Source organism: Saimiri boliviensis, chromosome 4 (assembly GCF_048565385.1).
Source record: "Saimiri boliviensis isolate mSaiBol1 chromosome 4, mSaiBol1.pri, whole genome shotgun sequence".
Lineage (NCBI taxonomy): Eukaryota > Metazoa > Chordata > Mammalia > Primates > Cebidae > Saimiri > Saimiri boliviensis.
In genome coordinates this window covers 6843286-6915374 of record NC_133452.1, presented here as the reverse complement: position 1 = coordinate 6915374, position 72089 = coordinate 6843286, and positions in this window count along the sequence as shown.

Sequence of the window (72089 nt, the reverse complement as noted above, 5' to 3'; positions counted from 1 at the left end):
GCATTATTAAGTTTCTTTAATAGGGTTCCTGCCTGCCTACCCATCTTCACTCAATGCCCTGTGGAACCAGGATACGTGACCAGATAACCTCAGTAAAACTCCCACTGGCTAAAGGAGGAATGGAGAAACCCACAGGAATGACTGGTCCATTGTGATGCTCAGATCCCGCTGGAGAATATACGTTGGGGAGCCCTCCTGGCTGCATCCGCTCTCTGGAGGTGCAGTGGGCTGGGCTCTGTGCAAGAGACGCTGCACTCTGAGAGATTCTTCCTTGCCCATGTCCTCTATGGCCATATGGAGCACGGGCCCTGAGACCATGTCCTTCTTTGGCCCTAATGGCTTTTGTGGTCCATTTCCTGCCGGTTTGGGGGATCAAGAGCATCTAACTGGTTAGAGAGTCACAGGCTTTTGCGGATCAGTTTGTATGTCTTTGGCAATGCAATCGATCCCAAAACGTACATGTCTTTCAGTCTGTTTTCTCTGGCCAGTTCCATGTGTAGCAGAGAGCCAGGAGTCTTAGCTGGACAGTTTTTGAGCTTCATCTCTGTGTATTTTTTGCCCCAGGCTTCTGTGTTCTTCCCATCTTCTCTTTCTCTCAGCGTAATAGTGGCCCCCCTTGAGGGTGTTTGAAAAAATGGGCTTGGATGGAAAGCAACGCTTGTGTTCTGAGTTTTGCCTGCTGGTCTGGCTTCCCTGATCTGCCCAGGAACCTTCAGGGGAAGTAAATGAGACAGGATTGGGGTCAGGCTTCTCTTTGCTGAGGCGCTCCCTCTTTAGAGCCAGCCTGTTATCACTGCTTCATCTTGGGTCACAGAACCACTGAGCATTTCTCAACCCTGAAAAGCTGCCAATGTCCAGACTTTCAGCCAGCAGAGACGGCAGGCTGCAGATGAGAAATCTTCCTTACCAGAGCTGCATTTCGTTCCATCTCGGTTACCTTTCCTCTCCTGTAGGCTTTTCTGAAGGGAGCAATGAGCAGAAAACACATGTCAGCAGGACGTGGTGTGGCGATGCCAGGTTCACTGCTCCAGTGATGGGAAGTGCTCAGAAGGTGGGGCGGTGGGTCCCTGAAGGGGAGCCTGCATCATTCCACGGGCAGCTCCTGAACTTCTGTTTAGGACGGGTTTCGGGTGGGAAGACGCTCGGGCACTTGTCTTGCAACTGTGTCTAAGAGTGGCACAGTGTTCCCATTTAGGTGAAAAAGTTAGCACAGGGAGTTCTGGAAGAGTTGCTCTGGATTATGGGAGTTCAGCTCTCCTGTGCCAGCCCTTGCTGCCTCTCTTGGCTACAGCAAGGGGGGCATCTAAGATGGCAAGAGGAAGCTGCGTCTTCGGCAGGTGAGTAGGGCCAACCTCATGTTTTTGCCTGGGATCTGCTTTGTTTCCTGATGGACACAGGCAGAGAGAAGCTGGAGCAGAGCTGTTTTTGTCCTTGAGGGTGAGGGAAGCCTAGCTGAAAAATTAGTCCCCTTCCCTATCTACAGATCTTCCACCCTCTTGCTAATGCCTGTTTTAACTGGAGCAGGTCAGCGTGGGTCAGGCGGATTCATGGTTTTATGGTGAGTGAGCTGGAACAGACATGGGCCTGCTGGCAGGAATTCAAAGCTCAGACGCTTTCCTCAGACCTCTGACTTGCATAATGAAAATTCAGCTGCTCAATTCAATTGGGAGCCAGGTAAACAAGAGAAGGAAGCGGGAGTAGGAAAAGGTGAATTAAATCATGAAGCAAATGTCAAGTAGAGGTCAAAGCAGAAGTGGGCCTGACATGGGGATGAGTTTTGATTCACCAACAGTATTGCCTGCTGCATTTCTGATGGGATCAAATTGAATTTGGTAAGTGGAGGCGGCTGCACGATAGGAATGTGTAGACTTGGTTGGGGAAGGAAACTCCTGTCACCTCTCCCACGAAGGAAGGACACGCATCTGGTCTTCGTGGACTTGCTGCTGTCCTTTCACCGCCTGTTCCTGATGTGTTTGCGATCCCCAGCATTAACCGGGATTCCCTTCCAGCGCCATGCAGCCTTGCTCAGTTCTGCTAGGGGATCAGGTCTCAGCACAAATAACCCAGCCGTCCTCCGCTGCAGCCTCTGGGGACCGGGGCACGGCGGTTTTATTTGTTGACTTCCAACTTCAGTCCTGAGCACTGGGCTTTAGAACAAACCTGACTGAGTCTTTCGTTCTTGTGTAGGCTGATTTTTCTCTCAAACCAATGTCACCCAGCCCTAGAAACTCCCTCCTCTGCTCCAGTGGGAAGACCATGGCTCTGGGAGGGAATGTGTGACAAGGACAGAAACTTAGCATCCAGCTGCTGTGTGTGTGGCCTCCGACACAGAGACGCAGATTCAGTGACACAGCGCCCCGACCACTGAGCCATCTTACTGTGTACTCCTGGGCTCAGGAGTAACGTGTCTCAGGGACCTTCGGACGGAAATAGTGGTTACTCTGGATTCGAAACAAAACAGAGAAACGGGCCTGCCCGGAGCCCTCCCACCTTCACGGCAGGGCCTAGAGTCCTCGGGCTCTTCCTGACTCCTGCCGGCTTCATTCCTAGGACACTGAGCCCTCTGGTTGCAGGGATGACATGGGCACATAGAATGACAAACTAGAAGCTGACACAAGGCCACGCCGGGCTGAGTGTCGAATGGAACAGAAACAGGAGGGCGTCCTGGGAGGCAGTGCAGAGCCGAGCCCCAGGGCCAGTGTGCTGGGCTTTCAGCGTCTGGGTGGCTGCTTAGTCATTGTGACCTTGGGCATGTCCACTGTCATCTTAGTGCCTCAGTTTCCCCAGCTGTGGATGGGAGCTAATAATAGTGCCTATAATGAGGATTCCATTAGTTCTACCCAGAAAGCCCTCAGCAGAGCACCTAGCTCACGGAAAGTGCTCGATATGATTGGCTAAGCTGAAGAGCCTCTTTCCTTGACCTATACAGCTTCTGTAAATTCATGGGGACGAGTCCTCGCCTCTGATTGGGCCAAGCAGAGGAGGCTCCATGGAGGAGGAAGGATCTAAATGGGGCCTTGGGAGATGGATAGGTGAGGAAGACAAGGGAGGGGCTTTGGGAGGGAGAACAGCAGGAACAAGGCCTGGGGGCAGGGGAGCCGGAGGGGACGCTTGCTTGCGGGGCGGGGACTCAGTACTGCTGGGTCACCCACTCCTGATGGTCACTTTTCTGGATGAGGTGCTGGTCTGGATGAATCCTGAGAATGAATCACGAAAGGCTGCTGTAGCTTCTCATGCAAACTCCACTGGCGTGTGGGCACAGGAGCTGAGTTCATGTGCCGGAGAGAGGCCGCCAGTGCTGGCTGCAGCAGAGAGTTTATTTTGGACAGAAGTGAGGGGCATCAAGAGCAAGTTCAAAGCAAGCAATGGCTGAAGGCAGGGAAGGAGGGTGTTACCGAAAGTCATCATGGGGACACCGTGATGGCCAAATGCCAGTAGGATCTGAGTCAACACTGGGATATTTTGGGGACATCGTGAGAAGACTCTGAAGGCTCGATGTCTTTCTCACCAGGACACAGTCCTCACACCCTCTCCAAAGCCTTGCAGCTTAGCCATCACACATGCACACCTTAATCCTGCTGTGTCCGGAGACCCTCACTGCTGGCTTGAGGCAGCTCCTCCTTCCTTCTGCCTGAGCAGTCCTCCTTCTGCAACCAAGATGAACACCCTCACCCAGTGACAGGCTCCCCAGAGCGAGCACACCCCCATCGCTCCTGGGTTCCTCCACCAGCCTTAGGCCTCATCCTCTCTTGGATCATGGATGGCTCCTTCTCAATGACAGGAAGAAAGCCAAACCTCTGGGAATATGGTCTCCATGGCATTTAGCAGCTTCCTGGAAAAGAGGGGGTGCAAATGGTTAGAACTATTCCTCGGCTGCAGCCTTGAAAATAAGGACATAATTGCAGAATCTAATTTTTGGCTGAAATTTCTCCAAGTGTCATATTCACGGTGACACAACTCTGGGGGGGTTGCTGTCGCCCTTGGTCGGTCAGAGGTGTCTGGAATACCCAGAAGATTCTCTTGAATTCCAGAGAGAAGCGAGGGCCTTCTCAGGGCAGATTGGACTCTCTGGATTTGGGCCTGATGGAGACAGCAGTTCTAGGGACAGCAGATGCAGGCATTCTGGAATGGCCTGAGGAGCATCCTGCCTGCTTGAAAAGCAGCACCCACTTCCTCGGCCATGGACTGACAGAGTTCTGTGCAGCAGAGGGACTGTATCTTAGCAAATGAATATTTGAGTGAAACACAGTTCTTCACAAAGTTTAAATGCAAGAAATTAAAGACTGACCCGTTCAGATAGAATTGGCTGAAACAAGCAGTCTGGATACCTGGCTCAGAACCTGCAAGCAGCCACATGTAGCCGGGAGGACCAGGTGAGCATCTCTGCCCCCAACCCTTATGAGCCAATGTTTTAAGGTACATCAAAGCTTTCATCAGTCTTGGTTTTCCTTGGGATTAAATATAAATTATGTGGTGGATTTTGAGTATATGGTCTCTAGTGCCCTAATTTGTCTTGAAGGAGAGAAATTATCCAATAGGAAGGGAAATTGACAAAAAGCCTGCATTGACTCCATCAGTTAATCAACAGGGCTATATCGGCAAGGTGATTAACTCTACAAGAAGACCACGGCTCTGGCCAATTCTATTTTAAATCCAAGTAAGGGTGGTAAAAAATGTATATTTTCATGTCATGCCTAACAGTTATATTCATACACAGATTTCACAGATTGGTGCAAAGGAAAGATATCTGCGGAGAGGCAGAGTTTGTGTCATTTATTCCTTTCTTCAAAAATTGAGTGTTTGCTGTGTCCGAGACACCATTTTTAGCATTTTGGGACACACACTTTACACACAGAGACACACACCCAGAGACACGCATACACAGTCACAGACATACACTAATACACACAGAGTCACACACACACCCAGAAACACTCATACACACACACACACACACACACACACAGTCACACACACGCAGACACACAGACAGGCACAGTCACATATAGACACATACCCAGAAACATTCATACACATTTATATACACAGTCATACTCAGACACACAGTCACAGTTACATACAGACACACAGACACCCAGAGACACACACACTCACATACACTAATACATACAGAGTCACACTCACACAGACACGCACCTAGAAACATTCATAAACGCACAGTCATACACACAGTCATAGACAGGCACAGTCACATGCAGACACACACACACACACACACACACCCAGAGATACACACACTCACACAGACACATGCTCAGAAACACTCATACGCGCACAGTCATATATACAGTCACACTCAGGCACAGTCACATGTAGACGCACAAAGACAGACATAGTCACATGCAGACACATACCCAGAAACACTCATACACAGTCATATACACAGTCACAGCCAGACACACAGTCACGGTTACATACAGACACACAGACACACACCCACAGACACCCATACCCACAGACATATACTAATATGCACAGAGTCACCCTCACACAGACACACACCCAGAAACACTCATACACACACACAGTCACACTCAGACACACAGACACAGTCACATCCAGACACACATCCAGACACGCACCCAGAGACACTCAGATGTATTCACAGACATACACTAAAACACACAGAGTCACACTCACACAGATCCACACCAAGAAACACTGACATGCACACAAACACACACACACACACACACACACAGAGTCATACACAGAGTCACATACAGACAGACACATTCACACACACACACACACATATACACACAAACACAGGTACACACTTACTCTCTGCCCTTCAGGAATTTTACATTTATGTAAAATTTTCGATCTCTTGAGCAAATGCACAGCAGCAATTTAAAACAATTTAGGGCAGAAAAGTACGCTCCCTGTCTTTTGGGAGACGGGCCTGGGGAAGAAGATAATTGGGGCTGAGACCATCTATTAGCATCTACTCTACACGCATGTGTGGTGCTCATCAAGAGAAATACCCCCGACCCCGCTCTCTAGGCCCCGCCCCGTGGTCCTATTGGATTATATAATGGATCTCAATAACTCCAAATGAGCTATTATACTCTGCCATATAATTATATATGTAGGACACATGTAGGGTTAAAAAAAGAAATTCACAGGAAAACACTGAAACAAATTGCAGAGCAATTTCAGTGACTGATTATATTTAAACTGCAGTGTGTCAGCTGTTCTCATATTTTTTTTTTCAGAGTTCCCAAATTCGTTAGACAATATTCTGAAGCTATCAACCACTGGTCTTTATTTTTGAATCAAAGTCATTTTAGAAATGTGAAAAGCCCATGTCCCTGATCTTTTCTTTTTGAGACTCATAAAATATAAAAATGGCATCTCACTTATTTTTTTTTTGGACCAGTCTTTATCTTCTTTGTCCTCTTCAGATAATACAAAATACTAACAATAAAAAAATAAAAGCAGTTGTCATTTGCAGAGCTCGTGTTCTCTGCCAAGTACTGCGGTATGTATTTTATGTCAACTCGTTTCAGTTTTCACAGCAAACTTAGGAATGAGCCATGAGTTGTATGAAGTTCTTGTGGTTGAGGAAGTTTAAATAGCATGTTGAAAGACACGCAAATCATAAATGATGAAGTCATGACTAGAACTGGGCTAATCTATTCTTATAATGTTTAGCAAAATGACAGCTGTAAATGTCCATTCCCTAGAGAATGAGTATTCTCTTTCTTTCTTTCTTTTTTCCTTTTTTTTTTTTTTTTTGAAATGGAGTCTCTCTGTTGCCCAGGCTGGAGTACAGTGGCACAATCTCGACTCACTGCAACTTCTGCCTCCTGGGTTCAAGCAATTCTCCTCCCCCAGGCTCCTGAGTAGCTGGGATTACAGGTGGATGCAGCCACACCCAGCTAATTTCTTGTTTTTTTTTTTTTTTTTTTTTTTTTTTTTTTTTTTTTTTTTTTCAGTAGAGATGGGGTTTCACCATGTTAGCCGGGATGGTCTCGATCTCCTGACTTTGTGATCCACCTGCCTCAGTCTCCCAATTACAGGCATGAACCACCGCACCCAGCCCCCTAGAGTATTTTTATATGTGTTGTCTTCTTGATTCTCACAGCCCTGAACATAGATCAGATCTCGGTAGAGTATGATCCCGAGTTTACAGAGGGGAAACCCGAGGCTCAGAGGGGTTGTGATTTGCCCCCACACAGCTCACTTCCCAGTAGGGCTGCTGAGGCCGTGGCCATGCTCTGCACCAAACAAAGCCAGTGTGCAAATTGGGCTGTCAGACCCAGCTCCAGTGCCCATTCACAATCCCACACTGAAAAAACAACAGAACAGAACAAACGCACTTGCAGCACCACCTATGGCATCAAGGGGGTCTTTTTCCTCAAGTATGAGCCAGGCTGGAAAGGGACTGCCTGCTAAAGTCAACAAGATGCCGCACAGGCAGCCTTGACTCCTACCTGCGAAGCTGCTGAGCATGCCCCCCTGTGCGCCTGCCTGGGTAGGACATGCAGCCGAGGGTCTGCTTATGATTCCAGCCCTGCTCGCCTCTGCTTGTAGCCAGAGCTGGCTGGATGTGGTGAGTGGGTGCTGGGTCCCATTGCCTCCATTTGCATCAAGTGCCTGATGGAGCTGTCCAGCCTCAACATGAAGGGGCTATGAGGTGTTGGGGCAAAATGAGGGTCCTTGCTTGAGGTCACCTTGACTCTTCTCACAGGTCAGGGTATGAAGGGAGGGGAAACAGAGCAAAGCCAAGCCTGGGGGCTGGAGGGCTGGTGGGGGATGCAAGGGGCTGTCACAGTGAAACCTGACTTCACGGGCACGGTACTGGTGGGGAGAACGTTAAAGGAAGTCACTTTAATCTTCAGAATGAGCTCAGAGGTCCACAGAGTGGATACAGAACTCCTATTCATTCATTTAATATATGATTAGATGTCAGTGTTGTTGGAGTTACATTTTGGGAAATGACTATTCATAATGGAAGTCCTGGCACGGTTTCCTTCTAATCAGCAAAACGGGGTGGAGGACTCAGCTGTGGCACCCTCGCAAGAGGCTCTTAATTTACGAGTGATGTTAAATTATGCTGGCTGCCAGATAGTCAGATACGGGAAGTGATACAATAAGTCATTGGGGATGTGCTAGTTCTTCTTTTTTCATTTGACAACCACAGGAAGTGGCCATTAGCCAAGCCATCTGAGAGCAGGCATCTGATTGCTATGCTACGTGCACAGTTTCTTGAGTAACTGCAAAAGCCTGACAGGAAGGGCTGCAGGGGTGGGGTGAGATGCAGGGTGAGGAGGTGGATAGAGATCTGGGGGTCAGGGCCCTCAGAAGCTCGCCTCAGGATGGCTCACGTGGCTTGTTTTTCGCTGGCTCCTCTGGGACCCTTCCAGGTTGGGCTAACCCTAGTCAGGTTTGTCAAAGCCCTACAAAACTAGTTCACATTATTTTTGTGGCAAATCAAGCACAAAGAACTTATGAATAACTCATTTCTTACTTTGCTCTTTTCTAGAAAGGGTAAATTCACGACAATGTGCTTTCCAGTCTGTCACGACTGTATGAGGGCAGAGGCAGATTGTAGGCGGGGCAGGACCTTGTAGCCAGCAGTCACTTGACTGCATGGTGTAGCCTGTTCCTCAACTTTCAGAAGTCCTGACTGAGACTTGAAACTAGAGAAATTAGCAGGACTCGGGGGAGAGCAGAGTCTGGAGAGGACAGATTGGTGTCAACATGTTTGAAGAATGTGTAGTTCCTAACAGCAACTTCAGTGCTCACAGGCAATTTATGTATGCTTGAGAAAGATGCTGCCATACTTTGCTGAAGGGTTTACTGAGATGGTATTAGGTAATGGAAGTGACAGACAGCCCCCCCCACCCGCTTTTTTTGAGACGCTCTGTCACCCAGGCTGGAGTGGCACAATCTCGGTTCACTGCAACTTCCACCTCTTGGGTTCAAGCGGTTCTCCTGCTTCAACTTCCCGAGTAGCTGGGATTACAGGTGTCCACCACCATGCCTGGTAAACTTTTTGTATTTTAGTAGAGACGCATTGCACAGGCTGGTCTCAAACTCCTGATCTTGTGATCTGCCCACCTCAGCCTCCCAAAGTGCTGGGATTACAGGCATGAGCCACCATGCCCGGCCAGGACTCTTTTTAAGGATGTATGAAGCTGATATTACAGGAGTCCCCTTTCTATCTGGGCTGTATGAATAGGCTGCAACTTGCCCTCCCAGTTAGATCTTAGCTGTCTTAGCTTCCTTTCCTAGCACGGCCAGCCATTGCTCTTTACTTCTTTGAAATAAATGATTTTACGCCCATCAAAAGAGTTTCTTTTTTGAATTACGAAAAAGAGACTGATTGGCTGGTTTCTAAGCTTTCTTGCACATTGGAGTCACTGGGTGATCTTGATAACATTCCAGTGCTTTTCAAAGCTCCTTTTCTTCAACTCAATGTCCCTGCATTTTCCAGGCTCCTTTGTTAGCATTGGGTAGCAGTCAGATTGGTTATTTTGCTGTAACAAACAACCCTGATGTGTCATGTTGGAGGGGGCAAGGAAGCACAATCCCACCTTATTCCCAGAAGGAAAGTCAGAAATATTTGTAGGAAAGTGAGCTATGACACAGGGATTATTGACTTTGCATTCTAGGTTCTTTTAGTTTGAGTAATTCCTTCCAGAATTTTTTTCCTTGCCATTTTGAGAATTAAGAGATTAATTTTGCTGCCTCAAAATGGAAATGCTTTCCAGAACCAGGAGGATGATACCACTGGTTTTCCTAGACTCTTTTGTGACCATTTTCTTAGTTTTGATTAGCAGTTAGGATTTTTCTTTCTTTTCTTTCAAAAAAAAAAACAACCCCAGTAAATCCTACTGGTGGATCTGACACAGCAAGTGATCTCCATGCTTTACATATCAGAAATCTGGGTGCCAGTCCAGGGCTGGTCCAATGCCATTTAGGACTCAGATTCCCTCTGAATTTCTGCTCCGCTGTCCTTAGCATTGACATCTTTGTCTTCATGCCTCTTGACCCATGGTCCTAAGATAGCACTGTTCCTTTAGACTTCAGGTCCAAGATGAAGAAAACAGACAAGGTCAAAGGAAATAAAAGAGCCTAGAGCCTCTCTCTGTATGGTTTTTGGGGAAGGTAATCTTTCCTCTTGGACTTGTACCCTCCATCTTATTAGCCAGGGTTGTGGGTCATGACCACCTGGTTTGCAAAGAAGCATCTCTCGCAGAGGAAGGGAAGGAGAAGAAAGGAATGTAAAAGGCTTTTGTGGAGCTGATGCGCAGTGTGAACACTCAGGAGTAGGCAAAACATGTGCTGTAAATTCCAATCTAGGCCTTGGGCTGTTGTCCCTGATAGTTCAATAAAAATCCTCAAGTTGCTTCCTAATAACTTTGTGACTGGAATGGGCTGCAGGTTTTAAGTCATGAAAACAGTTAAATGACCTCACACTGCAGCAGTGCGAGCATCCATTCGGTAACCTGGGTCACGCCTTACCATTTACGCACATCTAGATTTTGGGTCATGGTGAGCTAAGCAGAGTTGGATAGAAATTAAATATCAAGAATGGAAAATGTCTATGCCAAAGTGATCCATCTGATGAAATTACAGTTCAGAGACATTTTATAATAGAGCTACAGAATATTGAGGCTGGATGGAAAATGTGCAATGGAGCAGTTACAGTTCAGCATCCTCTGCCGAAGTGAAGCAGAGAATTAAGACAATTACCTAGTACTTCAGGCAAGAAGAGGTAGTGCTTGTCTTTCTGAAAATAACCTTCCTGGGTCCTATAGCTATCCCAGGCCACCAAAGATAATGTGAGGCTATTCACATATTTCCCTTGGACTGTTGAGTTCATTTTGGAGGAAAATGGCTCTCAGGAGTTAATGGCATTAAGACGTGGCCTCGGCTTTTGGCTGGTAGATCTTTAGTGAAAGCAGATGGCCACAATGGTATTAAAACTAAAGACTGCAGTAAAGCTTTTAATTGAAAACAATTGGACCCTGCTGGATGGTAATTACCTTGGCTGCTTGCAAATAATATCCTGCCCCTGATGCCATGAAAGAAAAGCTGAAACGGAGTGAACAGGATCTGCTTGATGTGCATCTAGTAAGGGTGGAAGTCACCGAACTGCTTTCTCTGGGAGTCCCCCAGTAAAGAGAGTTAGAAATGAAGAGGAGAACTCGCTGTAGCACGAGTTGTAAAGACAAAAGTGTTCATTTCAAAAACAACCGAGTGAGTTCACGTTTACTTGTAGAAAACTGGAATTCCATACCTTCAGGAAAAAAAAAAAAAAAAAAAAGATACTTTAAATACTTCTTTCTCAGTTAATGATAAATCCTAATAAGAAAGATGTCTCATTTGGATGATTTCCTTGAAGATCTTTGTGCTGTGGACTGCTGCGATGCCCAAAAGGTCACAGGCACTGGCAGTCGAGGCTGAATTTTAAGGTTTATATTCCTGTTCACTCAAAGCCACCATGGCTCAGATAACGTTTAAATGTGGACACTAGATGTGCAGGAGGCAGTGATGTAATAAAGCTCCCGGGGACTCAGGCTGGAGGTTAGGTGCGTGGGCACCCTCGACCACAGGCTCCTTTCTAAATCCAACAGCAAGATTCTTAGAAGGGAAGACTAGGGCTGGGGTGGGGAAAGGTCTCAGGAAGCCGGGGGCTGAGTGGCTCCCAGAAAGCACGCCTGAGATCTGAGTGGGGTGACCGCACGGGGCTGCAGGACTGCTCCCGCGCGGCCCAGGTGGTCCAGGTGACCACACTCAACCCCCAGGTGGGAAAGTCCTGCTTCTGGGCTTTTCCTGGACCCTGGCCAGCACTGGGATTGACACTCCTGGTAATCACACACTCTCAGAAGCCCCTTTCCCTGAACAGTCTTATTTCAGCAGCAAGGAGCGCCCACCCACCCACCGACCCAGGCCCGCCACGGTAAGGACCCCCCACTCTCCCTGTGGCTCCGCGGCGGCTCAGGGAGGGCACCGGAAGTATGCTGGCCCCGCCCCATGACGTAGGGCCGTCACGTGACTCCCCCCACCAGTGAGAGGCAAGCGGAAGTGACGATCATTTCTCCTGCGCGGGAGCTTGAGGGACACGCCTGCGCATGCTGAGACCCCTTCCGTTTGCTTCTGGGACTGGCGATGCTCGATGTGGTGGCGAGTGGAGCCGAGTCGTGGGCAACCTGCGGTGAATGGGTAGAGTAAGGTGTCCCCACCCCGTCTAAACAGTCCTGCCTGGAGCTGGTGGGCTCCCAGGAGTGATGCCTGTTTGGCATTGAGACCCCATGGGGACAAGGACTGAGCGCCAAGCAGCCCACTGCGCACCCTTGAACCCGGCAGATGCCAGGGTGAGATGGGAGTCCCGCGCCAGTCCCCACGCGGCGCTGAGTGTGCAGTGCGGGGCTTGGGACGTCCACCTTGAGCTCCTCTGCCTCTCACTGGACTCGCTGTTCGGGGCAGGGCTGCAGTGCGCAGGCTCCGGGCCTGGCATGGAACCCGGGCCGGCGTTCACAGGGAGCAGGGACTCCATCGCTGCAAAACATCGAACTTAGCTTCACATACTCGGTAGTCATTTATGGAGCAGAAATAAAACACAAAGCATAAAATCCGCGCGAAAAAGGGAAAATGTGCATACACGATTTCTTAGGGAAAAAAAAGGAAAAACTCTCTTAACTGTACTTTGGTGGCCTGGCTTGGCTATTTCCTTCCTAGAATATTCTCGTCTATTCTTGGCAGTTTAAGTTGTGTGCTGTTGTGTTTGCTGGACATCACTTTGTACTAATTACATTTAATAAGGGCACATTTCTTTGGATTTCCCTAAGTCTGATTCTTGATGTTTTCTGAGGCAGCTGGTTGATGTTCAGTGCTGCAAAGTTTCTCCCCTATAGAGCAGCAGGAATACTTTTTCAGATACTCTGTTGCCTTTAGTAGTTACCCAATAGATACCATTGTCTCTTAAGCCGCAGGTGAGCAGGAGGGGGCTCTACAAATTTTCAAGTTCTCTCTTCCAAAAGGCAAGATTCTCTTCTAATCATCTAATATCTGGTCTTGGCAGTTCAATGATAAAGCCCTCTGGGGCCTGAGACAAGCGTATTCTTTTGGAGAGGGGCCAAGTTTTCGGAAATCTATCCGCATTAAAGCACAGTTTCTTCTAGCAGCTCTGACTCGGACTGTGGGTCCTTGCAGAATAAGTCTCATCCCTCTTTATGTGGTACCTGTTTGAATGTTTAAAGACAGTGACCCTTGTCCTTTGAGTTATATTCTTTAGGCCTTTTTTGAGTATGGGGATGTGGTCCTTCTGCAGCCTTAGCAGTATTCCACTGGGGACCGAAGGGAGCCCACACTTTGAATACAATTTTTGAATCATTCTATTAGTCCTATTTAGCCCTAAACATTTCAATTTTGGTGGCAGTGCCAGAATATGTGAATAAAGGACTATAATACACTCCTTGATATTGGATTTTGTTTGAGAAAGATATAATGGAAAAGCAAGTTAGCTTGAAACATCCCATAATTTTTCATGGGTAGTTACAATAACTGCTTGCTGTTGGTATTATGCTATATAATTGTACAGTGTAATTGCTTCTTATAGTCCCATAGTATCTGTTCTATAGCATTCTATTTTATAGGTATTTTAAGGTGCTGTTTTCAATCGATTTGGCATATACACAGAAATAAACTGCTGTGGGATTGATTAGATAGTAGAGTGAAGCTGAAACATTTAGTGCATTGATTCTTAATCTGTAAAGATGTTTATTTGCAGTTCTGCATGTATTTATTACTATGGTGTAAGTAATGTTAACATTAAAAAGAATATTTGGGGTGTGTGTGCTTCTAATAATAAATTAAAAATTCCATTGTGTGTTAGGCCATTCTCATATTGCTATAAAAACCTGAGACTGGGGAATTTTTAAAGGAAAGAGGTTTAATTGGCTCTCAGTTCTGCAGGCTGTACAGGAAGCATGTTCCTGGCACCTGTCTGGCATCTGGGGAGGCCTGAGGAATCTTTCAATCACGGTGGAAGGTGAACGGGGAGCATGTGTGTCACATGGCCAGAGCAGGAGGAAGAGCAAGGGTTGGGGAGGTGTCACACACTTTTAAACCACCAAATCTCATGAGAATTCACTCCCTATTGCGAGGACAATACCTAGAGGATGGTGCTAAACCATTCATGAGAAATCCACCCCCATAATCCAGTCACCTCCCATCAGGCCCCACCTCCAACTTCAGGGATTACATTTCAACATGAGATTTGGGCAGGGATACAGATCCAAACTAGATTACACTATTAGCTCTTTCCAGATGCTTCCTGGCTGAGTCTAGGCCAATGGTAGAAAACAAAGCAAAGCCTAGAGGATCACATAGACAGGGATGTTGATACCTTGCATGCCTTGCCCAGTGCTGTGACAGTGTAGGATCATGATTAATGTTAGTTGATTGAATGAATCTAGGGAGGTTATTTTTGAATCTTCCTGAACTAGCACAGTCAAGTGGTACATTTTCTCTATCTTTATTTTCCTTGAGCAAAAATGGGATGATTCCAGTTTCCTCTTTGAGAATGAGCATCCTACTATAAAAGAGCCTTTGTGGGCTTTCTCGATGGGTCCTTGCTGAAGATTTCCTGCAGTTCTTTTTTGTGGTCTTCTTTAGTGTTTTATCGATGTTTTCTGGTGGCTGCTATAATTTATATATGTGAATATTTTCTGTCTTTAGACATTATTTTATTTGGACTGATCCCTGGTCCTTCTTTCCATTTTGCTTCTATTGGTGACCAGTGGTAGTATGTGGTTAGAATACAGAATTTAATTTGGGGATAAATGGCACAAGGAGACTGATAAGATGGAATGGAGGCTTGCTCTTTGAAATGACATTAACCTTTCAGGGTATCAGGGAACTATTTAATGCGTTGATCCTGACGTTTTTGAAATGTTCTCATTTTCTGTTTCCACATTTTGATCTGGTGAGTAAAGATCAAAGTGAAGAGAGGAAAGATGGGATGTGACTGGAGATGGGATAGATGGATTGAGATGTGACATGGGAAAGTAGGTCTAGTCTCTCTGGGTCCTGGCAAGCTTACAGATAGATGTTGGCCTATAAATGGCTGAGCGGGCCTGATTTAGTTTATCACTGTTAGAGGTAATTGACTGAGGTAGCCAGGAAACATTATTCATAGCTCTCAGTAAAGTGAATAATTTACTCCCTTCCCTCTGATAGAATGAAATCTGTAAAGCCTTTGGGACTCTTTGGATAAAGTGCTCTACAAACATGTCAGATGAGTTTTGGTTTTATTACAGAGAAGCCTGGGATGGAAATGGGAGTTAAGTTAAACATAAGGATTTATTTCCTGAGGGAGCCTCTTTTAACCTAATTATTTTTAAGAAAATAAATATGTGATAAAAGAGTTGAAATCATCTACGTGTTACAAATTTGATATAGTTACATTTGAATGCAGGTGCAACTCATTTTTTGGTAAATAATTAACATTGTATCTGTAGACTTGCAAAATCCTGTAGTATCACTTGAATGCAGTGATTCTTACACATGGTCTCTTGCTAAACCTGTAGTTACTGGGTCTTACAGGTGTGCCCAGCAAGCACACTGTACCAGTTACTGAACTTTACCAGAAAATGGAAAAGCAGAGGGTGTGCATGTGTGAATGAGTATGAGTGTGACTACTACAGGGGAAGGAGAAGGAAGAGCAGTGGTGGAGAGGGAGCAAAGGGAGGAACAGGAGAAAGAACTGGGATTCTTCAGAGGAGCTCTGTCCAAGTTCTCTGTTTCTTCCTGAAGCTGAGGTGCTCACATTGAACATGGAATTAAGAGTATGGCCATTGTTACTGGCAATAGTAAGTCACGTTGAAGTGTCTATGTATTGTTGGATGGATGGGAACATAATGGTGAGCCAGCAAAGCACTTTGTACTGTTTGGAGAATGGCATTATGTTAATATTGTCCAAAATAGAAGTGATATTCAAAAGAAGAAAGTGAGAAAAGGCAAAATGATATTTAATAATAGGAGACGGCTTTCAATGAGTGTAGCATGGTGGCCTGGTAGCATAATGTTAAGTAGGTCAGTAAGATTTCTTTCTTTTTTCAAAATTGGTACTTTCTTATAGTTGCTATAATTGATCGTTAGTGTAATTGACCAAAAGATATTCTTGGACACTACATCCACAGTCATTAACTGTGGATGTCAGGTCTGGGCAAGTGAAGGAAACATTTGAACTTAGTTATGTATTATAATATGAATAATTTATAATCATATTTAATATATTTTGTATATCTACATATAATATTTTGTGTATGACATATTACATATACATATTATATGTATATATGTTATGTTACATATTCATAATATTACATAAATACTATAGACATGTAATCGTAAGGCTGGGCATAAAAGGCAAGAGCAGCTGCCGGCCATTCACCCATCTGTCAGCCACCTCATTAGGAGTGATCCACTAGTAAAATTCTTACTTCCTGTTCCCGCGACATTACTTTCTGCTGGCCTAGAGGTCTTAGTTCCAGAGGGAGGAGTGCTGTCACTAGGAGACACAACAGTGATTCCATTACACTGGAAGATAAGATTGCCACCTGGACACTTTGGGCTCCTCCCACTTCTAAATCAGCAGGCTAAGAAGGGAGTTACAGTGCTGGTTGGGGTGACTGACCCGACTGTCACAGTGAAATCAGACTACTACTCCACAATGGAGGTAAGGAAGAGTATATGTGGAATACAGGAGATCCCTTGGGGCATCTCTTACTATTACCATGCCCTGTAATTAGGGTCATGGGAAACTACAACAGTTCAATCCAGGCAGGACAACAGATGGCCATGACCCTTCAGGAATGAAGGTTTGGGTCACTCCACCAGGAAAAAAAAAACACGACCTGCTGTGGTGGTTGCTGAAGGCAGAGGGAGTCCAGAATAGGTAGTAGAAGAAAGTAGTCATTAATACCAGCTATGATCACGTGACGAGTTGTAGAAACGAGGATTACGTCATGAGTATTTCCTCCTTATTTTGTTAAGAACATGTTTGTCCATGTATACACTTGTACTAAGAAAATTTCTTTTATTTCCCTTTATAATGTGGCATAAGATTTATTGACTTTATAGCAGCATTTAAGTGTTGTTAACTTTATGTAATACCGTTTAGGTTAAGGATTAGTGCATTTCTGGTTGTATGAAGGATAGCTGTATTAGGTGTAATTATGACCTTATTGTCTTTCTTTGAAGATTATGATTTCAGGAGTTGTGTATGGATTCAAGTTGACATGGGGTGGACTTATGATGATTAGTACTGAGTGTTAACTTGATTGGATTGGAGGATGCAAAGTATTGTTCCTGGTTATGTCTGTGAGGGTGTTGCCAAAGGAGATTAACATTTGAGTCAGTGAACTGGGAGAGGCAGACCCACCCTCAATCTGGGTGGGCACCATCTAATCAGCTGCCAGTACAGCTAGAATAAAGCAGGCAGAAGGAAGGTGGAAGGAGCTGACTTGCTGAGAGTTCTGGCCTTCATCTTTTTCCTGTGCTGGATGTTTCCTGCCCTTGAACATCAGACTCCAAGTTCTTCAGCTTTTGGACTCTTAGACTTAACACCAGTAGTTTGCTAGGGGCTCTTGGGCCTTGGGCTATGGGCCACAGACTGCAGGCTGCACTGTTGGCTTCCCTACTTTTGAGGTTTGGGGACTCGGACTGGCGTCCTTACTCCGCAGCTTGCGGACAACCTATTGTGGGACTTCACCTTGTAATTCTGTGAGTTAATATAATATTAAAAATAATAAACTTAATAAACTTCCATTCATATACAAGTCAATCCTATTAGTTCTTTCCCTCTAGAGAATCCTCACTAATACACCAGGGTAATGGAACACTTAGACCATGTTCTTTGGAAGTAATAGTTACTATCAAGAAGTTCATTTTTTTACTTATAAAACCTGCAAAGTTAAGTGGCACCAAAGCAATTGATAATTTTTGGAAAACACTGTGAACACATCCTGCTATCCCATAATTACTCCATATTACCATCTCATGAGGAAGCCAGGCTCTGGGATATTCATCTGGTTTTGATCTTAGGGGTTACACATACAGTTCCATAAGATTATATGTGTGGTGAATAGAGATTCAAATTCAGTTAAATAGATTGGGAGTTATTGGACAAATTCTCCACTTAGGCTTCAGAATTCTGGATGGATAACACACTCAGGTGCTCAGTGGATGCTTGGCTATGGGTAACTAATCCAGACTGCTGGTTTATCAGCTTTGCATGGTAGCTTTGGTTTAATACTGGGTAAGAAAACTCATAGTTTGTCCTGACATGCTCAAGAATAGTTTGCAGTTGAAGCAGGTTTCCTCTTATCCTTGATGATTTTCAGAAGAGAAAGGCTGTGAATCTTTGCTTGGGTAGTTCATTTGAAACAGGTCATTATTCTTTTCGTTAAGCACAGACAGGTAAGAATGGTTTCCGGAAACATCTGGTTTGGAGCATTGGCCTCAGGCTCCTACATTCATGGTCATAATAAAATCAGGCTTAACAACCACCTCTGCAGTTATGCTAGAGGAAGGGCTTTGCCGAGAAACAAGTGATGTGGCAAAATAATTGACAAATCAGTAACAAAAGACCAACCTTACTGTTGCTGCCTGGATAATGGGATAAGGTGTCTGTGGTTGTCATTTCATCATGGACAAGAGCTGTTGCTTATTTATTTTCATATACACAACACTTTGAACAGTAGTTGGTATGTTGTTGTCAGTAGGAAAATGTTTGTTGAGTGCATAACTAAAAAAACCCAGAGGTAAAACACTAGCAGCAGCATTCTCTGAGTGACTGCTCATTTCAATGTTGCGATACAGCATTAGCGATACACCTGATATGGAAAAGTATGCAGGGGTTTCTTTGCTATTTTGTCACATAAAGAGGGTAGTGTGCAGAATTCTAAGATGATTCCCAAAGGAGATTGTATAATCCCCTCCTCTTCAGTGTGGATGGAACCTTTAACTTGCTTTTAACTAATAAAATATGGGAAAGATAAAGGGATTTTGTAGAGTGGTTAAGGTCCCTAATCAGTTGACTTTATAGTAAGTGAAAGGAAGATGATTTTGTGTGGACCTTCATTTGAGAGCTCTTGGGGTCCCAGTATCAGAGCAGCTAGCAGCCTGTCCTAGCAGGGAGCAAAGGGTGCTGGATGTGGGTGTTTTCAGTGTGCCTTTCATGGGACATTTCTTTTATCTGGTGGATGGCCTAATGTCCCAATTGTCTGACCCTTGACCAGCGGGTTCCTTACATGGGAAACTTGTTTGTATTGGCAGACACCCTTGTGGCTCTGTGTGACCTGTGTCCAGTTTATGATTACCTCGATCCACCACCACAGTAGGGAGCAAGCTAAACAATTTTTACTTTTGGATCTTGGGCAAGGAGGGTGTGATGAGGTGGGAGGGCAATCCTCTATTCTCAAGTCAGGCAAGGCAGAAATGAAGAGTTAGTTTGAGAGAGAGAGCGTGTGTGGTAACTAGCGGTATACATACAGGAATAGGCTGTGGGCCACTCAGAGTTCACAGGCAAGTGCCTGAGTCAATGGTCCCCTTAAAGGAGGGGGCAGGAAAGTGGGGGAACCAGTCTAATCGGCAGGAGAGATGCCTCTAAGTTCTCATCTCTGGCCAGCAGCTTGAGCTGTGTAGGTGTGGCTTTGGACTGGAAACTGTGCCAGGGGTCTCTGAGTCCTGCCTCTGCATGAGAAAGTTAAACTTGCATTCAGAATGGATGCTGAGGCAATGCAAAATTATACGAATGCATTATAAATCTGACTGAATCAAGTGAGCATTCTGAAAGAAATTTTAGGTCAGAAAGCTGAAGAAATCAGAGACTCTCCTACTAGCCTCAAAGAAGTGAGCTGATAGGAGTTATACAGCTGTGATGTAATGGATCAGCCAACAACCCCGTGAACACGCCCAAGCACCCAGCCTCGGAGGAGCTCCCAGCCCTCGCCAACACTCGGATTTCAGCCTTGCGAGATCCTGAGCAGAGAACAAGTCATGCCTGGAAACCTGCCCACAGAAATCACAAGATAAGAAATGTGTGTTAAGTCACTCAATTTGAGGTACTTTGTTACGTGGAGATGGAAAATGAATACACAGGGCAGCTGTAGATATTTATGCATACCCTGCTCTCTCTGTTGCATTAAAGTGCGTGTATCTAGTGTGTGAGATGTAGATAGCCACAAATAGCCACAAATGCTAGTTACGCCCTGCAAGCTGTGTTCAGGGGTCATTCTGTATTAGCATCTTGAACCAAATGAAGATTTTGGAAAGAAGTTTTGCTTTCCCTTTTTTGGATGATGTGAACCACCAGGCAACTCCATTAATCACTTCAGACTTCAGTGGATCAACTGGCACAGGCAGCAGTTGTAAGGCAGTTCCGTAAAAATCCTGTCAGCTTTTTACAAAATGTCACTTGCCATAAAATGTTGACAATTCTTCATCTGTATTAGCTGCACTTTCAGTATTGTTCTGCCTGATAATAATGATTGTTAGCTTAAAAGAGCTTAACTCTTCAGCATCATGGGTTATGCTGTCCTATTTATTTATTTAAGAGATTGACTCTTGCTTTGTTGCCAAGGCTGGAGTGCAGTGGTGCAGTCATAGCTCACTGCAGCCTTCAACACCTCCTCCGTTCAAGCAGTCCTCTCACCCCAGCCTTCTGAGTAGCTGGACTACAGGTGAGAGCCACTGTGCCCGGCTGGTTATATCAACTTTTAATGCAACATTTGTCTTCAGCTTGTTACTTCTTGGATTGTTGTGTTTGCTAGTCTGGACCTGAGGTTATTACGGACATGGCTCTTGCGTGGCTTATTCTAGATTCTCATATGCAGTGTGAAAGGGACTAGGGAAGTTATTTGAGTTATCTAGTCCTTACATTATCTATGTAATACAAAACAAAAGTGAGCTTTTGTTTGAGAAGTAGGAAAAAACAAGTAAAAGAAAAAAGAAGATAGTGGATTAAGGCAGAATATGACTTGCACCAGTGGGCAACTAGTCTTATTTGACAGAAAATGGAGTTTAAACAGTTTTTCTATTCTGATTCTTATGAAGTGTGAGAAGAGTTCTCTTCTAGTTTTAGGTATTTTAGTAGGAGAAAATCACAACTCAATGGAAATAAGTGGTGACGGATGCTTCAGGAGAGGGATTTGTGTGTAGGTTGGCTCTCTGGACCTGTCCTCCTTCCATTTAGAGAGACAAGTTGGGTAGTTTGTACCTGTTAGACACACTGATGTGAAATTTGGAAGGCATTAGTGAGGCAGAGACAATTTTCTTGCCCCCTTTTGGTTTTTTGGATTTTTTTTTTTTTTTTGTCTTGAGTGTTCCAGGATTTGTGCTCAGGCTCCTGGGCTGCAGGAGGCTGTTGTGGTTTTGACTCTGGTATCAGCTTCCTGGCCCTTTGATGGCAGCTCCTGGAATATATTCTTAAGCTTGCAGCCCTAGTGTTGGCTTCAGAAGAATGAACTTACTCTTGAGGGTATTTCTAAATTGCTACCAGAGTCATATTTGTAAGTACAACCTGGAAAGGTTCTTTCAGACCCTCTGGCAAATTTTAGGCCTCTCATCCCATGTATTCAGTGCTTTACAACTTAACACACCTTAAGTGACTTCCCTTGAATCCTGAATCCTGATGCATATGTCTAGTTTAGCATATGCATTGGATATTTTTAATTTATGCATTCTGTTTTATTGATCAACCTTGAAAAAGTATTATCCATGTTTTAAGCCCTTGTAAAAATCCAGCCTTTGGTTTTGTTAATTCCTTTTTTGTGTGTGTCTTTGTTTTCTATTTCATCATTGTAAACTGTTTCATTATTTCTGTTTCATCGTTTTGTGTTCATACTTCCCTTCTAAATCTTCAAAAGTTTTATCTTATTGTTATATAACTATTTAAATTTTATGCTTGGTTCATTAACTTTCAGCCATTTAAAAACTTTTTTTTCTAAAATAAGTACTTAAGCCTATACATTTCTCTTTGATGATGACATAGTTGCAACATGTGAGTTTTGGTTTGTGATATATTTACTATTGTTTAGTCTGGAGCATTTTAAAATATCAGTTATGGTTTATGCTTTGAACTAAGAGCTATTTAACAAGGTGTTTTTAATTTTACACATGAGACGGGATGTAAACTTTTTTTTGTTTTTGATTTTTAACTTCCTTGCACTGGGCCAAAGAATGTGGTTTATATTATAGTGATTTTTAGGGATTTGTTTAAGTTTTGTTTATGGCCCAGGAATATTTTTATAAATGTTCATGTGTTCTTGAAAAGACTTCTGTAGCTTTAGGAAGCAAGTCAGCATAGTTAGTCGTATTATTCAAATAGTCTATTTTTTTTTGTATTTTTTAATTGTTTGGTCTACCAATTTTTTAGAGAAGAATGTTAGAGTCTCCCTGTATATTGGCTATATTGGTAGATTTGTCAGATTATCTTGAGTCCTGCCATTTAAAAATATATTTTGCAGTTATATTAATAGGTGCCTACAAAGTTAAAATTTCAGAAATTTTCGTAATAAAAATCATAATAAAATTGGTCATTTTATTATGGTGTAATGATCCCATTTATGTCTAGTAACACTTATTACTTTAAAGACTATTTCTCCTATTAATACTAATTATCTTGATTAGTATTTTCTATGTATATTTTTTATTTTCAAATTTTCCAGGTCTTTCTGTCTTAGATGTGTTTCCAGTATACTGCATGTGTGTGTATACATGGTTGTGTGTGTGTATATGTGTGTGTATTTTTTTTTTCAGCTATACATATTGTGGACAATACATATATAATTTCTAAAAAAGATCCAGTCTGACAATCTATTTTTTAACTCATCAGTTTTTTGTCCATTCACGTTTTTTGTGAGTATAGATATATCTTATGTATCTTGACCATTTTATCTTTGTGCTTTATGTTTGTTCTGCTTTTTATTAGTGCTTTTCTTCTTTCTTGTTTATGTTTGGATTGACTAGGCTTTTCTTTCTTTTCCTTTTTTGTTATAATTTATTCCTGTGCTGATTTGAAGTAATGTATTGTCTTGTAGTGATTAACAAAAATATATTTAAGTTAATATTTAAGCTAAAATCTAAATTCAGTTAATATCTTTACTTTCCTCCTAAAGAATAAAAAAACCTCAGAATGTCTTAACTTCCATCATGATTATCCCAATTAATATACTGTTTTCTCCAGTGTTTTAGTGTTTATTTTCCCTACTTGAGATCTGTTGGTCTTTTTGAATCTGAAGGTTGATGTCTGTCATTAATTTGAAAAAATTGTCAACTGTTATTTCTTCAAATGTTCTGCCTCATTTTATTATCCCCTTTAGAAACTTCAATCAGATGTATAGTAGGCCATCTCACTCTATTAGTATGCTTCTTAATTTCTTGTTAATATTTTTTTTTCCATTTTTATAGCTCTGTGATTCATTCTGGAATATTCCTTCAAATTTATTTTTCATTTCACTAATTCTCTCTTCTGATACGTCTAATTTTCTGTTTTAACCCAACCTTTGCATTCCTAACTTTATATTAAATTTATTTCTTGTGCTTATTTTCTACCTTTTCCAATTTTAGAAGATGTGGTTTTTTCCATGATTATTAATTTTGCATCATGAGTTTGATATAGTCTTTACTTTCTTCAAACATACTAGATATGTGTTTATATATATATATATATATTTTTTTTTAAATAATTCTCAATTCTCCTTCTTTGTGGGTTTGCTCATTTATGATTTATGGTGGCTTTTATCCTTGTATGTATTGCTTGATTTTGAGTCGTGAAATATATTACTTAGAAATTAATGTATAGGAATTATTTAAGGTCGGGTTTAAGGTTTTTGTCTTGTTTCTATCAAGACAAGCAGCATGTATCACATGGGTATGTAAATAGGGTGAATTCTGGTCCCAGTAAGTACCAGAATGTGGTTAGATATTCTTGGAATTTTCCTCCCTTCATTCAGAGTCAGTGCTGAAGCAGTCTTTCCATGGGTGTTGTTTACCGAAAGTGCTAGTGTTCATGGTGTGGTGGTCTTTGATCTGATTTAATGCCTTACATGTACTTGCTCTTCTGTTTTCCCAACGCTGGCCCCTGACATTAGCAGATCGCTGCATCTTTCAGCCCTTAACCCTTGCTTACCTCTTCTATTCAGGATTTGTCATTGTTTTTGGTATGTGAGAATGTCCTTTAAATTTTTGCCTGGCTAGTTATAAAAATAATTAAAAATGAATATTTATATATTAGTTTTTTAAAGGTTGTATTTGGAAGCTTTTAAGCATTCGTCATTGTTTATCTTAATAAAAAATGGAAAGTACCAGAGTCCTTCTGGAGGTTAGGTTCATCTGATGCAGGTAATTAGTCTATAACTTCCCTAGAGCATCTATAATGCAGGACTTCATGATGAAAATAAAAAGAATACATGTAGGAGTTTAATTTAACCTAGAGAACTCTAAGGTTTCAGTCATTTAAACAGAGTCACAAGAAGAGGTCCTCGTTCTGTTGTTATTTACATGGTCTCTTCAGTTGTAAGTCTGCCTAGAGCAGGCGTCCCCAAACTGGCCTGCGGGCCACATGCGGCCCCCTGAGGCCATTTATCTGCCCACCCGCCGCACTTCAGGAAGGGGCACCTCTTTTACTGGTGGTCAGTGAGAGGAGCACAGTATGTGGTGGCCCTCCAACGGTCTGAGGGACAGTGAACTGGCCCCCTGTGTAAAAAGTTTGGGGATACCTGGCCTAGAGAAAATAAAAATCATCATAACAAAAAAATACACACTAATCCATAGAAGAATGACCAGTCGCATGGAAACCTCCTTCCTTCTTTATCATAGTCTTTTTTTGCATCAGACATTGCCATGCAAATGCCTGCAAAACATTTGCAAAACTGAAATTTTGAGCTTTATAATAGAAACTGGATTTATGAAGTAACTGAAAGTGATATTGGAGAACTGTTCAAATTCTGTGCAAAGCCCTTGAAAAGTGAGTTCCTGAGGAGGCTATACCAGCTAACATGTGAAGAGTAGAAAATTGATAAGGACAGTGATATGATAAGTTTCAACAGATCAAGAGGGATGCTTGGGAACGTTGATGAAACGTGCTCTGATATTTTTGCAAAACTGAGCCTCTTTTTGATAGGACTGAGGAATTTGGTATAAATGTAAGCTGTCATGCTCAAACACTGCCCCCATCCATACTTGATGCATTGTTTGTTTAATAAGAACCTAAAAAGATGTTAAGTAGAAATAAAACAAATTTGTTTTGATTTACAGTTCGAGATAAAACCTCAGTTGAACTGTTTGATCATTTAACTGTGAAATACTGGTTTCTATTTTAAGTGGATTCCCTTGAGCTGGCTTTTCTTTCTGTACTAACTTAATGATAACGAAGCCTCCTGTATTGCAGGTGATCTGGAGCATAAGTCTGGTGTAGACTCCCAAGTCCTTCATACAGTTGAAGCTCATAGCCAGCAGAGCAAGAGTATATACCATGCTGGTCTGGATGCCTTTTTTTTCTTGTGTGCTCCAGGTTTATATTATCCTTTTCTCTGTGATCTATGCACGCCTGCACTTGGAGGGTCACTTTGGTGTATGAGGACCTTTATGACCTTTTAGGGAAAATTTGGGCTACACTGGTGAATATTCAATATTTATGCAGAGTATAAAATACTTCCCAAAGGTGTTCTTGAGGCTTCTGCCCTAGTATGGGCTATAAACTGCCCCACCAGTTTCTTTTCCTCTGGAAATGTCGTTTCGCCCTGCATGGGTATATGACCTAATTGGATGCCTTGGCAGTTTCTGCTGCTCACGCCTCTGTATCCAGTCATTGACATGCTGTGGTAATGGGGAATGTTTTCTCTTGTTCAGAGGTTAATGGACACAGTAACTGCTTGTTGGGATTCAGGCTGAGAATGGATTCTCCAAATTGGGTAGAGACCCACTCAGTGTCTTGACCCTTCCTGTTGATGTAGCAGAAAGGCTGTAGCAGTCCTTGGATATCTATATCAGTCTTTTAATGTCCAGTCTGAGGGGCAGATGAACAGTTAAATGTATAGACTCAGGGATCTGAGAGCCTTCATCTGAATCCCAGTTCTGGCACTTACTAGATGTGTGGCTTAGATATGTGACTTAACCTCTCTGTGCTTTTATTACCTCATCTACAAAAAGAACATGATTATTGTTCCTACCTAATAGATTTCTTATGAGGACCAACATGAGCTACTATTTGGGATATGGTTAGTGACTGTCAAGTAAGCTTTTGTTAAAATAAATTATATAAACCATAAAGCTAAGAATTATTTGTGAGATTTTAGACATTGTACTGAGAATTAATTCTGAGATTTTTAGACATAAAGTCACATAGAGCAGTTGAAAGGAGTGTGTGTGTGCATGTGTGTGTGTATGTGTATGTTTGAGGATGATTGTGAATTGGTGAGAACTCGGCACCATTAAACCCTCTTGAGATGTCAGAGTACCATATTGTCACATAGAAACTGAAGTGAACGTTTGCCGGGACTAGAGGATTCTAAATTATTCATGAAGGCTTTGCAATCTTGAATCCTTTAATTCCATCACTCTAGTACAAAAGGCAAAGCCAATGTTTTCTGGTTATAGATTTTGTAAAATAAAATCCTTCGGCTTTGCCAGCCTGGTGAAACTATTTTAATATGAGGTATCAGCTGCTTTATCTATTGCTTCAATTAAAGTCTACCACTGGAGGAAAACCAGGAGAAACCCAACTCCATGAAAAAAAAAAAAAAAAAATCCATCATGAACAGAGGCAGTTTTAATCTCTGGCTGTGCTGTTAAGCTTGTGGGACTGTGCTTTGGGCTTTCTAGACAAACACAAAGGCTCAAGCTGGTAAATGAATTCTTTCCTAAGTGAGGCAATACCATCTAGTCCCTAGAAATGAACACTTATATTTTGGAGGGTTTCTTGTTGACCCAGTGCCCTCACTACCTTGCTGGCTCCTGTGCCTTTTTGTCCTTGTGGCCCTTGCCTACCACCCCACCCCTCTGTTCTCGTCTCACCTCTCCTGCCCCAGAAGAGAGCACACCCCTTCCCAAGGCATCTGCCCAGACAAGGCCAAGTCCTGTTTCCCCATGGGGACTCTTACAGGACCATTTCCCCTTCCCGTCATTTGGCATGTGGAATGCATTGTTGGGTACTGGTCTGTCTCATTATCAGCTGTAATTGTGACTTCACAAGGGTAGGACTTCTATTTACACTTCTTTAAATTCCTACACTGCCAAGCATAACAGATGCTAAATAAACAGTTACCAAAGGAGTGGATTCTGGGACCCTCAGTTCCAGTCCTGGGTCTGCCACCGGCTTGTTACCAGCTTGGTACAGTAATTTTTGATCTATTAGCTACACACACTGTTGCACATATATGCCTTAAGTAATCATAGTCATAATAACAGCAAGACAGATGACATTTACTGAATTCTTCTTAAGTTTCAGTATTGTTCTAAGCATTTTACATGTGTTAGCAAATGTAATCCTTACAAAACATTTATAAAGTAGGTACTGTTTGTCATCATCATTTTATAGATGGGGAAGTTGAGGCACTGAATAGTTGAGTAACTTGCTCAAGAACACAGAACTAGTGGTGACAGTCCCAGCGTTCAGACCCAGGCAGTCTGGCACCTCAGTTAGCTGACTCCAGTAACAACCATAACCTCCTATGGCAGCTTTTGATGCGTTTGCTTGACGAGGCTACAGTCCAGTGATGCAGTTGGACACTAAGTGTTGTCGTGAAGGAATTTTGCAGGTGTAATTAAAGTCCCTACTCAGTTGACTTTAAGGGAGGTTATTCTGGGTAATCTGGGTGAGCCTGACTTAGTGGGCCCTTGAGAGCAGGGCTGAGGTTTTCCCAGAGAGAGGATGTTTCACCTGCCCACCCAGCAGCCCTGTCCTGCCCATGGTGATCCTGTCCTGTGGATTTCAGTGTACCCAGACCCCATAGTCCACAGATGGTTCCTGGTCCTTGATCCTTCCATGTGTGTCTTGTATTGGCTCTGCTGCCTTGCTTGGACCCTGACCAGGACACACTGTGAGACCCGCCTAGTACTCTGGAGTTTGCACGGAGTCGTCATAGCCCTCGCCCGGGAGCACGCTGTTCCCTTGAGGGGCTCTCCAGCATCCCACGTGCCTCTCACGAAGATCTTCCCTTCCTCCATTCTATCTGGTGGGCTCAGAAAACTTAGGAAACTCTTCTTTCCATTACAGGTAATCCTGTCCCCTCCCTACAGTGGACCGGGAACAACTTGAGGGTGGTGGCCTGTCCACCTCTTGCATCCGTCATCAGAGCCAAGAGTAATGCTGGCTCACGCCAAATGCTCCATGTTTGCGCATGTGAAGGACTGAGCCAATTTGAAAAAGGTGACCTTTTGGCTTTTATGGGTAGGAGCTTTGCTTTTCTTACTGGGTGCTAATTAGTGTTTTAAATCTCGGGGACAGCAGAGGTAGAAACATTAGGATTGTGGTAATTTGCTATGGATATTTATTCTAATGATTGACTTTCAAATTCTATCCCTTTAACTGCTGTGCTTAACCTTTATTCTCCTAAGTTAAAATTTGCTGCATTTCCCTAGGTTTCAGATGAAATGAGTGACTGTGAGTGTGTGTATGTTTTACCTGGGGACAATCATTCATTAGTGACCTAAACTTGCATGAATAAATGTCCATTCACAGTAATCAGGGGTTATTATGCATTTATGGAAATAACTAGATCAAAAGAGCCTTTCTCTAGAATATCAGGGTCCCAAATTAATTGAAATATCATCAGAGTAATGTTTTAATTTTCTTTCTCTGTTCTGTCCTTTTCTCCTTTTGTGAAACAAACAAGCAAACAAACAGATCTGACCTCTTCCAGTCTAGTAATTGTGTTTTCTGAAACAGAGGTGGTAGCATGAGAGTATTCATCAAAAAGCGGTGAGTTTGGTGAGACAGAGGCATGATGCTAAGAATGGTATTTGTTTGATCATGTTCCAGGGCAGAGTGGCTTGGTTTTGTGTCCTGGGCTTAGGACCTGGAAGGCATGCCCACTGGGTGGGACTGTGCTGGTCTCTGTGTGTGTACTCACTGCCATTCCCTCCTCATGTGACGATTTTATCAGGGAACTTTGCTGTAAATAAACATGATGAAGTTAAGCCTTTGCTTCAGGGTAGGACAGATGTGAGTGCCACACAGTCTTGCTGCAAATGCATATGTCAGCTGTGCCTATTTGAAGAAAACTCAGCCCCGGGCAGCATCTGATGTCTGTGGGAGATGAAATGTGCATTTCCACATGTGGACGACTCATGTGGTCCTTCTAGGGATAAAAGTCTCTTATGAATGTGCTTGAATGGTATTAAGTACAAACTAGCTTGGAATTTGAGGGAGAAGATGATGTTGGTGAAGTTCACTTCAGTGGTTTTCTCATAAAAGCAGAAGAAATCAAATACTTGTGATTCTCCTGCCTGCTCTGCACATATGTATGTTCATGTAGGTTTGTTTTTTGACTTCAATTCTTGTCATTTCATGGCCTAATTCATTTTCATCTTTCCTACAGAGAACCCATGACTTTTTTCAAAATCATTAGAGAAAGAAATGATCTTCCTTAATAATGTTCTAAATATGGAGGAGAGATCAAATGAAGACAGAAAGGCATTTATAAACATGCCCTCTCCACTCTTGAACTCACTTTAAAATTTTCTGTTCAAGTTATTATATAGAAAAATGCCCTAGTCTGCTTTGAGGGCTACCAGTGTTTTAGAGATTAATCAAGCTTGGGCTCTCTGAAAACATCAATACTTTGAGAAAGAAAGAGCTATTATCTTCCTTCTTGAAATTCGTGGCACAGAGTGGGAAGACTGACAAAAGCTGGAGCAAAACCCAATGTGCTTCTCTGTCTTTGCATGAGAGTATTTCCCCATGTTACCAGTGAGGAAACTGAGCTCTGAAGAGCTTAAAACTCTTTTTTTTTTATTTTTTTTTAACTCTGTTGCTAGAGATTAGGACATGATTGTTCCCAGACAGGGCTGTTATGAAAGAAAGTTCACAGCAATTCAGGAAGCCCTTAGGAAGCCCCAGATGAAAGGCGCTGGGAAGGGAGTGCAGTGTGGAATGTGACTGAAGCTCAGAATGGAGCGGACTGAAACAATTGAGACACTTTTAATTCATAAACAAGGTTAATCTGGTGTCCATCCAGGTAATTGAATTTCAAGTGGGACGACTTCAGTTGTCGCCAGAGATGATGTCTCAGGATTTTTAGTCTCACCTGAGAAAAACAGTGAGGAAGTCGTGTTTAATCAGCAGGTGGTGGGAAGAGCACTGACGTGGGTTGGCCAGGCTGGAGATGGAAGGCCAGGCCATCACTCACCAGCTCTGCAGCCTGTTTGGCCCACAGATCTTGCCCTGCTTTTGATCATACTCCATAGTATTACCACCATGTAGCAGGCGTTTAAATAAATACGATCATCCTCTGTTAGGAGATGTAGAAGCCATCTCCATGAAAGTAGCATACCTAGTTGCTAATGGGTGATTGCTCTGTTCTGATGGACAGTGGCTATTTTCATATTTAGATGATTCTGCAGGGAAAACATTAAATTGCTCAGAAGGCTTGAAGGATTTCACTGGAAGAAAAATAATAGTTGAACCTAGAGTAGTGTTAATCTGTCCCTTAAAATGAAAAGCTGTATTCAATTCCATAAAATGTCAGTCAAATCGTTTATTTATTCTACCTATTAAGTGTGCCCCGAAGCACTCACAGTTTAGTGGGGGAGATAGACTCACAAACGAACAGTGACTGTAGTGCATGGTTAGGTGGAGCAAGCGACCTCAGACTTTGGTGGTGGAGGAGGGAGCTGGGAGAAACTTCAATGTTCAGACTAGTTTTTAACCGAGTTTTGAAAGATAGATACGGATTTGCCAGAGGGAAGTGGGGAAGGCAGGGGTGTTCAGAGGAGGAATATTTTTCATAAATTTAAGAGGGGATGGCACTGATTCTGGCTAGCCTTACATTTTGGTCCTCCTTACAGATGTGATGAGCAGAGCATCAGGTTCTTCTGAGGCTCAGTGGGTAAGCTGGTGCCCTGTGCTGAGAGCCAGAGCTAAGGATGGAGCAGAGCTCTTTTTTTCGGGTCATAGTGGCACCTCTAAGTGAAGATGAAGTCACGGCCCGAGAGACCCTGGAAGAGCAAGGTCAGGGTGAGTAATGGCTCCTCCTTGTAGGGGCATAGGCTGATTGCATAGGCTAGCAGGGCTGAGACAGCCCTCCTTGACTCATCAAGCCATGTGCCTTGCCCAAGGCTGCGTCCAGCTCGAGGGGGGGCCAGGCCCATGCAGGTCTTGATGAAGGACCCTCAGGGGAGCAGAGTCCTGTTGAGTCTTCTCTCAGCCACTCCCAAGTGGAAGGTCTATTTGTGGCAGCCCTGTGACTCTGGTTTGGCTTGGTGTTAGAGAGGTCCACCTGACATTTCAGCAGCAGTGGTGTTCTTGTCAGGCCATAGTCCTGGGATTTGTGGAAGGGCTTATGCCAAACTGTAAGTCAGGGGACCACTTCACATCCTTCTGCTGCCGGGATATAGTGAATATCTAATTTGCCTTTTATGGAGTGAGAGTTTTCACATCACAGTTTACTTTTTCTCTTTTCACCTGTCTTTATGGGATAATCTTCAGAAAAGAAAATCTGCTAAAAACCAAACATATAATATTAAAATAGGCTCCAAAAGCAACAGTGATGTCTGATTCAAAATTCAGTATTAATATTTCTAAGCAGAATGAAAACAAATTTAAGTTGTCATCTAGTTTATGGATGATGAAACTCTCAAAATGTACTTGACACCTTAATTCAACATGATGTTATAGATTGGATCTTTTAAAAACGACACAACCGTGTGCCTGTTTGTTTATGTGTGGGTGCATACATATCTCAAATGAATCCCTTCTTTCGGTAACTGGCTGTAGGCAGGTGAGTCCTCCCTTTCACCTGGGAAAAGGTGATGTGACTGCTGTCCTTTTGTGCGCACCCATGCTTCTTCCAGTGTTTATTGGACACTTACTATATGCCAGTACTTTGTTAAATGCCTTTTTATTTAGAATGAATGCCTATTTATTCTCTCGTGTAATTCTCACAACCATCATACAAAGCAGGTGCTTTTCTTACTCCCATTTCCCCAACGAGTAAGCCAAGATTTAAAAAGATTAAGTGAATTTTTCAAGAAGAGAGGCAGCTAGCAAAGGGGACAGTCTGACCTGGGCCATCTAACTCCTGAGCACATGATTTCAAACCCTCTTTTACTTAACAAGCTCTCCTGCTGGACTGAAAGCTCCATGCCTGTCACAGTGTATGTAAATAATGATAAATGTTAGTTGCATTGAATTAAACTACAGAGTGTTGTACGTCTGTGCCCCAGGTGATTAATGGACATCACTGGTTCTCAATGAGGCCATTTTGCCCCTAGGGGACATTCGGTGATGTCTGGAGACACTTTTGGCTGTTGCAAGTTGGGGAGGAGGTGCTATGGCATCTGGTGATTAGAGGCCAGGGATGCCGCTAAACATCCTACAATGTACAGGACAGCCCCCACGATAAAAAAAAAATCTTACTGGAAATGTCAGGAGTGCTGGGGTTGAAAAATCTGATGTATATTAGTTTGGTAATTTTTTGTGAAATATAGAGGCAAGATTATCCCCAATAATCATAGCAGCGAAAGGTTTATGCTTATTACGTGTTTTCTAAGGAGGTTTTTTTTTGAACGTTTTCATTGTTGAATCCCTTTTATCAGCAATTGCCAGTTGTTAAAAATCAAGACTCATCTTTGTCATTCTCCCAAGACACAACAGAAGCACAAGCCAGGCCGATACCTGGTGTGGTGGAAATCCTGCACCAGCCGGAGACCATCGGTTTTGCTTAGGACTGTGCGCTGTGAACTTTGCTGACATTTTTCATTGTATAGCTTTACAACTTTGAAGAAAAGCATATAGGCATACTGTTAGCACGTCTGCTTCCTGATAGCATATTTATAAACATGGGCCAACTGGATTAAGCTAACCACTTGTGTGGAGTCACCAAACACAGTAAAATTATCACTTAATTCTGCATATTCTTTATGTTCACTTGGAATTATAAAAGCAGATGCTACTCTTGTATGCTTAACAGTGTTTGACTAGAATACATTCAAAAGCAGGGTTTTTTTATTTTTTATTTTTGATACTTTTGATGAGAAACTTAAATATTGTATTTGGTATTACATTCATAATTTATCCATGAGATCTCAAATAATATTTTATACCATTGTAAACATTCCTGTAAAGAACACCTTCTAGACAAATATCTCCTTGTAACAATAAACTGTGATATCCATTTCTTATGAAAAAAATCTAAACCGCAGATCCCCTAGGACTTCATTGCTTTGTTTGCAAATCTCTGTATCAGTTTATTAGCATTATGCTGTTTGCTATCATCATACATGTTGGTGTTTCGGGCATGGCGCTGTGGTCAACTCTGTGGCCCCATTGGTCTTGAAGATGGTTGTATTTCTTGAGTCAGGGGTCTGCTGTAGTCTTTGCAGGCACAGAGCACACAGGGATGGCACAGGAAAGTCACTGAATGCATGCCGGCTAACCAATTTCTGCTATTATGTGGATTAATTTCTTCTGGCTTCATCATGTCAGGTTCATAAATTAGACATCAAAAGTTATCAAATAGGTAATATGTTTTAAAATATAAAATAATATGATATTAAAATAATAACTTTAAATTTTGTCAAAACTTGTTCATGTGTGATTGGATTTAAAAATGGTGGTTTAGACTGAAGCACCACTAGGATAGAGGAGAGATGGCAAACTGAGTGTGAGACGAGTGTTTATATGCAGAATTTATGGGAGAAAACTTTGCAAATGGGGGATTCCACGAGTCTTAGACTTCTAAACTACATGGAAAGTCTAAAAGGGAGCAGAGGGAAGATTTGTGAATGCTTGTGAAGGGATGCATGTGGGAAATGATGTGGCCGTGTTGTGAATCTTCACTCCCTCACAAGGGAGGAGGTGGCTGGGGGAGCCACATCCTTCATCTGTAGCCTAGTGAGGCGATTTCCATCAGCTGTCGCATGGTCCTGGAAGTGTGTTCTTTCTTACTGAGAAGGATGAAGTGGGCTCTAGTAAGAGCATAGAGGTGTCTGGGATTGCTCTGCACTCCCAGAAGTTTTTGGAGCAAGGGATGTATCCGTGTCTTCTGGCCACGTGAGAGAGCTGGCGTGGGACTGTCCTGGGTCCTGCCCAACAGTGCCATCTAGAAGGATCGAGAGACCCCAGTAGCAAGGAGCTAGGGATCTGAAGATACTGCCCCGAATCAAGCTGCAAACACGTGGGACAGCAGAGTGTAGGAGAGCAGACCTAGAAATGGGAACCTGAAGAACACTATGAGGTCCCTGCAAAAGCATAAAACCACTCAGGCAGGCTAAGAATTGCCCACCCCTTCCCCAGACTCTCCCAGGTCTGAAATAGCATAACATATTAGCAAGCTGATCAAGAATCATAAAATGGATATTCTAGTTGCAAATCTTTTTTCTCATAATACACATGATGCTTTTTAAGTAAACCCGTGTTCTACACCCCAGCACACACACAAATACCTAGCACTCTTATCTGTAAACACTCAACACTCAGGAAAGCCAGTCTATATACCCAGGCTGAACACAGATCTGTGGCCTATATGGGCCAGTCCGATCAGATTCCTTCTTAAGAACTTAAACTGGAAGGAAGCAAAGAAAGTGTTGCTACTTAGAGAAAAAAAGAGACACAGAAGTTTCTGTGGCTGTTGATGGTGGAGTGCTCACATCATCATCCACCTGCTTCCACTGTGGGAGTCCCGGAATCTGCCTGGGATCCCACACTGTACCCCCTTCTCCAGCCGGAGGGCAGCTACTCATCACAACCGTATTGTAGGGCTCCATGAGGGGTCTCTCATCACTGCTTACGTAAACAGCGCCTTATCTGTTCCGCCTAGAGGGAATGTTTGTTCCTAGCAAACAAATGAGCCTCAACTAAAATGTGCTAAAAGAAAGAAAACCTCTGTACCTGTTTGGAGAAGAAATGAAAAGCAAATTAGCTTCTGAGGTGTTTGGAATTAGTTTAGGGTTTTGTTTGCATGTTTGTTTTTCACTAGAAACTGAAATGAAAGGCAAAGTTGGTTTTGAAAGAGGACTCATTTCTAATTCAAAGTGTTCAGAAACCTCCTTTTCGTTTTCAACTCTCCCTAAGTCTTAGGCATTCCTGGGGCCTCACTGGGCTCTCATGGTGCTGAGAAGCTCCCCTAAGCTCACTGTCCTGGACATTATGTCTGAGAACTGTTGGCCAGAGATTCTTAGAGGCTTATTACACTAATCTAGTGGGACACCTGGGTGCTTTCGCGAAAGGGACAAGATTAGGCCTCAGTGCTATCATGATGTGGTAATTTAAACAGCCTGTTACACTGTTCATAGCAATTTCCCCCTTTTATTTGAAATGGAGCTGTGGTTGGGCAAGTGTCATATATAATAAGATGTCAGAACTATGACCAGCATTCTTCAGTGCTTGTGGCTCAGACTTATGCCTGTCCTTAGGGGCTTTCCTGGTTATTACAGGAGCCTTCCTTATCTGCAGGGGATAGATTCCAAGACCCCTAGATACCTGAAAATAAGCATAGTACTGAGCCCTGTATATTCAGTTTTTTTTTTCTTATAACACATATCATATCAGTGGTAAAGTTTATAAATTAGGCACAGTAAGAGATTAGCGACAATAACTAAGAATAATTACAACAATGTACTGTAATAAAATTATGTGAATATGGCCTCTCTCTTTCTCTCAAAAAAATCTTATTGTACTTTACTCACCTTTCTTCTGAGGATATGTGATGTTAAAATGCTTCATGATGAGAGGAAGTGAGTGAATGACGTGGACATTGTGATGTCATATTAGGACACTATTGACTTTCTGATGAAACCTCAGAAGGAGGATCATCTCCTTCAAGTGACCTTGGATCCTGGATCCTGGGTCACAATGATGTTGATGGTTGGATGTTGGAAGCAGACAATGTTGAAGATTAATGGGCAGGTAGCCTCTACAATTTGGATAAGCTGGACAAAGGATTGACTCACATTGCAGGCAGGATGGGGCGGGACTGTATTAGAGTTCTCTAGAGAGACAGAACTAATAGGATAAATGTATATGTGAAAGGGACTTTATTAAAGAGAATTGACTCCAATGGTCACAAGCTGAATTCCCATGATTGGCCGTCGGCAAGCAGAGGTGCAAGGAAGCCAGTGGTGGATCAGTCTAAGTCCAAAACCTCAAAAGTAGGGAAGCCAATTTTGGTTTCAGTCTCTGGCCAAAGGCCTGACGGCTCCTGGCAAACCACTGGTGTAAGTCCAAGAGTCCAAAAGCTGAAAAACTAGGAGTCTGGTATTTCAAGGCAGGACGAAGTCCAGAAGAGTAAGCAAGTCTAGTCTTTACGGCCTCTTCTGCCCGCTTTATTCTTGCTGTGCTGCCAGTTGATTAGATGGTGCCCACTCATACTGAGGGTGGGTCTGTCTCTCCCAGTCCCCTGACTCATCACTCTCACACACATACCCAGGAACGATACTTTGCATCCTTCACTCCAGTCAAGTTGACACTCAGTATTAATTGTCCCAGGGACTGTGTTTCATGATGCTACTCAGAATGGTGCAAAATCGAAAACTTATAACTTGTTTCATAAATTTTCCATTTAATATTTTCAGACAAGAGTTGAGTATGGTAACTGAAACTGCAGAAAATAAAACCACAGATAATGGGACTACTGTATGTAATATCCAAGGTCATAACCATGCCTTCCTTAATCTGTAGGACAAGTGACGGGCAGCTTGGTGATGTGGTATGTGGGGCTTAGGTAAGACCTATCCCTTAATGTCTGTCTTACATGTCTGAGGTCAATGCCAGAAATCCATTCAGTATATCATTTCTCCAAGTATATAATGAATGAATTAATTACTGCATTAATTCGGCTAACATATATCTTTTCCCTTACAAGGTACTGGTAAAGAAAGTGGGGAGACACAGAGGAGAGAGAGAAAAATGGCCTAGGTGCTGTGATGTGTGCCTGTAGTCCCTGCTACTTGGGGAGCTAATAAGGCAGGAAGATTGCTTGAGCCCATGAGTTTGTGTCTAGCCTGGGCAAGTTAGTGGGACCCATCTTGAAAAAAAAAAAAAAGAATTTTAAAAAGCACAGCTTCCGTGTAAGAAAACAAAAACTACATAGAAATAAATTCTAGTTTTCTATACCACTGTAGGATGACTATAGTTAACAATACATAGTTTCAAATAGCTAGAAGGAGGATATTGAATGTTCCCAACACAAAGAAGTGGTACATGTATGAGATGATATGTTAATTACCCAGATCTGATCACCATAGATTATATGTATCAGAACATCACTATGTACTCTGTAAATATATACAATTATTATGCATCAAATAAAATAGAAAAAATAAAATGATTAAGATGCAGTTTCTTCCCTCATGAAATTAACAATTCAGTATATACATAGTCATAGGAGGATGAAAATCATTTAGGGCTTGGAGGAACAGCTTGAAATAGTAGGTATGGCTAGAATGCAGAGGTCTTTACGGGGAGAATCTTGGGATGTAGGTTTTGAAGGACAGATTGCAGCCACATAGCAAAAAGTCTCACCTGCCCTGTCAGCCAGAGCCTGGATAGGGAGTGAGGACCCACACTGTGTTTCAAAGAAGGACTTTTATTTGAGGGGGTGGATCTCATAGGCAGAACTCAGACTTCCAAGGAAGGGTTATGACCCAGCTGCTTCCAAGATTCTAAGGAACTCAACTAGGCTGTTTCTGGGAGTATAGAAAGAGAGTGGAAGATGGAACCTTCCGTCACTGCTGGACCAAAGTGCCCCTGCAGGGGTGATGCTGACAGGAAGCAAAGAGGAGGAAGGAAGCTCCTTCTCCACCCACTTGATTTAGAGGTTCCTTCTAGCGTCTTCTAGCTACTTGGCAGAGCCTAATGCAGGCAACTGGCAAGGGAGCCTGGGAAGTGCGGTGTACAGAGTCACAGCCCAGTGTCACAGAAGGGCTTACAAGGGTGCATTTGGAGCTGAGAGCCAATAGCAAAGTAACCAGGCCCCTGGTGATCGGAAAGCTTGAGAAACCTATTTTCTAGGAAATGGGATTCATCAGCTGTTTTTAAGCAAGGGTGAGACATGAGCTTACATAGCTGCAGAGGTCACTTTGGTTGAGGGATGAGACCCTAAGGCAGGGAGGCTAGTTAGGAAGTTGTGGCAAGTTGCATTTTCCGGCACCCACTCTCTCCCATTCTGTATACTCTTCTTCCATTGTGACTTTGTCACTTCTCCAATTGAAAGGTGACATCTGTTCTCCTTGTCCTTCAATTGGGCAGATTTATGACTAGAGTGGAAGAGATGCCATGGGACTTGTGTGATTAGGTAGTGAAAGGCTCTGTACCTTTTTCCAGGTGTTCTTTAAGATGCTCACTTTCAGAACTGGCCACCATGCTCAGAGGAAGCCCAAGTAGCCATAAAAAAAGACCAGGTCTGGCATTCCATATGAGAGCCAGGTCAACCTTCAATAAAAATTTAAAAAATAAAAAAAATAATATAGCACATAATGAGTTTAGTTCTGGGGGTTTGTATTATGAGGTGTATATGGTGGGAACTCTGTTGAGTGTTTGGGGACATGGGTCTGGATCTCAGTGGAGAGGCAAGGTGTGAATATGGGGGTCATCATGGACAGAAGGCAAATGAGCTCTCCTTCGAAAGAAGAGTAGAATGAGAAGAAAAGGAATGAGGACAGACTCTGGGAGAATCTGACATTGAAAAAGCTAAGGGAGAAGCAGAGAATTCAGAGGAGAACCAGAAAGTTAGCTTGCTGAAATCACTGATGAAGAGAGTTTCAGAAAGGATGGAGTTTGTAGTGCCAAATTCTGCAAACAAGTGGCTAGGAGAACTGGAAAGAGCTCCTGTGTTAGCTTCCCAGGACTGCTGTGAGAAATACCATGAAATGGGTGGCTTAGAGCAACAGTAATTTATTCTCTCATTGGTATGGAGGCCAGAGGTCTGCAATCCATGTTGGCGGGGCCATGCTCCCTCCGGAGGCTCTAGGAAGGATTTGTCCTTGCCTCTCTAGCTTCTGGTGGTGACATCAGACCTTGGTGTTCCTTGGCTTGTTGATGGGTCACTCCAGTCTCTGCCTCTGTTGTCCATGGTGGTCTCTCTGTGTATTTCTCAGTGTCTCTTCTTTTCTTATAAGGACACCAGTCAGATTAGATTAGGGCCCATCGTAATGACCTCATATTAACTAGATGACATCTGCAAAGACCCTAATTCCAGATAAGGTCAAGTTCACAGGTTTGGGATGGATGGTAATGTTTGGGAGACACTCTAGCCCCGTATAGGCCATCTTTGGAGATGGTTACAGAAAGAGTGGTCTCCATGCATGGTGTGGGTGAATGTAGATGGCATTGTTGAGAGGGTAGGAGATGGAGCACCCAGCCAGTGGAAAGGAGAGCAGAGGCAGCATGCTACGGAGACAGGTAGAGGTTTTTGTTTTTTTCCTTCTGGATGGGAGCAAGTGGGGCAAGTGACAGGCTGGGGCAAGGATCCAGCTGATAGAGAAAGAATCACAGTTAAGTTAGGAGAATGACAATAGGTGGAGCCTGGTCTGGTAGAGAATGGATATTGTGGGATCCCATTCAAGGTTGGAGGAGTTAATCTAGAAGGAGGAGGACCCACAGCCCTGGATGGAGATGTCAGCCTGAGTGCCGTGTAGCCACAGACCCAGGAGCAGATGGAGCTGGACAGGCTGCGGTCACAAAGGAGTTGCCCTTTTTTGCCTTCTCTGTGGTCTAAGTCTGTTTCATTATTCTCTTATTTTTGAAGGTAGCTATGAAAACATATTCTTGCCATCTGGCTCTTCAAAGGCGTTGCAGCTCGCTGGCTTGCTCCAGAGGTAGCGCTGAAGCAGTCATTTCCAGGGCTGGGGTCAGCTCTGCTAACAATAGGCACCCCCGGTTCCTATGCCCGGTTCCTATAGGAGGCACTTCCCCTGCACACAGGAAGAATTGGGGGGAAAGAGGGAGAGGACAAAGCTGAGGCCCCACAACACCGTGAAGAAAGTTGACTAACGTCGGGCCCAGAGCTTTGTTTATTTTGGGGTGGGGTCGTGAGTTCAGAGTCCTTTTGAGAGGAAGTGGAGGAATTTCATGTGAGTAACAGCTGGCATGAGCTCCATGGGCTGAGGCTTCCCATGAAGCATAACTTCTTGATTTTTCTTTCAGGATGGTGGCGTTGGGAGGTTCTGAGGGAGTCAGTTTTCTCACCCCTTTCTGAATTCTGAACTTGTGGAGAAAGATAACAGAGAATTCAGAGACGGGTCAAATTTGCTCCTGGCTGGAAAAACTGGATTCAACGGCTTGTTTGTGAAGCCTGAATGAGCGTCCTACCCTCCTTCTCCTGAGTTGAACTTTCTAGCTGAGGCTGTGGGCCCAGCAGATGGGCAGGGCCTGCTGTCCAGGGTGATGTGGCCTGAGGGACAGGCAGCTTGAGAGAAAGCCTAGGAGAGCCAGAGGAACGAGGACTGTGCCTGTGGGATGCGTGTTGTCTCGTCTCACGCAAATCTTTGCTGTCCTTGGGGAAAAACCAGCAAGAGAGGAGAGAAGGCGGCTGCTCCATCCTCCACCCTCCTGGGAAGGCGGCAGCGTTGGTATACGTTCCGATCTCGTGGGCTGGCAGAGAGGTGGGAGAGGCGCTCTCCTTGTGAATGCTTACTGAATACACATCATGAGATAGTTTCCATGGGACAGCTTATTGTTCTAGGTAATATCAGTGGCCTGTGCAAGACTTCTTCTTGGGAGAAAGTACAGCAGGGAGGGAGAATCCCCGGGGTGCAGAGCCAGACAGCTGCTTGCTTTTTCCGGGTTTGCTCTATCCTGGGCAATGGGGTCTTGGGCAGTTTCCTCAAACATCCTGGGGGCCACAGATCCACAATCTTTAAAACGAAGGTGAGAGAACTTTGTTTAGGAAACATATATGACTGAAGGCTCATTGGGTTAGTCGGGACAGGCTGAAAACTGACAGTGGTTATTCAAACTGAGAGGAGATTGGGAGGCCGAGGCCCTGTGGCTCCGTGCCCCCTGCAGTGGGTGCAGCCGTGGGAGTGGTCCGCTCTCCTGTATGTGCTTCTTACAAGTGGGGGGAATACTTGCCCTAGACCCCCAGTGCAGGGGGTTCATAGTTCCCTGATTCTCCTGAACAGTACTGGACTCAAATATTTTTCCCTTACATGACCCAGATTTTAGTCTGGGCAATATCTTAATGATTTCTATAGCCAAAGATAAGGTGAGCTTATGACAAGAATAGGGATTTCTTAGGAGAAGCGGCGTTGGAGAGTCTCTCTGTTCCTGGAGAATTAATTAGCCGAAGCCCAGCTCTTCACTCTTCTATGAATCCATCATGTTCATTTGCTTCTGTCTTTGAGCTCATGTCGATCTCATTGTCTGAAGTGACTTCCTTCCTGTCCCCTTGTCTTCTCCCAGCCTGGTGTTACTAGTGCACATCTTCATCCACAAAGTTCCACCTGGTGATTCCAGGGCTCCGTGAGAGCTCCTCAGCTTCTCCAGCCTCCTAAAGCACTTACAATCTGGACGATGTGATTTAGAAGTTAATTATATCTGGTCTTATTTTGTTCTCTATTGTGCTAGTCTTGTCTTCTTGTTGAATATAACATTTTTCGAGAGCAACGTCTGTCTTCCCCAGTGTGTGGAATTCTTCTGTTTTCCGCAGCTAGGATCTACTCCCCAACCTTGAGGAGCATATAATCTGGTAGAGGACAAATCTATGGATTAATCACTTGACCGAATATGATAAAGCTGTTGGGCAGTTGTGAACCAACCACCATGGGAATTTGGGAGGAAGAAGACTGACTTTAGGCTGGGCGCTTAGGTCCATACTTCCTCAGCGAGGAAAACAGCTTTGCAGTGGTAGCTTAGGGATTAGATAGCACTAGTGCTGATTTAAAGGGTGAGATGGATGCTGGGGGAGGAAAAGAGGTTATTCTGCAGAGAAAAAATGGCATGTGTAAAGATCTGGGGACGTTTATTTGGGGAATAGTGAGTAATATATTTTGACTGGTGCATAGTTTACATTTGGTAGGCAGTAAGGCTGATCTGATCAGAGCTGCACTTTGAGAAGGTTCTTGTAACATGAGGTTTAGACATCCTGGAGGTAGAGATACTAGTTACAAAGCAACTGCAATAGCTCAGGTACGAGATAGAATGGCTTAAAGTAGGTGGTAGAAGTGAAAATAGAAAGGGACAAATGGTAGCCATTCACAAAAATAGAGTTGAGAAAATGATAAGTTCAATGTGCAGTGGAAGTTGAGAATAGTTTCAAGAAGAGGCTGGGGAGTAAGTGAACGATGTCTGTTGCTGCAGAAAGGGTAAGAAACTTGCACCTGGTTATTAGGTGGTTAGTAGCAGGTCATACCTTAGTGGAACCATATGCAGATACCAGAACAAAGAAGGTGATAAAAATTTCCACTAGAGCCGGGCGTGGTGGCTGATGCCTGTAATCCCAGCACTTTGGGAGGCCGAGGCAGGCGGATCATGAGGTCAGGAGTTAGACCAGCCTGGCCAACATAACTTAAACTTGGTCTGTACTAAAAATACAAAAAAGCCAGATGTGGCAGGCGCTTGTAATTCCAGCTACTTGGGAAGCTGAGACAGGAGAATTCCTTGAACCACGAGGTGGAGGTTGCTGTGAGCCGAGATCATGCCATTGCAATCCAGTCTGGGTGACAAGAATGAAACTCTGTCTTAAAAAAAAAATTTCCACTTGACTTCTGTATTGCTTATCTCATTTGCTGTAAAATTTCATGTCATAATTGTTATCATATGATGCATAAGAACTGACTTCCATAATTAGTAGCTTAAAGTATCATCTTATGTCTCACAATTTTGTGGATCAGGGATTCGGGCAGCTGCTGGCCCACAATTCTTCTGCTTCACACAGAGTTTGGCAGGGGTCGCTTTATGGTCATTGGCAAGTGGGCTGGTCCGGAGGGTTCAAGATGGCTTTACGCATGCCCCTGCGGATGTGGAAGGGTCTCCTGGGGGGCTGGGCTCGCGTGGGCCCCTCTCCTTCTCAGTAAACACCAATGCCCTGGAGCCACACAGACCCTTCTTTAACTTTAGCTCTGTGGGAGGCTGTCTGGAGCCATGGAAGCCATCTTTGTAAGAGAAGCTCTTTGAGGCATGCCTTGAACATCCCTCACAGGACTTTCATCTGTCTGAAATGACCCGTGAGACACCATGTAGATGACCTGAAGACTTAACAAAGAATCTTGCAATAACATCTTGGGTTTGATCTTTGCTCTGGAGCCAGTTTTTCCTTTGAGAATCTTTTGCTGGGAGAGACTAAGGATAAGAAAGTTTTATTTTCAAACCTAGTAAGTCCTGGCTCCTTTATATTTCTTCTACATTCTGTTTATAAAAACTAACAGTTCCTTTTTTGGTTCATCTTTGTCTTGAATTTTATCATTGACAACCAGAAGATGCCTTCTGTGTGCCAGCTGGGAAGTTCCTCAGCCTAATTCATGAATTCATAATGGTAGCTTCTGTTTTCCATGTTGTGTCAAGGGATGGGTTCATTAAACACTTTGCCATCTCATAAAATGGGCCATCTTTGCTCCAGTCTCTTAAGTAGCTCCTCAGTGTCCCTCCTTTCCAACAGATGTCTTGAGGCCTTCCAGACCTCGCTCCACCTCCACCACCAGGTCTCCAATCCTGAGCCAACACCTTGTCATTTTTGTCTCTGAAGCACCCCATTTCCAGGTAACAGATGGTTTTTTTTTTCTGGTAACCTATTGCTGCATAACTACCTCAAAACTTAGAGACTAAAAGCACATGCAATTTTTAAAAATTTTGCTTCAGGTTCTGGGGTCCATGTGCAGGTCATGCAGGGTTGTTGCATAGGTGCATACATAACCAGGTGCTTTGCTGCCTCTATTCCCCCTTCATCTATATCCCGAATTTCTCCCTGTGTTATCCCTCCCTACCCTCCTACCCTGCGCTGTCCCTCCCCTAGCCCTCCCCCAACTTCTCCCAGTGTGTGATCCTCCTCTCCCTGAGTCTGTGTGTTCTCATTGTTCAACACCCGCCTATGGTTGAGAACACACAGTGTTTGTTTTTCTGTTCTTGCATCAGTTTGCGGAGAATGATGGTTTCCAGATTCATCCAAGTCCCGACAAAGGACACGAACTCATCATTTTTTATGGCTACAGAGTATTCCATGGTGTATATGTGCCACATTTTCTTTGTCTAGTCTGTCACTGATGGGCATTTGGCTTGGTTCCAGGTCTTTGCTATTGTAAACAGTGCCACAATGAAAATACATGTGCATGTGTCTTTATAATAGAAGGCTTTATGGTCCTTTGGATATATACCCAGTAATGGGATTGCTGGGTCAAATGGAATTTCTGTCTCTAGATCCCTGAGGAATCGCCACACTGTCTTCTGTTCAACCGTTGAACTAATTTACACTCCCACCAACAGTGTAAAAGTGTTCCTATTTCTCCACATCCTCTCCAGCATCATTGTCTCCAGATTTTTTAATGATCACCATTCTAACTGGCGTGAGATGATACCTCAGTGTGGTTTTGATTTGCATTTCTCTGATGATCAGTGATGATGAGCATGTTTTCATATGTTTGTTGGCCTCATGTATGTCGTCTTTTGAGAAGTGTCTGTTCATATCCTCTTGCCCACTTTTGAATGGGGTTGTTTGTTTTTTTCTTGTATATCTGTTTTAGTTCTTTGTAGATTTTTGAATATAAATCCTTTGTCAGATGGGTAGATTTCAAAAATTTTTCCCCATTCTGTTGGTTGCTGGTTCACTCTAATGATCGTTTATTTTGCTGTACAGAAGCTCTGGAGTTTAATTAGATCCCGTTTGTCTATCTTGGCTTTTGTTGCCATTGCTTTTGGTGTTTTAGTCATGAATTCCTTGCCTATGCCTATGTCCTGGATGGTTTTGCCTATGTTTTCTTCTAGAGTTTTTATGGTGTTAGGCTTTATGTTTAAATCTTTAATCCATCTTGAGTTAATTTTAGTGTAAGGTGACAGGAAGTGGTCCAGTTTCTGCTTTCTGCACATGGCTAGCCAGTTTTCCCAACACCATTTATTAAACATGGAGTCCTTTCCCCATTGCTTGTTTTTGTCAGGTTTGGCAAAGATCAGATGGTTGTAGATGTGTGGCATTGCCTCTGAGGCCTCTGTTCTGTTCCATTGGTCTATGTCTCTGTTTTGGTACCAGTACCATGCTGTTTTGATTACGGTAGCCTTGTAGTTTGAAGTCTGACAGTGTGATGCCAGTGTCTCTCCCTTTTTACTTTTTGCCCCTGTGAGGATCCAATGAGAAGGCACCCATCTGCAAACCAGGAAGTGAGTCCTTTCCAGACATTGAACATGCTGGTGCTTGGATCTTGGACTTCCCAGCCCCCAGAACTGTGAGAAATAAATATTTGTTAGTTAAGCCACCCTATCTATGGTATTCTGTTTTAACAGCGTGAATGGACTCAGATACCTAGTATTTTTCTGCTAGTAGCTAGGCTGGCCTTAGGGTTTAAGAAGGCTTCTCTCAGTGGCCTGGCACTCTGGTAGGGATAGGAAGCCTGGGCTCAGCTGATACCTCATAGTCCCCATGTCATCTCAGTGCCTCGCCATAGCCTCTAAGGTGGGACTGTCAGATCTGTTACCTGGCAGCACAAGGCTTCAGGAGACCAAGGAGGAAGCTGCCAGTTCTTTTGAAGCCTATGGACTGGCCTACTGTCACTTTCAACATGCCTGGTTAGTCAAAGCTACATATTCACAGAGGAAGCCCATTAAATGCCAAGACTCTAACTAGACTATAAAGCCCCCTCTAAACACTGCCATTTCTTTTGGGCGATCAATCTGTGTGCTTTACTCAGTGAGTTAAGAGCAATTTACAAAATGCCTGCTATGTATTAAACACTGACAAAATATATATTTACTGATAATTTTTTTATGATTGGTCAACTTGAATGATGAGTTATTATAGAAGACTAAAGAGATGAGTAGTCTTCTCTTTTATCCCTCAAAAGCTTAAACTCACTAAATCACTACCTAGAAAATACCTACACCCAGAAGTCTGTATCTTGGCAATTTTTGCTTGCTTCTTTCTCTCTCTTTCTCTTTCGACAGACTGGAGTACAGTGGTGCGATCTGGACTTACTGCAACCTCTGCCCCCTGGAGTGATTCTCACCCCTCAGCTTCCCGAATAGCTGGGAACCATGCCTGGATAATTTCTGTATTTTTAGTAGAGACGGAGTTTCACCATGTTAGGCAGGCTGGTCTCAAACTCCTGGCCTTAAGTAATCCACCCACCTCAGCCCTCCAAAGTGTGGGGATTATAGGTGTGAGCCACCATGCCTGGCCAGCAATTTTTAAATTTCTTTTGTGTCTTTATAATATTTAAAGTATCAGTCAAAAATACCTGGTTCCTATAGTGATGAGTAATTGGGATGTAATTACTGGGCCACAGACTAGCCCAGAATCCCTGTGGGAAGGGAAATAGTCTCCTCTTATTGGGCTCTTACAGGGAAGAGCATCAAAGAACATGTGGCCATCTTTAATCTTCTATAGTATGTCATCATTCAAGTTGACCAATCATAAAAATTATCAGCAAATTCATTTTTTCAATGTTTATGACATAGCAGGCATTTTGCTAATAGCTCTGAACTCACCATGTAAAGCACACGAATGGATTTTTCAAGAGAAATGACAGAGCTTAGAGGGGCTTTGTAGTCTGGTTAGAGTCATGGCATTTTATAGACTTCCTTTGTGAATTTGTGTAAATCTCCCAACCTCACTCAGCCTCAGTTTTATTTGTAAAACATAACAAATATTATATATTGTGTGAAATGATCCTGTTATGTACAACATAAAAATCTTTAACAAAATAGAGACTTTGTATTCTGTAAATGTTTAATATTCAATATATCTGTGGTGATGAAGCGAAGAGCGTTGGGGTGAGACCACCCAGAATCTGATCTTAGCTCCACTGTTGACTTGCACGTGACACCTTGGTCAACTCACTCTTTAATCCCTTTGAGCCCCACTTCTGTGGACTGGAATACTGGTGTTACAGTTCCTCTTTCGTGTAGTGCATGAAGCACAGCAGACTCAGTGCATGGTTCTGTTATTTTTGTTGTAGATGTTACTATCTTGTACTCTGAGACTATAAATGAAGGCCGGAATTTGCGTGCACCACGCCTTTGGATTTGTGTGGATGAGTCAGTGGTGTGTCTAAGTGAGGGTCGTCCATTAGAGGCACTCCGCTGTGGCAGGAGCAGCTTCAGCAACAGGGCAGGCTAAGGACAATATTTAGAAAATGTTATCCCAAATCAAGTCTTTTTGCTGCCATGTGTCAGCAAATCTCACAATGAAAAATACCTACATCTAAAAATTATTTCTCATAGTCATTTGATTTCTCTGAGACAGCTTGTCACTACCTGTTAAGTACTGGATTTTGCAGGTATGTCAGAAGTTCGTGTTAGCTAATTAACATTAGTTAATCCTCAGTGGATGTGCCTTTAGTAATCAATTGGCATTTGATTAACATGCAAAGAACTTCCCTGTTAAACCTAAATTAAATGTGTAGTAAGTCTCTTTAAGACAAGTGAAAGATGTTGTCAGGACATATAATAAAGCGTAGGCGTCCATGCTCTGTTGTTAACTTGATATGAAGACACCAAGTGAGGACTTCGGTGAAAGCTGTTGGTATTTTAATGTGATCTGTGTGATCCTTAATGTCAGAGTCTCATCTCTTGCTTTTTCTTCTCTTCTGAAATCTGAAAACACTGAGCTAAGCAGCCAGTTCTCAAAGTGGGTCCTGAGCAGCAGCATCAACAGCACCTGCTAGAACTGCAGGTTCTCGGGCCCCTGCCAGACCCACTGAATCAGATACTCTGGGGGGTGTGCCCCACCAGTCTGGATGTTCATAAGCCTCCAGAAGAGTCTGATTCCTGCAGCAAATAGGGTCTGGTATCAGGATAGAGGATCCGATGAATACAAACCATCTCTCAGAAGCTTAAATTCATTAAGCATCACCTAGTAAAATGTCTACACCCAGAAAGCTGGATCTGTTTTTTTCTTTTGTGTCTTTATTATATTTAAAGGATCAGTCAAAAATACCTGGTTTCCATAGTGATGAGCAATTAGGATATAAATGCATGGGTATGGATAGAAATTCCAGAATCCTTGCAGGAGTTTAATATTTGCTTTACATTTAATAGGAAAAGAATGCTGTTGTTTTCTGCCTGGGTTGCATTTTTTCCTCTCCTTTTACAAATTGGTTTAGCCACATCCTTTACTTTATTTGCTCCTCTCTCCCATAACTCTAGAATTCGGGTACATTAGAAGCTATCCATAAAGCCCAGTGAGGACATGTGATAAATTTAAGCTGGAGCGTTTAAAATGAGCTGGAAGAGTAGAGGGAAGTAAAAGCAGCCATTTGCGATGTGGGTGGCAGTTTTTAGAAAGTGTCTGTGGAGGGCCAGCTTGGCATGAGGAAGGGAGGCATTCCTTAGTGGTGTCGGCAGAACAGACTCCTGTGACAGGTGCCAACTGCAGGCAAAGTGGGGCTCATCAGCAAGCCTAGGCCAGCACACTTGCTGGTGCAGAACGGTGGGAGAAATGTTTCCCCCAAGGACATGATGTGGATGCTGGACGGAAACCACTGGGGGAAGGTTCCGGAGAGGAATTCCAGAATGTTTTCTCTGGCAAATAGGACAGAGGAGGCAGAAAAGCAGACTGGATCTCACTCCGAGTCTTTACAGACACAGATGGAAAGGAGAGCAGGAAGAAGTCACAGGTCACATGGCTGGGAGACATGGCGTCGCTGAGGGGAACCTGGGCACGTTTAGGTGTGACAAATGACTTGCACTGTTTACCAGACACGCAGTGCCCCATGGGGCTTCAAACCACTGGGCTGCAATTCCATTAGTGACACAGGGATTCATTTTCCAAAAGAAGCAAAACTCTTCTTCTGTAAGAGTATTTGTAAGAATTTCCCAGCTCAGCGCTTCCCCTTAGCTTTTTCCTTTTTCATTTCTAAGAGGATATCACTTTTCAAAGACAAGAGCGCTTTGCCACTTCTGTAGTAGCAAGGTGTGAAACCTGCAGGACAGTACCTGCTTCCTCCAGCCGCGCTGCTGCAGATGGCGCCTGAGGGCTGGCGGTGTTCTGGGCTCAGGGCGGGCAGGCCCGTAGGCAGAGCATACACCCTTCTCCAGAGCTGCGCACGAGGGACGTAGATTGGCATAAGATGCCGCACAGAAAACCTGTCGTTTAGATTATTCATGTGGTAGAAAACCTACATTGGGCCATATTATCATAGAAATGAAAACGGTCTGTTCTCCCCACTACAAGCAATGGAGAATATCCCACGTCAAAGATAAGTTTGCAGCTGAGGTGGCTTTGATTGGAACAGGCTCCGTAATTGGCAATGTTAGGTATTTTCCTGGCCCCAGAGCACAGGAGGAGAATGTGAGAAGCAAGGAACTTAGGACAGGAGATAAGATGATGAGTCATTTTGGCTTCGCAGAGCTGACGTGTTGTATTTTTACATGGGGGTTCAGTCTCTGGCTTGAGGGGCTGTTCAGAAAGGAGAGCTTACTTTTGTCATGGAAGGAGGGGTGCCCTTGCAGCGCTGTGCGAGGTTCCTCAGGCATTGTCTCCCCTGTTGCGCGGCCTCTGGGGTCCTGGGGACTGCGTGTCCAGCTCGTAGGTGGCATGGTGGCGTGTGTGTTGACTGTGTCGGCCCTCATTCTGTCTGAAAACTTAACCGGACTAGGAGTTGTGAGACCAGATTTCTTGTTATTCGCTCAGCCTTGCTGTTTGTTTTTTACCCCTTATCCACAAAATGAGAATGCCGGGCTTTTAATATAGTAAGAATTGAAAAATGATCACAAAATACAAGGCAAAAAGATCCATGGTATTTAAATACAATGCTTACTGAGTATTATCTTGAGATTCATTTAATGTGCCATACTAGTTTACAAATATTCTGTAGTATTTTAATATAGCACTTTGTCTTCGTAATCAAATCTTGAAAGGAGAAGGCCCCCTATAGCTGATCTTTCTCAAAATCAGCTTAATTTGTTAGTGGATAGCTATGCCTAGGCCTCTTTCTAGAACCCTAATGAAGTTGGACATGCACAATTTTTAGACATCATGAGTTTTCTTACTGAGAAGCTCCAAAGGGAAGAGTGTGGGCAGGTGTCCCCAGGGACCTGGGCAGTAATTACCCCTGGGTATATGACTGGAGGTTCCCAAAACTGCCTTCTACCCAGCAGCAGAAGGGAGACCAGGTTGGCAGTTGGACTGACTGACAGTGATTTCCCTTCTGTTCAGCGATGAGCCCACCATGAAGAAGGCGCACGAAGTGGTTTCCTCTCTCCCTGTCCTGGGAATGGTGCCTGCCCGTGATGGTATCCTGAGACCCCACTCTCTGCTCCAGCAAGATGTCTCAGGGGATGTCTGTGCATTCAGCCAGGTGACCACTAGAAGAAAATGTTCTCCAGGGCTACCTAAGAGGTAACCCTAAATTGGAGACACTGAGGAGAGAGGCCAGAATGGCTGATGGTGGGGGGAGCACCCCTGTCTGACTGCACCCTCTCCTGAGACCCTTGGGGCATCCTGGGGAGACCAGCAGGTTTGGAAGTCCTACCCTTTGAAATTTTTAATTAAACAGGAATCTCTGAAGGAAGCTTTTGATTGTTAGTAACATCCTGACTTGCTCCCCGCATTGTGACAGGCTCCCCTTTGTGTGTGGCCCCTCCTGAGTCCACATCCTTCTTAAGGAACGGCATCACCTCCCTTCCTGTAGGATAGGAAGCCAGGGCTGCGGCCCCAGGGAGGGAGGGGAGGCAGCCACTTCTCTCTTCAGTGCTGTTCATTCCAGTTTGGCTGTGACTGTGACCAGGGAGTGAAGGGGTGTGGGATGGAAGGCAGCAGCGGGTACTTGGGCAGCTCAGTCAGTGGAGCACCAGATCTCCTCCCCTGCCAACCCTGAGCTCTTCTTGGCTGGATCTGGGCAGCCTGGGGCAAGACCCAGAGTCCAGGGCCACTGGTTCTCCTTGCCAGGTCCTAAGACCCAGTCCTGTTGAAATTACAGAGCTGATGGGAGTGCCCTGTGCTGGGCATAAAGCACAGGCTTTATAGGGCTGCCCATTCATCACTACCCTGGGTATCCCCTGAAGGCCATGGGCGCATCGTAGCTCTTCAGCACACCCACAGACGGACACTAGAGGGTGATGCCATTTTCAACAGGCTGTTGACGCTTAGCAGCGTTTTAGAGACCAGCCTCAATCAGTCCTTCCTGAGCATCTGTACCTGCTCAGAAAGTTGCTTTTGAGCCCGGTTAGCTGTAAGGGGCCCTCTCATTTCAGTATTTGATTATGAATATAAAATGCCTTCTTAAAACTCTTATAGAACATTCATAAACTACCATGGCACATGAAATGAAGTCAAAATAATACAGTAAACCTTGTGCTTAAATAGCCCAGATATTTTTTTCTGGAATTTTATAATGATTTTCCGGTGCCGTTTATGTAACGGCCCAACATTCACGCTCATGGATATGGGAAGAAAGTCAGCAAGACTAGGTTTTGGAGACTGGTCTAAACCCGGGAGTGGATCTGGGTCATGTGGAAACCAACAGGCAAGACCCTGGGCTGCACTCAGGCCTGTAGCTGCAGACGCTCAGCCCAGGAGCCTGCGTGTTTGACGAGCACCTTGCGTTATTCACAAGCGTCCCGCCTCGGTATGGAGGAGCACTGGAGAGTAGAAACCTCTGGAAAGAGAGGAGATTGCAGTGAAGCCTCAGGGTCCTGGTTGTAGCCAAGGAGATGCTTCATGGTTTTTACTTCCTCATCTCTCCACTCCTGGTTACTTTTTGGACTTCCTGTTCCTGCTTTCATAGAAGCCTAATTTTTAATATTAAAGTTTCAGTCAGCTCAAGAAAGGCAATCTGTTGTCTCCACACGGTGTCTTGAAGGATTTCTGTAATCCATTCCAGCAGCGAGTTAGGGGAAAGTTTGATTTAACCCCTGCATCCATGCCTACAATTGCTACTTGCCAACATTTCATTACTTCTTGCAGAATGTAAGTGCCTCTGTTGAAAAATGAAACTGAAACCTTCTAGAGATCAGAGCGCTTCATGACACCAGCTCCCTGCTGTGCCTGTGGGCACCTGGTGTTGGATACTGCACGATACTGAATCTGTGCAGAGGCCGAGAATCAGGAATGGTCTGGTGAACAAGAAATGCCACTGATCTGGTTTGCAAGGGGGGCAGCAAAGTGGTAGAGGAAGCAGGAGTTCCTTTCGGTTCTTAAAGGCTTCACTGACAGGGCACAGAAGGATAGGAAGGTCCCTTTTGCCTTTTTCTTCTTGGTGATACCTAAGTCTGGCTCAAATGCCTTTGTGTGTTCTTTTAGAAACTATCAATCTCTACTGCACACAAAATACGTGTACTTGTGTGGTGTTTGATATGGTGTGGATGCTTAGGGTGAAAAAAAAAAAAAAAAGTCATGACCAGTTCTGGAAAGGAAGGGATGAACAGAAAGGTTATAACCTGCTGGGTGGGTCCAGAACACTCCACACCCCTCCCCCAGAATGAAATCAGCTTTCCAAATCATCTGTTTGGGCAGGAGTTTCCAGCCAGTTAGAACTCTCTGTCCTCCCTTCCAGTCTTTTAGGGAACACTGTATTTTGAAAGCCAGATGAGGAAGGCAGATGTTTTTCTCATCTCCACCCACACCAAGACTATTGTTTGCCAAGTAAACTGGGTTGGGACTCAAATCCTGCCGAAGCGCTGCCGCCGCTGGGGGCGCTGGAGGCTTCCAGCCTGGTCAGCCCTGCTGGGGCCGTGGGTGGTACACCTGTTATCAATTAACTGTCCAGGCTGAACTCGGGAATGAAGGCCAGAACGGGCGTGGGAGGCTGGGCCTCCAGCTAAACTTTGACTTCAGGGTCAGGGAGGGGTTTGAAAGGATGGGAAGAAAAATACTGCGCATTGGTTGGGTGAACGATATTTATTAAATTTAGAGCCATTTATACTCACCCTTTCTGCATTTTGTAGTATTTTTGAAGCAACTCATTTTCTAGCAGGGAAGCGATGCTTAGAACTGGAAAAACAAAGTATTAAGTAGAACTGGCATAAGATCCCATCGAGGGATGGATTTCCTAACTTCTTAGCCAGCCATTTCTCCATGCACATTATGAGTCTGGAAACAGGGATCCCGTGTGGGAACACTGGGGAAGTGGAAGGTTGCAGGCTTCCTGAAACACAGCTGCCCAGCGCCTGCCCACATCCTCCTCAGCAGCTTGGGGTGACCTGCAGCTGCGAAGCTACATGGACACTCAGTTTCCTCTTTTCAGCTGTGTGCAAAGATAGGCCCTTGACGGCTGCCACCACAGCACAGTGCCCCAGTCCACCTGTTGGCCTCGTGTTTCCCAGGAGTGTTGGGGGAAGAGTGCTGGCCCAACGTCCAGCTCTTCCAGGAGCCGGCTGGCAGCTCTGAGGGTGCTGTGGGTGAAAGCCTCCGGAGGTCTGTTCTCGGGGGAATATGATGCTGGCAGTGGCCTGGCACTTGGTTTTCCAGGCACCCAAATTCAGTTGCTCTCTGAGCTCTTCCTGTGCATGGAGCCGAAATATTGTGCAGAAAGCAGTGAATCAGACCCTTTGCCTGCAGGAACATACCCTCTGGGAGAGGACACCCACCAGCATAAACAGAACCAGGGCGACTGAGAGGCACGGGCAGAGCAGTGCATGTTGGGTATGGACCAGGAGAGGAAAAGTCACTTCTTGCTTTTGTATTCAGGCAGACAAACAGCAGGAAAGGCTTGCTTGTATGGTACTTTTCAGCTTCCCCCGACCTCCTTCCTCATTCTTTCTTGCACGGCCTACAGCTATTTGGTGTTAAAAACTGAATTTTGGACAGATAAAAATGCTGGTGTTTTCCTGGTCGGCCCTGCCTTGGCTGCTCCGACTTGGCGACAGTGCACGGCTGGGGTTTGGAAAGGGGAGCCTGGGGCTGCATGGAGCCAGGAACGGCCACGTGCAAGTTCCACCTCTCGGTTCCTCCTCTCCACACACAGTCCAGGGCCGTGGTCACCTGGTGCTGGCTCCAGGGAGTTCTAACCCCAGCTCTGGCCAGGGCTAACCCTGGAGACTTCAGCAAGTCTCCCCCAGGCCCCGTGCGCCTTTCTTACCACCTTCTTCTCAGCTAGGCTGGGAGGAATGCCTCCAGCCTCAGGTCTCTGGGGTTTCCTCCCACCCAGGAGAGGGTGGCCGGGAAGTGGACATGCCCATTGTCAGTCCCCCCACCCCCGCACTCTCCTCCCCTTCCCCGTCTCCTTTCAATTCCCCACCCACTCCTCCCTACCCCAGCCCTCTCTTCTCCTGCCCCCCTCCTCCCCACCCCCTCACCTTCTCCTCTTCTTCCCCCACTGCCTTCTCTCCACCTTTACCCTCTCCTCCCCAGACCTTCACCTTCTCCTCCCTGCCCCCCACCTTCTCCTCTCCTTCCCCCACCTTCTCCTCCCTGACCCCACCCTCTCCTCCTCATTCCCCATTCACGTCCATCTCTTTGGTGAGGCTGGAGAGTGACTTAGATTATCCCCGAGTGACCTAAATGTTGAAGAAAGTGCTCCCTGTCTTTCCTTTCCCTTCTCTTCCCATCTCTCTGCTATGTCACCCCCTTTCCCCCCTACTTCGCCCCCCTTCCCTGCTGCATTGCCCCCCTTCCCCCCTACTTCACCCCTCTTCCTTTGCCTCCACCCTGCCCCTCACCCTGTTCTCAGGCCATCTGGCTGCCTGGGAGGGCCTCTCTGGGCACCCACCTCCTTCACAACAGGGTCCCAGGCCAGGCTGGCAGCGGGGAAGCTGGGGCAGGTTCTCAGCTTGGCCTCAGGCTGACCCCAGTTCTCGGATAGAGAAGCCCATATTTGGGGTGTAGCAGAGAAGTACAGGGAAAGGAATGCAGACCCTGATGTGGGGCTGGGAGGGTTGTTAGGAGGATGGCAGGGAGGGGTGGTGGATGCCAGCCTCTCAGGACGATGTTGATGGGTGGGAGGGGCAGACACCAGGGAGGCAGAGAAAGTTGGGGGCACCGGAGAGGGAGGCACAGAGGGGTGGTGGCCCTACCCCAGGAGGGACCTCCTCCTGGACTCCATGCTCGAGAGTCGAGGTGGTGTGGGGTGAGGAGGCCTGAGGTCAAATGCAGGGGAGTCAGAAGTGTGGCTCCAGAGAATGCAAGCAACATCCCAGTAGGGCCAGGCTGCTTTAGGACCAAGGTGGCAGCCAGGGACAGTGGTAGTGGGGAGCTGGGAGGAGACTGATTCTAACAAGGGATGTCAGGCATTCCACCAGGGCCAAACAGTCTGAACGCTTGTGTCACCCAGAAGTCCCAAGGGGATGGTCTTAGGAGGTGGGGCCTTTGGGAGGTGATGACATCATGAGGGTGGAGCCCTTGCGAATGGGATTCCTGCCCTCGAAATGGAGGCCCTGGAGAGCTCCTTCACCCCTTCCACCACCTGAGGACACAACAGGAAGGCAGTGAAAGGCCCCGGCTATGAACCAGGGAGCCCTCCCCAGACACAGGATCAGCCGGCACCTTGATCTTGGACTTCCCAGCCTCCAGATGATGAGAAATAAGCTGCTGGTCTAAGGTGTTCTGTTGGAGCAGGCTAAACTAAGATGGGGCCCCAGATTACAGCCTCTCCCTCCCCACCTATCAGGGCACCCCTCTCTCTAACTCACCTGAGCATGCCCCGGGTCTCAGTGACTCTGGGGCCCTAGGAGACTCAGGAGAGGGCATGGTGGGCACCGAGCAAGGCCAGCCGCTTCTTCGTGAATTCTGTCGCCTGCTAATGGCAGCATTCACAGAACCATCAGAGACATTTAAGGTCCATAAAACGATGTGTTTATAGGGAGCATCTGTGTGAGGAGTTAGTTTGCTGAAGGTCAACATGGTGTTTGTCGTCACCTTACAGGTTTCGCTTTGCAAACTTTTCCTTGGTTACTAAGCTTGCCATGGACAGTCCCAAACGTGGCTATGATCTTATGGGCGTCCTGAACTGAGTCAAGGTGATTTCTAACGATGCTGCGAGAGTTAAAACAGATTAAAAGCCAGTGCACAGTGGTCTTCAATTCAGTACATGTTTACCTTACCAAGAAGATTCACAATTAGAGCAAAAAAAATGAGTGCTACGATATTGGCGTGAGGGACCCTTGGTCGCTTTGTTACAAGGCAGTCACTGCTTTTGCTGCCCTTGCCCTAACCCTCTGCAGTTACTGAGTGCAGAAGGTTTGGTGTCTTCTTGGTAGACCTGAGCCTTTCTTGGAGATAAGGTCTTTGCTGGGACAGAGAGACATGGCAGCAGTTGGGAACCTGGTGCTTCTGGATAGCTCGACGCCAGAACCACTTTCAGGCAGGATTCCTTCCGTTTTGTCTCTTTAGTGAAAAGCTAATGAACTCTCTGATGATGTTTTATTTATTGTAAGTTTGCATTTGTCATTCATTGTTCTCACCTTCTCATCTCTGCCTTGTCTCTCCCTCAGGGCAAAACTGACAGATGAAAAGGGAAACCGAGGCTCCTGCCACCAAGCGTGGCTGTCTCCCAGCACAAAGGTTCCCGCTGTTTACTCACAGGGCTCTTCTGTGCTCCCCACCCCCACACCTGTCCCTTCAAGTGTGGGCCCCGACATGTGCTCAGAATTGGGCACTGAATCAGCAGCTCCAGTGATTTCCAGGACGCTTTGAAAGTGACTTCTGACTTTTAGAGAAGGTGTAGTCCCCTTTTCTGCTCCTGCCCTGGAAGCTGCTGAAGCAGAGCTCAGACTTGGGCTGCAGAAGTGAGCGAGGGGCCTCTTAGAGTCAGCTCTGGCATTTGAGGGGAATGGGTCACTTGTCTCTAGCAGCAGGAATGGCAGTGGATCCTCAGCTCCTCTCGAGTGCTTACCAGGTGCTTGGCGCTCTTCAGGCCCTTCACGTGAATTTGCGCTCTCATCCTCACGCGGCACCTTGAGAGTGGTGGTTTTATCCTTGTTGATAAAAGTGAAGGAAGTTGGGCGCGGTCGCTCAGGCCTGTAATCCCAGCACTTTGGGAGGCCAAGGCAGGTGGATCACTTGAGGGCAGGAGTCCGAGACCAGCCTGGCCGACATGGTGAAACCCTGTCTCTACTAAAAAAATATAAAAATTAGCTGGGCGTGGTGGCGGGCACCTGTAATCCCAGCTACTTGGGAGGTTGAGGCAGGAGGATCACTTGAGCCCAGGAGGTGGAGGTTGCAGTGAGCCAAGATCACACCACTGCACTCCAGGCTGGGCAGCACAGAGAAACTCCATCTAAAAAAAATTTAAAAAGGTAAATGAAACCTGGCACAGAAGTGACCTGCTCCAGGTCACAGAGCTGATGAGTGGTGCGTCCTAGAGGTTGTGGTCTGGGGTGTCCCGCTCTCAGACCTCTGCTGTATGAGGCCTGCCCTCCTGCTCATTGCCTCCTCTCTCCATCGTGGGAGTTCCCTGTGAAAACCTCCCAGTGGCCTCACACAGGCTTAAGAGAAGCCCCTTCCCTTAGTCCCTGCACTCACATCCTCACCCTGGGCAGCCCTGCTCAGGTTCCCTGCCCTCTTCCCCGCAAACCTCTCTTTGGATATGGAGGGTCAGGCTGTGCTGTGCTGACCAACCCCAGAACCTTGATGGTTTTTCTTTTTCTTTCTTTTCTTTTTTTTTTTTTGAGACAGTCTCACTCTGTCACCCAGGCTGGAGTGCAGTAGAGTGATCTCGGCTCACTGCAACCTCCGTCTCCTCGGGTCAAGCAATTCTCCTGCCTCAGCCTCCTGAGTAGCTGAGACTACAGGCGTGTGCTACCAAGCCCAGCTAATTTTTGTATTTTTAGTAGAGACGGGTTTCACCATGTTGACCAGGGGCATGGTAGCTCACCCCTGTAATCCCAGCAGTTTGGGAGGCTGAGGCAGGTGGATCACAAGGTCAAGAGATCGAGACCACCTTCCTGGCTTAAAACAAACATGTATTTTCTCTGGGACCAAAGTACAGTTCTCCTAATTCCAGATCCAATGTGGGTGGCCTAGAGGCTCTGCCTATGACAGGCCCTGCTGGGGCCTTGGAGACTTGGCAGAAGGCGGAAGTGGAAGTGGGCGCTGTTAGGGTTCATTGCCTAGAGTGAGACATGCGGCCACATCTGGCTTCCAAGAGGCAGTGCAGGTCACCCTTTGCTGGACGTGGGCGGGCTGGGACCTGATGGGGGTGACTCTGTCACCGGATATGCTCTCGCCCCTGAGGGCCCTGGCTCTGGTCACACCCTTTGTGAGGATGCTGGAACTGGTGTTTCATCTGGAGGACAGATACAGGGTCCCCTCCTCTGTGACTGTACTTAGCAGACAACACGAAATAACCTCCATGGCTGGCCACCATCACCTCAGTCTGTTCTTCTATCTGGCATTTATTACTACCTGATATTTTCCTTTTTTGCCTATCTATCATCTATCTGTGTATCATCTGTCATCTGTGTATCATCTGTCTGTGTATCATCTCTGTACATGTCTGTCATTTATCTGTCAATTTTCTATCTGTATCGTCTATCATTTTTCTCTGTCACCTATCATCTATTGTCTTTCTCCCATCTGTCACCTATCTGCCTGTCTGTCAATCAGTCATTCATCTATCTGTCTAATCTCTGATGGATGCTACCTGGGGGACCCTCCTGGTCTGTTGCTCCCCACAGTGTCCCCAGGCTAGAGCCATGGCCACCGCGCGGTAGGTGCCCAGCAGTTACTTGCCAAATGCACGTCTGACTGGGAGGCCCTGTGTGTGGTTGCAACCTGAAGAGGCCATGGGGCAGGCCACAGTCGGCATTACCGTCCCCTCCTGCAGCCCTCACTCCTGTGGGTGATGGCTGGGAGAGGCTTCTGTTTTGCGGTGGAGGCAGAGAAGCAGGGGGTGGGATCTGTAGAGGGTGTAAATAGTGATTAGAAGGAATGTAGGTGTGCAGGGGAAATGAGAGCGTCTGGGCAGCTGTTCTCTATTATTTAATGTTTGCAGGATATTTTCAGATTCCAGAAATTTTTGGTGGTGCCCTTGAAGAGTTTAAAAGTCTAAAATCACCACTCAACAAGTGAGCCTTGTGTTGATTTAGTGAAACTGTTTACCACCTGTATTCATTTCCCAGGGTTGCCCTAGTAAAGTACCAAAAAAGATGGGGCTTCAAACAGCAGAAGCTGCGGAGGCCAGAAGTCCAAGCTCAGGGTGCAGGTGGGGCGGAGCTCCTCCTGAAGGCTGTTGGGAAGGAGCCTTCGTTGCTCTTCAGCTTCTGGTGGTCACCAGCTTGGAGCTTCTCGGCTTGTGGGTGCTTCACTCCGTCTCTGCCTCTGTCCTCATCTGGCTCCTCTCTGTGTGTTGTCACGTCTTCCTGTGGAGTACATCTGTCCCTGTGTCTCTCTTCCTCTTCGTGAGAGGACGCCAATCAGATGAGATCACGGTCCACTCTCGTCATCTCTTCTTAATGGGGTTGTATCTGCAAAGACCCTATTTTCAATGAGGTCACTTTCATGGGTACTAGGAGTTGAGTCTTCTAGGTGGCTTTTAGGGGACATAATTGAGACCACGGCAACATTGCTGACCCCATCCTTGCATGTTCACAAGTCACGTTGCAGCCAGCCCACTATTGTTCTTTGTCGAGGGGCCTGACCAGTATCCTGAGTTGTCCCCTTGTTTCCGGGGCCCCCAACTGCTCAGCTCAGCTCCATCTGACTGATGCTGCCAGAAGGTGGGTTTGCTCCGTTGAGTCGAATGACCCAAATCTGGGGCTACACATGGTGGCTTACTTACCGTATGCAGGTGCCATGCGTGAGAGCCGCTGAGTGGTAAGCGGTAAATTAGAAGGAATGGTCAGTTATATTTTCCTTAAGTTAGGAAAGCTCCCTGGACTGCAGTCGGGAGACCTGGTTTCAGCTAGTTCTGCTGCTTATTAGCTGTGTTGCTTTGGAAAAGTTACTTTCTCACTCTGGGTCTCAGTTCCTTCATCTGTAAAACCAGGGGATGGAACCAGAAGACTCTAAGGTCTAAAGTCCAGCTCCATGACAACACCACCTTCTGGAGAAGATGAGACAGTTCCTAAAATCTCTTTGTGAGGTGGTGGTGTTTGTGTTTGTTTTTAGCTTATGTGTTGGTTCATGGAGCCAGATAATCAAATGTGAATGAGTTTTCAGTTCTTCACCTTGAATAATATATTTTCCCTGAGAAGCCAACACGACTGTTTCTAATCAGGGTTTCCAAATCATTAATTAATTCATTAAATAACTCAGTCAAGGTCCAAATGCCAATCAAGATGCACAAAGAACAAGCGTTTTTTTGCTCTGAGTTATAAAACCAGCCAAGCACATCGTTGGTAAACGGAATCTGGTTTGTATGCAGCGTGGTTTGGTGAAAGGAGATGCTGGTGTCAGTGAGATGGCAACACAGCTGTTGTGGGTCTGGGGCCCAGATGTTTGGTGGCTGTTCCGATCAGCCCGGCAGCATAGGCAGCCCTGCCAGGAGATCCAGCAGGAGCCAGACCTCGCTCGGTGGGGGTTTCTTAATAAGTCTTGATGCCTGTGTGCTTCCTGGGCAGCAGCAGGAGCAGATGGAGGCTGTGTTCCCACACCGGGCCTCCACTGCTTGCGGCGGGGGGCACATGTGAAATGGCTCAGTCCCTCCTTGGGTTTCCCAGGACCTCCTGTCAAGTGAGTTCTCTCATCCCTGCTAGTCTGGCCACCCTCCTTGGCTGGAAAGGTTGGCTCCTGGGACGGAGCTGCAGGAGCAGCTGTGAAGAGGGGAAGTCTAGCCTTAGGTGAGGCTGGAGACTGAGAATGGGGGATTCAGACAGGCCTCTCCAGCCTCAGCTTGCAGGCTGGCCACCCAGCAGTGGCTTCTCCCTCGTTTGCACATTTGTGAGGATTTCCTTTCTTATGGAGAATATTTTTAGAGTGTCTCCAGGAAAACTAAGACCACTGCATGTTTATGTAGTTTGAGTTTACAGTGTTTCTCAAAATTTAATAATATATGCATCCCCTTTAAAGGACATCCTTTTTTGATTTAATTATGTTTGTTATTCCATTACATAATGTGTACAAATATAAAACTGAGAAAAAAAGCTTTGTATTTAGTTCTTATACATGTAAGTGAATCACTAAAACAAATTTCCAAATTTCATGTGAAGAAAATTGTAACAAATAATATTCAGATTAGCATTAATTGATTGCGATGACTGATGTTTTGCTGAGAAAAAGACTTAATGAATTTGTTTTTAGCTGCCAATTATTATTTTGACATGTGAATTAATTTATTAGTGTCCTCCATGTAATACTGAACAATTTTTTTTTTTTTTGAGACAAAGTCTTACTTCTGTCACCCAGGCTAGAGTGTAGCGGTGCGATCTCAGTTCACTGCAGCCTCCACCTCATTAGTTCAAGTGATTCTCCTGCCTCAGCCTCCCAGGTAGCTGGGATTATGGGATTACAGGCAAACGTCACCATGCCTGGCTAACTTTTGTATTTTCTTGTAGAGATGGGGTTTCACCATGCTGACCAGGCTGGTCTCTAACTCCTGACTTAAGGTGATCCACCCACCTTGGCCTCCCAAAGTACTGGGATTCCAGGCATGAGCCACAGTGCCTGGCCTGAACGACTTTTTTAAAAAGGATTTACCAGAAGTCCTTCCTTGAATATTGACTGCTGTATTCACTACTAATGAACTGTCACCACTTGCTGTGTACAAAGAGCTAATCCAAATAATACATCTGTGCCCAAAATAAATACGGTGCTAATGCTAGGTTTGGCATGTGTTACTGCTGTGTTTTGAGCAGTGACTCTGTTCTCCCTCACGTCCCTCTACTCAGACTATTACAAAACCTTTGTTTGTACCATAGGTGGGAATGGAGTACTTACATATTAGGACTGTTACAAATCAAGCCCTCTTTTCTTTGCTCACTAGCCTCTAAAATAATGATAAAACTATTATGTTATCTCATTGGATCTAAGATGCCTTGTGATTTTGTGAACCATTAGGAGATAAACACTGCTGCCAGTTAAAATAGGAAACACCATCAATGAAAGATGTGAAAATGTGAAAAAAATATGCACGTTAGAATTAATGCAATAGAGAATTTTAGCAAATATTTGTATAGTTTTTAACGCGTTAGCATTTTTAAAGTGTTTATGTACACAAATTCATTTAATCCTCACAACACTCTGTGAGGAAATGTATCAGCCAGAACAGGCTAGCTTTTGCTATGGAAACAACCACCAAATCTCAGTGGCTTAACTCAACAAATGTTTATTTCTTGTGTATGTCAAGTCATTCGTGGGTCTCAGTGACTGTCTAAGACTAAGTGGAAGCTTAGCTTTCTAGGCCACTTCCATCTCAGGTTACCAGAAAATCAACTTCAGCTTTCATGATTATTTCTCTTCAGGAAGAAACTTGGAGAATTGTACACCAGCTCTTAAATATTTATCCCCTAGAGTAACTCACGTCACTTCCACTGATATTTTGTTGGCCAGAGCATTTCATGTGGCCACACCTAACTTCAAGGGGATGTGTACCTGAAAATAGAGGAGAACTAGAAATTTCACTGAAGAGTAATGTTTGCCCCAAGTGGGTTATGCCCATTTTACAGTTAAGAAAACTAAGGCACAGAAAGGTTAAGTAACTAGCCAGGGTTCTAAAGCAAATATGTGGCAGCACCGGGATTTGAACCCAGCCACTGTAGCTCCAGAGCTATACTGTTAACCAGCACTCTGTGCTTTCTCTCTAAAATGTTTTACATTATTCCACCATACTGGTGGGTGTCGTGATGTCACATGAAATCTACAAGATAATGTGAGAAAGCAAAGTGTATGGAAAAGCTTCTCAGTTGAGAATTATCATTTCAAAACAGAAGTGCTATTTAAAAAAACTGATTAAAAAAGCAAAGAAAACCCAACATGAATTAATAACAGTGGATGCTGGATGATTGTAGGGTTTTGTCTTGAGAACATGGTGCTCTAAAGGCAGACAGAAGTGCACAGCAGCATATTAAAGGCTCAGTAGGTTTAGCTGATCATTGGGCTTAGAAACACAGACATAAATATATGCTTTGAAACAGCACAGAACCAATACATTATTTTAAAAAGATTTTCGAAATGAAGACACAAAATAAAATATTCCCAGAGCTAACATTCACACTCCTTAAACTGATAAATGCTCTTCAGTTTCAAACACATGACTTAGAAGCTTTTAAACCCACGGAGGCACAGAGACCCTGAATACGGTTCTGGTGATGAGGTGTGGTTGCTGCGGTCTTTTTCCATTTTCATATGCTGGTTGGCATTATTACTATTATTATTATTATTATTATTATTATTGGATACATGCAGAGGTCATTGATGGCATATGATTATCAAAATGCCAAATACCAAAGATTTCCTTTGCTTGCTCCAAATTTGTCATCCATTTATCAATATATTTTTTAATAGAATTGTCAAGTTGGGCTTTTAAATCATTTTAGATAATCAGATCTTAAACTCATGAACTGGCAAAATGACGTGGTGGTTATTCGCAGCTGTAAGGCTTTTGGTATTGAAGTTCAGCGCTCTTTTATTATTATTTTTTTCCCCAAACGACCCTTAGTTAAGAGTTTTTAAAAGTCACAGGTGGCTGACTATAGAAAGCATGGGTGGATGGGAGAGGTTGTGAGTTGGGGACAGGGAGACCAGTTGGGAAGTGAGTTCGCCGGGTCTGATGGGGACGTGAAGTCTGACAGTGGCGATTGTTATAGAGTGCTGTTACATGCTATGCATATGCAGGGGAATGCTGAGCTATCATGGGATATCTGTGTCACTTTACGGTGAGGGAGTTATTGTCCTGGGCCGTGTAGGCCAACTATCTCTCATTCTTCCTTTAAAAATACACCCAATATTACCAAATCATCAAGGATGGTTACTTTGCACTTTATAGAAATAAACAGGAGAGAAATACAGGCAGAGTAGATGTGGTGTAGTTATTACACAGTCAAGTTCATTTATTCAGAATGTATTGGGAGCATCCAACCAAGGGCAGGTCTGAACATCTGGTGGAGGAGAATCACGCTGGAGTGGGTGGCACTTCCCTGGAGGCTCAGGTTAGACGGCTGTGGAGACGCAGATGAAGGTGACTCATGTAGACAGATCTGCATGGGGACAGCTGCAGGTCCTAGGGGCTGTGTGCGAAGATGGGCCCTCTGCAGCCGGGAAGCTCCAGCGCTGCTCTCCAGGCAGAAGCTGCTAGCAGTGGTACTGTCACGGCCCAGCTACCCAGGAACTGCACCTGCCAGACAGTCTCCTCCCCATCAGGCCTTATTCCAAAGGTAGGTATAACGCTATAGCTATAGGGCAAGTAGAATGTCTTCCCTGTATTCAGGCCAGCATATGTTTTCTGTGTGCTTACTATGTGGCAGTTGAACTCACTAATCCACCTACACTCCTGATGAGCCCAAGAGGCCATTGTTGTCCTCAGTTTACCACTGGGAAATCAGAGGCACCAAAAGGCTAAGTGAACTGCCCCAGGGCACATGGACACCGCTGTGTCCAATGTTGCTCTTAACATTTTTAATCAATAACTTTCAAAATATTGTAGTTTTCAATAAAAAAGTACTCTTAAATCTTTTGTATCAAAAGCATGTTTAGTTCATTTATCATTCATTCACTCTCCGAAGTTCTGGGTATAGGGGGTAGACATGCTGGGAAGCTTGCCTTCGGAAGGATTGCAGTCTAGTGAGGATACGCAAGTTAGGCACTCATGTGACTATGATAAAAATCACTGTGTGGTGGTGTAACTGCCACAAAACTTCCAAAAAGGAGTGACCCCCCCACCCCCAGCTCAGGTGGCTGGGTGAGCTGCACAGACAGGTGGGCCTTCAAGACCAGGCGTGGGAATAAGACTTCCTGGTAGAGGTGGGGCGGAGGCGAAGAGGCTCTGTCCTGGGATATGTGGCCGGTGGGGTTTCCAGGATGGGGACTGGGGGCTGGGGGCATTTCACCTGCTGCCCTCTAGTCTTGGGGATATGGAACAGGGATCTAGGCAGAAGTTTCTGAAACACTCTGCACTGACAAGCATGGGCAAGCCTATGGTCGTCCAAATGGAACTCAACAGATCTTGAGTGCTGGCACATGGAGGGCTGGAGGAAAGGGGAGTGGGCCTCGAAGTGTGGGCTACAGACCCAGAGGAGAGGGTGAAAGAGCTTGGCAAAAGGCGGAGTGGGGTGGGAATGGGAACCAGGCCACGATCCACTCCACTGTATCATGAGCGTGGCTGTTGGAAACCAATATGCTGACTGGAATAACCATTAAACTCGAAACCAGCAGTTAAGTCCCTTGCTCTTCAGAATTTGGAAAGGCTTTTGTGGGGTTATTTACATGATCTAGTTCACATAATAAAAATGACTCACATAACTTTCAGCTTCGTTTTCTCCCCTCAAGCATGTCGCAAAATCATCCAAGGATTTCAGCTCTTGACATAGTTGTCATCATTGTGTAAAAACATAGGCAGAGCAGCATGCACTTTAGCCCTGGGTGACACACACAGGTGGGTTGACCATGAAGACACTGAAGAAGCACCCGTGTGTGCCCCTGCACACGTGGCTGTTGCTGATGTCTGTAGGGGGCTCTAGGTGAGGAGGAAAGTCAGTTCACAATCACAGTGCCCGTCTGAACCTGAGAGGTCAGTGGGCTAAAGATCTCTCAGAGGAAAGGAACGTGAAGCCCAAAGCATCTTCCAAATAGCTGTTCATATCAGTGTCGAACTTTGCAGTTATCATTTTGTGGACTTTTTCTGACAGAGGGTCATGCAAGTTATATAAGATTCAGACTTCACCAAATTTGGAAGTGTCCTGGCTTAGAATGTCTGTGCGGGGGTGGGGTGGGCTAGCTGACATCTCTTGCATTTAGATATGTGTTTTCTTGCTTTCTCAATTCCATACCCTCTTAGGATTACAGCCTCGAAGGAGAGACAGAGTCACCCCAGCATGAGCAGCATGCATAGGAAGAGAAGAGGCACTGCCTTCTGGGGCCTGGAGAGGGAGTGTGCGTGCCAGGGCGCCCCTGCCTGGAGGCAGTGGGGTCGTATTCTTTTAGAATCTAGGTGCAGGCCGGGCGCGGTGGCTCAAGCCTGTAATCCCAGCACTTTGGGAGGCCGAGGCAGGTGGATCACGAGGTCAAGAGATCGAGACCATCCTGGTCAACATAGTGAAATCCCGTCTCTACTGAAAATACAAAAAATTAGCTGGGCATGGTGGCGTGTGCCTGTAATCCCAGCTCCTCAGGAGGCTGAGGCAGGAGAATTGCCTGAACCCAGGAGGCGGAGGTTGCGGTGAGCCGAGATCGCGCCATTGCACTCCAGCTTGGGTAACAAGCGAAACTCCGTCTCAAAAAAAAAAAAAGAATCTAGGTGTAGTCGGAGCTGCTCCCGCTCTGTCCCTCATTTCTTCCCACTGGCTGCATGGATTCTTTCTGCTGCTTGTCAGCATCCATAAAAAGTTTAAATCAAAATTAAAAATAAAGCCTCTAGATGGAGAGTGAGACTGCAGGAAGGCAGGTCTTGGTGCTCCTGAGCCTCTGTGTCATGACGGAGTGTCCTGTGGTCCGCTTGCTGCACGTGATGACGTGCATTTCACTTCTTAGGTGACAGTGCCTGAACCCCGTGCCTTAGTTTCTTTTGTATCCCATAGCATTTATAAATAGACTTTATCAATAGTGAGACCTCAGTGGATACCCACGAGTTCAGCTGCAGGTAGGAGTATTTGTGAGTGCCTGCCGACCCCATCCCCAGAGCTGATGAGTTGGATGTACCTCTGTTCATTTACAGATGGAAAAATGAAGTGCAGAGAGGTTCACCGACTTGTCAAAGTGTGTGTAATTAGTTCATTTATTCAACACATTTTAAACTTTATGAGAAAAATTCAAGGAATAGAGAAAGGCCCATTCATGCCTGATATTCACTGGGCCATAAAAACTGGACTTTTCACAACCGAGGGACAATTCTGCAGGGTCCGCCTGGACAGGGTGGCCAGTCAGAGGCATAAATTTCAGGTTGCACACAGTGTGCACACTTCTTAGGCCTGGTTCAGAATAGGGAGCAAAAATGTGTGTGTGGATGTGTGTACATGTGTGTATGTGTATGTGTGCTCACAGATACATCCCTGTGCATGCACACATGTGCTGGCAAATACGTACATGTGCATGAACACGTGCTCACCGATATGTACGTGTGTGTGCACGTGTATGCTTGCATATCTGCATGTGTGCATGTGAAGAGAGAGGAAGACTTAGAACGACAGGGGTTGGGGGAACGTGAGGCCACATTGTCTCCACTCAGGGGCGATGGCCCTGGGAGAATTGATGGTTTATCACTGCCACTGCGTCTCTCTGCTGTGTTCAAGGGCCAAGAGGAAAACTGGCCCAGGAAGGAGGGTGACAGAGATGTTTGGCTTCTTGCTGTGACAGCCTGAAGGTGACATATGACAGGTGGAACTCTGGCCAGGTGAGAGCACAGCAAACCAAGGAAAACAAGTCTTTGGGGTAGGCAGTGGGCCCCAGGGATCCCTGGTAGACCAAGATCAAGAAGTACGTGCAGGGAAGAGATGTCTCAAAATCAAGTAATAAACTGGGGAAATTGGGCTGCAGAGAAAGCGGCCATGCTTTACCCACCATGCCTGCCAGGCGCAGCAGTCACTGCTTTGTGCTCTGCCGAGTGTGTGGAGGCCAGTGGCTCTTGGCTGCGTTCCAGACATCCCAGAATTGAACTGATGGGACCTGCGTGACAGGTGCTAGCTAGCAGGAGATGTCAAGAGTCAGGCCTGAGCTGGGTGCCTTGTTCTGTTTTCGCAGGAGTGTTTTCTTCCCAAACCAAAGCCAGGGAGTACTGCGCCAACATACGTCCTCCCCCTTTCCCCTGGGGGCTGTCTTACTCCAACTTGTGGTCTGTTTTGTGGTTCCAGCCCAATGGGCTCATCAGTTTATTCAGCTGGCTTTTAAAATGGCCTCATTTTTCCTGACATGGGGAAAGAGGCCACAGTGTGACTGCAGAAAAATGACAGTGGCCCTTCTTCTGCACAGCATTTTGAGTCTGCAGGTCTCCCTGTGGTGACATGCCTCGGGGCCAGTCAGGGCCACCCCTGTTTATGCTGCAAGCTGAACTATTGGTAGAAAATGTGGGGTCTGCTGGCAGCCCACAGTCAGGTGCTCAGGATCAGCATCTTGTCACCCTAAGCCTCAGGCCAGGCCAGCTGGCCATGCCTATGCCACAGGCATGGCTGAAGGGCAGAAGGCCAGGCCAAGGATACCCAGGGCTCAGTTTGCCTACCTGCAAAACAAATACTGTCAGGTAAGGCAAGCAAGGAAGGAGCGAGACCCACTGGCAAATTGGCGAACATGGGGCTCTGGGAGTAAAGCTGTCTCTGGGTTTCTTAGCCCCAGGGCTCCCGGGAGGGAGCAGGAGGGGGTTTTCCAGCCATCTCTCTAGTGGGGGCATGTCATGCTCAGTGGCAGCACTGATGCTCAGACTTGGGGTGGCCCTCGAAGGATATGGCCAGGAGAGTGCATTTGCACCTCCAGTGCCCCTGTGGAACCCCTGCCTCGCCACTTCCTATGTGATCTGGGTTTCAGTGATTGGAGCTTCAGTTTCCTCATCTGAAAAACAGTGACAATAGTGCCCTGTTTTAAAGACTGGCGAAAGAACTGTTGATATGCCCAGCCTACAACGGGTGCTTGGTCAGTTATGTTCTTGCTTTATGCTTAGTGTTTCTGAGCTTATAGGCGTGCATAGGATAGCTCCTTTAAGACTACATGGTGGCAAAAAGGTCATCAGATTAAGTGACCATGCACAGGAGTTTTACTGGCACATTTTCTGCTAATCGGCCAATCTGTTTCACAGCCTCAAAGGCAGACAACAGAATCTCATGTGATTCCGTTGTTGAAGAACACCAAAATTAACATGAAACGCCAAAGCAGAGGCCTCCTCTTTCTCAAAATAATAAATAATTTTCTGTTATGAAAATTTTTAAGCATACTTCATGTTGATCCTTTTGACAGAATTGGTGACTTTTTCTAATTTTAACTACATTTGAAAACTTACCCAAAAGTGTGAGAAATCCTACTGTTTTATCACTTTAGAAGTATACTTTCATGTTCTTCCTTTCTTTTTTTTTTTTTCTTTGAGAGTCTTGCTCTGTTGCCCAGGCTGGAGTGCGCCGGCAAGATCTTGGCTCACTTCAACCTCCACCTCCTGGGTTCATGCGATTCTCTTGCCTCAGCCTCTTGAGTAGCTGGGATTACAGGCACACGCCAACATGCTTGGCTAATTTTTAGTAGAGATAGGGTTGGCCAGGCTGGTCTTGAACTCCTGACCTCAAGTGATTCGCTGACCTCAGTCTCCCAAAGTGTGAGCCATTGTGCCTGGCCCTTCCTGTCATTCTTATTCATTGTTAATTCATTTTTGTTTTCCTGGCTCCTGACCTATTGCTGACCTACCAGCTTGAGGGATAGTGTTTAGGTAGCAGCTGTGACTTTGTTGATATACAAAGAGATTTCCGTTTCAGTACTTTGCAAGAAATTGAAATTGAATCAGCCAAGATTCCTGCTAGTTACGAAATTATGTAACTCCCTGAACTAAAAACAAATCAATACTTGACAGTTGTAACTTTTGGTGTATTGATGGTGTGGTTTGCTCATCTCATCCTGCCCGTGTCTGTTAGATCCACTTCCATCAAAGACCAAGTTGCTGGTGTGGGTGATGTTGGTAGAAATCACTCCTTCAGTCTGAGGCCATTTCCTAGTTTATTGTGTCATTGTGGATTAATCCTGAATAAGCATTCACGATAATATAATAGTCATATAAAAACTCACCAAGTGTTTCAACTTTGTTTGTCGAGAATTAGCATGCACCAAGGACTGAAAGAGTGCATTAAATTTAAAGGCTTGAGACCTCAAGGCTGTGCCAACTGAGCTTGGTTGCCACCTACTTTTAGCAAGATTGCCTTTTCCTGGGTCACCTTGCAGCATTGGCTTTTTAAAGAAGGCCTGTGTTGGTTTCCTGTTTTGTAGGCACACTTCTTTGTGCAGAAGGATTCAAATTAGTATAACAACTAAAAATCAGAAAAGCTCCCTGTACATTCATGTACTTTAATCCACATTTTAATTGCATAGAAACAGACATACCATAAACACTACAGTAGTGTCTTCTCTGCACAAGTAGGTCTTGGGGCCCGTTCTGTATCGCATAAATGGGTCTGCTGCATTTTAAAATGGCTTGGTGGGGCATTGCTGCATGGGTGTGATTTATTTTAGCCAGTGTTTTTGGTAGGTGGTTTTCAGAGTGCCACTACAAATAAGGCTGCGATGAGCATATATCTTTGCCTGGTGTGTACTTTAAAGCAGATTCCCGTCCTGATAGGGCTTCTCTTTTTCTCTTCAGGGTGTGTGGCCTTAGTTGGAGAGGACTTGCAATCAGGTGTGACATCAGGAGGTGGATTTGTTGTGGTTGTCGGCACTGGGTGCTGCCTTTCTAGGATTCCCAGCTCCACGTTGGTCCCTCTCTGCCGGCAGCCCCCTCACCCCTCACCTCTCACAGTAGTCTGTAGAGGCGCCAGAGTCAGGACTGAGAGTCAGGAAGAGCCCGGACCTGACTGAAGCTCTGGACACTGCCGTCTGGAGTCATAGCCACACAGTCATCACTTCCCCGTTCTCTTTCCCTAGCCCAGTGGTTCTCAACTGGGGCAGTTTTTCCCTCGGGATATTTGGCACTGTCTGGGGATAGTTTTGATTGTTGCCACACTGGGGCAGGGGGTACCTACCACTGGCATCTCATGCGCAGAAGCCAGGGAAGCCGCTGACATCCTGCAGTGCACAGCACGGCCCCTACCACAGAGTCCAGCCCCAAGTGGCGGTAGCACTGCTGCTGAGAAGCCGCAGGAAAAGATCTATTTGTGGGTTAAAGGATTCCTTGGACTCAAACACGTCCCCGATGCACATGAGGTTTCTATTGAGATCAGGCTTGGCCAGACAGAAATCAGATCTGGCGCATGGCATGCCCAGGGCAGGGGAGAGGCTGGGCTCTCCCACTCCTACTTGCATGAGTAGGAGGTGAAAGAGCCCTTCACAGCACGAGCAGCTGGTCGCTGCCAGTGCCAGCTCTCAGGGACAGCATCTGCACGCTTGTAACGGGAGTGGAGCCCCAGATAGCCAGTGTCCAGTACGGATGGAGTTTAGGGATGGTGGAACTGTCATAGGCTGCCAACTCTCTTTCCAAGAATTGGATGGACGTAAGGAATAGTGACTCTCAGATCCTGTGATTCTAGTTAGGATTGCTAGAATCCAGCCTGGGGTATTTAAGTGGTCAGAGGAAGAAGAGAGCAGGCAGGGAGGGGGCCGTGATCAGAGACAGGCAAGGCTGTATTCATCGCCTTCTCAAAGCACTTTAATTCCCAGAGAAGGGAGAGCTAACCTTCCAGTTACTGTTCTGATAGTGTGAGGAGTCTGAGTGGGGAGTTTAGGGCCTAGGTGGCAGAACTGAAGATAAGGTATTAGGAGCGGTCCCAGAGGGCCCCTCCTTTCCATGGCTCCTGGGTGCGGAAGGCAGGTCGGATGCAACAGTTTGGGCCCTTTTAGCTCCCGAAGCAAAAAGAAAAATGACCCTTCTATTCTCCGACTCCCGCTCTTCCTTCCCCTTTCATTTTTCTCACCAGAGGTGATTTTCATATGACGTCTTGGGAGAGCCCGGGGCAGACTCGGTAACCTACGTAAGTGGTCGAGTCGCCACCCGTTACTAAAAGCCACATCAAATTCTTTGGTGCCTGTCTTGCTTTGTTGATAATTATGTGGAATAAGCTACTCTTGCATAATTGGGGTTAATATGAAAACGTGCCAGACTGC